Here is a 70,728-nt window from a genome sequence, read left to right as displayed (position 1 = left end):
AGTAAGACAAATCAAACATCACTTGTCCATGTTCCTACAGATTTATGCCAGATCAAATCTCATTTCTGCTGAATTGTACTAGCATTAAAGCGTGAAGTCAGCAAAACTCAAAATGCCCTAGCTAATCATACACAAATGTCCCGCCTGCTTCAAATGAAAAGTTTACTGTCAATGATCCAGAACTATGTAGATCCAGTATTAATGTTCACAGAAACACAGCTTGTGTGAAAAGAAACCTTCTAAAAGGAAATAAATATCTTATTTGTATTTTGTTGGTCTACTTCCTCTAAATTCATGAAAATGGAAATTGCCAGAAAATTCATCTGGAGGGAAACTGACACACTTCACATCTATGGTTTGGCATAGATTCAGGTAATTTGAACATATATTCTGTCCTCACGCTTGGCCTTCTATGTTCCCTGAAGTGAATAGACAAAATTTACATGGCAGGCAGACAGATGTAAAAGTAATGCCAGTGCCCAAGAAAATGGTCCATGTGAATTAACCTAAGAGGAACACAGGGATGGTGTTGACTTTTTAAGCTTTGTTGTTTATTGGCGTATTTTTGGTTTGGTCTGCTGTGGACATGCAGAGACCCAAGGAAGGGACTGAACGCTCACAGTAGGGTGTGGTTGTGGGACTCAGAGTAGGTTATTCCGTGTGGGTTTTGGGGCAAGGGAAGGGGACGTCTGCTACATTTTAATGCTAACAAGCACGGTATGTGATGTATCATGTGGTATAGGAATCCCTTCAAAATACACCATTTCAATTAATTCAAAATCATCTGCAGTCATCTGTGGTGGATTAAAGCAGCTTCCTAATTTTACTCTGTTTGTAGTAGGTGTCAGCAGCCTGGATGTCTTAAAGTCAGTGGTTTTCTCTGCATCCATGAGAGAAATGAGCCGAGTCATCCTAGGCCAAGGAATATCTTGGGAGATCAACTGCTCAGCAATCCAGAAAAGTAGTTGGGCACTGTTTTTTTGACATTTTTATGTATCTAAGGAACAGGATCTTCTGGCTGGAATTAATAGGACTAAGAGGTCAGGCTCAAGGCTTTGACACAGACAATGGAGTTTGTGAGTGGTGAACATTGCATTGTTTTGACATCTCCTTGTCCTGTGGCACAATATTGATACCAGACATCAGGCTTAGGTGGACTAAGCTTTAACTGTGCAGAAATGCGCAGTTAAAGTAATACCACTTGTATTCTGAAATGCGAGGAGCTACTCAGAACTTGTGAGCCAACCCCCCAAAAATCAGTATCCATTTTCTTCTTGTCTTGTGGCTTTTGTCCAGAGAAACAGGCCTTATATTGCCTGTTTATTTTCTGATAGCAGCAGTGCTGGGGCAAAGGATTTAGCTTCCTGCATCCAAGAGATTGGGCAAAGATCTGGAGTGTGAAATCTCTTCTTGTGATTCTTGCGAGTCCTTAGCAGTGTTTTTAACAGTATTTTTAATTCTTTTTCACCATAAGATCCCCACATGCTCAGCTCCCCAGGGACCAGTGGTTTGACTAATAAGATAAAAAACAGCTCTGAATAAGGCAGATTCGCTGTCAATCCCTCAGAATACTCATAATACCAAATGAATCCTGGGAAACTGAGTAATGCCACAATATTTTTTCGCCTTTGGCCCTTAGAGTGCATTGCAACAGTTAATTAACACTATCAGCATCCCAGTAATTAGGCATTAACTAGGGAAACTGAGGCAAGGCAGAACAACTTGTGGTAATTTCTCTTTAGATTAATGAGCCACTTTCAGAGCAATCCATTTTCTCAGAGAGAAGGCATCAGCCCAGGGGTGGATGAATGAAATACAGTGTGGTGTGGTGATGTAGTTCACAATTTTTGCATGTTGTAGTGCTGCAATACTCTCTATTTTTTGCTCAGAGGTGCCCTGTGTTTAGTAAAAAAATAAGAAAAATAAATGATGCCATCTGTCATGCCTGTGTCTAACTGGGCCAAGTGGTGTGTGCTGTGTGGTGCATCATTGTGTCCTGCCACAGGGAAAGGAAAAGCTGGGTGCAGAGTGTGTGTAGAGTTAGGCTTGCGCAGGGGTGCACTCTCTCACAGTCATGCAACGCTGACTGCAGATCACACCACGTAGTGTTAACAGGGTGAGAGGGAATTCCCTTCACTTCTGGTTGTATCAGCTGGGTGGGAGAAGTAGTGTCAGCATTCCCAGAATAGACTCTTGCTCTAGGCAGCTCCTTCACAATGAAGTTCTGGGTTTGGGTCTACTTGACATTCTAGCCCAGAAACAGATGCAGTACTTACCTAGACAACATTGTCATGGGTCAGGGTTTGGTGTTCACCTGGAAAAAAACCTGCCATCTGAGCAAGAGCCAAGAGTCTTCAGTATAAAATGTTCCTGTGTTGGAATAAAAATGGCTGTCAACTGCCTGTATATTTTTAAGGTTTCCAAAAATAGATCTAGGTCTCAGGCAAAATGAATGGAGACAAGGCTAAAATGGAAAGAACTAGTAAAGGGTCGTTTGTCTGAAACGGTTAGTGCTGAGATCATCTTCTACCTTATATACCAGTACCTGGAAACATAGACCAGTTTTCTTTTACCCCTTTATGACTTCCTGAGCCCTGTTTTTCAGTACAATGGGAAGAACTGACTTAGTGTTGAAACTAAGCACCCCCTCCCTGCTCTGCTTCTGTTCTGTAGGAGCTGGAATGCCTGGAGCACCAAGTCGGTCTTGCAGCCCTGGAGAAGCAGAGGAAAGTTAGATTATATTGCAGATGCTCTGTGAGTGAGTGAGAGAAAATTTTCAAATCTCAATGGCAGGTGAGCGAGAAGGTCCCTTTGAGTGGGAACGGGGGATAACTGGAGATTAAACTTCTGGGGAGCTGCACTCTTCTGTTCCAGGAGGAATTTGACATCAATCAGTAAAGCCTTAATGCCTGGGTGAACCTACGACATTTTGCAGAGGGGAAAAGGAGAATTTTGAAGCCAACTTTGAACTGCAGTTTGTTGCTAAGTGTGCCTGTGTCTCCCAGGAATGGCCTGAGGCTGAGTGTGCTGTTCTGGCTGTCTTCCTTTGAGATTACTATTCCCACACAGGTGCCAGTAAATCTGCGTGTGTCCTTTCTCCCTAACTTAGTTTGGCCACCTTGTTCCAGATTAAAATCTATTCTGCTAAAAATGTCTGAACAGGTTCAACAGACACATAAGCAAGTTTGGATCATTTTGACAGGTAAACATATCTACATTAATAAGTAGTGTGGTGTAATAAGAGCAGATGTGGAAAACAAAAGAGCTGCTCCTTGGTATTTCACATTCACACTAAATGTGCTTCAGAGTGAGATTATTTTAGACTTGCTCTGTTCTGGTTCAGTTAACTGAATGCTTGCCAATAGCTGGCACAATATAGGTGCACTCCTGGAAGCACATCTTTTGTTTTATCTTCATCCAAAAGGAATTCAGTTTACCAGGTATGAGACTGCACCACAATGGGAAACGAAGTGTGGTGAATAGGAAATTAACTTCAAAACCAAACTCATGATCTGAATTAAAAAGCTAATGTAGATGTGGCTTACTTATATAGTTTGGTGGCTGAGGAGTTCATAGTCTCCAGGAAAGCTAGAGCTAGTGATGATGGGGATGTGGAATACTTTTTAATCCAGCCCAGTTACAGCCTGAACACCACACTGGTCTGCTGTTGAATACGCTACAGCCCCAACTATCAGCCACATCAGAGGCAGAGCTGCCTGAGGGTCAGCACACAGCCAGTCCCCTGGCTACTGCTGCCAGAAAGATTGCTGCTTATGACAGGCAATTCTTGAAGGAATAATTCTGTTTTCTCTCCCACAGTGGCCCAGCTATGCTGTTGTTGAATGCAAAGAGGAAATAGGCTTAGGCTAGGAATACCAAAGTGATGGGATGTTTGCTTGGGCTTCCCTGTGCGTGTGAACTGCATTCTGCAGGCATGAAGTGGGGTCATGGAGCAGACTGTGCATGTGGAGAGCCTTATGTGCTGAGGCCCCAGGGCACTTAATGCTCTGGACCTAAAGACAAAAGAGGGCAGGGAAAACTGCATGGGAGTTGAAGGGCTGTTGTTTTAACTGGGTTTAGCATGGGCCTAGACTTCATTGAACTATATCTTTGTGCTAAAATCTGGTGATGCTATGGCAGCAGCTTATTTAATGGTCTGTAGAAACTATTGTTCTGGCTGCAGGAAGCTCAACCAGCACCAATTGCTTGCGGGCTCTTTCACCCAGACATTCACACAGCACAGGGACTGTGTCCTGATGCCCTTGGGTCTGCCAGCATGCTCAGGTAGGAGCAACACCAGGGTCTGTTACTCTCTCACTCTGATTTCGTTTTGAATCTCACAAGGAAGTGAGGAAGTTTTTAGGCCAATATGCTGTCCTATACACCTGGGACAACCAAGATGCACAAGTGGAGTGCTGTAATCCACTGTGAATTCAGTTCACATTCAAACTGTGAACTGAGTTGTTCAAATCCTGTTGTACAGTGGTACGGGTGTATTTCTAGATGTGTGTAGTGAATGGGTCAGATACATGACCCTGAGTTTCCAGCTGTTCTTGACACCTGTGCAACATGAGCACACAGACACTTTCCAAGGAAAGGGGCATATATTAGACCGTTACTGTGCCTGATGACACAAAGTATTAAGATGTAGGGAGTGAGACTCCGTAATCATCTTCATTTGTTCTGCAAATTTGCAGTTGGTGGGATTTGGATCAGACCATTGTGCAGTTTTTCCCTTTTTATGTATTACAGAGCCTGGACAAGAAAAACAGTTGCTGTCCTGCCATCTGCCTCTCTGGTTCTTGCTGTTAGCAGTGCTCTGAAGTACATGAGCTATAAAATCTGGAAAGACTTTAAAAAGAAACTCTCTGCATTGACAGGTCCAAGGAAATATCCAGGAAACAAGTCTCTTAAAGTAAGAATTTAGGTAATATCTGGAAGTATTTATTTATAAACAGTTAACATAAAGTACAGAATTTCCATTGTTGTCTGAAGCCTTAAGATGACAATTTTGTCAGCCCCCTCTAAGATATCCAATCTTATTATGCTACTTCTATAGCTAGTCAAAAGGAATATAAAATCATCTAGTCACCCACTGACACAGCCTGTAGGACCAAGCAGAGCTATCTACTAGTCTATGTTTCTAATCTGCACGACACTACTGCCTCCACCATCTCCTGTCATGACTGGACTTTGTTTGCAGCTGGAGATTCCTGCTGTGATAGCTCACTGCAGGTGTTGATGATCCACGTGCCTTTGGGAGTGGTTTCATTTTAAATAGTGAAACTGTATTGACCCAAAAATGCTTCTCAGAACTGGTTTCTCCCTGGCTCATGTTCAGTAACACTCAGTTTGATCTTTCTATGGCCTTTTTCACCATCTTGGACTGATTTTATATACAATTACTCCTGATTATTACATGTTGAAACCTTCAGAAAACCCCAGTGTAAGTGAATGCATTCCAAATAGACTCCTATGCAGTGGTCACCTGTACTGGAACCATCTGGAGCCTGGTACTCAGCCCTGGAGGTTGGGACACTGACTTTCCCTGGCAGGCGTGGAAGGAAATGCCTGGTGGCCTTCATTACAGTCTCCAAGTTCCCAGTCTCTGAGTCAGAAAGGCAGTGGCCCTACATGGTCATCACATCAGTACCATCATCTTGGCTCCATACCAACCATCTGAGAAGAAGGCAGAGCAGGAGAGAAGGGGAAGAGAGGAGAAAACTCCATGAGAGCCTGCTTCCTTGGAGCATCAAAACTGAAGATCACTCCTGAAGACTCCATGCCATCTCCCTTTCTGCAGCAAAGCCTATTAGTGCTGCACATAAAACTCTTGCTTGTCTGAGCCCTATTGAATAGAAAAATTATATTACAAAGTTTGGATGGTCCTGTTAAGAAAGTAAGGTGGGTGAAGAGCAGAGTGACAGGTTTTGCTAGAATTTGGAGATTTAATTGTTTTTTTGGTCATGGTGTCTTTACAGTGAGGCTTTGCTGGTCAAGACAGCTCTGGTGGGAGTCCCACAGGTTTTGTGGACTGCCTGTTGAGGAACACACTTAGTGCAGGTAGCTCAGTGTGCAGACTGAGGATTAAGCTCTGGGGCAGGAGAACCTGGACTGGCACTGACATTTTGCACAACAAAGGGCACAGGGACCTGTGGCCCAGACAGGTAAGAGAGACCTGCCACTCAGAGACACAGCAGAAGCCAAGGACTAAGCAGGAAGACCCCAGGCTATCTGAGGACAGACTGACAAGGTATAAAAGCCCAGGGAGTCCTTTGGTCAGGGTCCCTCCTTGCGGGCACCCACCTAGAGCTATTACTCTGTTGTTGCATGATGATAAAATTACTTAAAGGAACCAGAGTTCTGAGACTCTACTATGGGAAACCTGGGGTCGAGCTAGTAAGGAGAACTTGTCTTACTGAGAGTGGGGTGTGTAGGGAATCAAGTGGAGCCCATGTCAAGTCACTGGAGCTGCAAAGAGTTTGGTCCCAGGACCAAACAGTCTCTGGTGGTGGGAGTGTGACTGCCAGAGTGGCTCCTGAATGGTCAGATAGGAAAGTTTACTTAATGTGTCTTGGGGGTAGAATGCAATGGGTAATGTAGTAATTTACCTCTAGTTCCCAGTTTCCAGTATGTTTTTAGCTGACCCTGACTACTGTAAATGCTTAATGGCCTATGAGAAATACATATGAGTAAACATGTTTCCTTTTCCATACACCTCACATGCCAAAGCTATCTAAGGAGAAGGTGCCAGTGTCAGTCTCCAAAGCTCACATTGTTCCACTTCTGCCTAGATTTAAGAGCATTTCTATGCTAGTACCTTTCATCCAAATTGGCAGAACATATTCTCATTAATTGTTTTGTCATTGTAATGTTCTCTGTTGAGTTGTAAATATGTAGAGTGAGGTCCCAGAATATCTATTAGATTCCCGTTTGTTCCCCACATTGCTGCAAGCACTACAAGGTGTACAAAGCAAGCAACACATGACCATTTGCTTGCATATGGTATATGGAAAGAATAACTGAAGAAGAGCCAATTTTAGCAGATGGCTTGTTCTTACATTTTTTTCATATGGTCATTGCATACATTGCACACCTTTTGTCTGGTTTGAAACTCTCTTCTTTAGTCTTTCTCTGCACAAACACAGCATATCTCCAGACTAACAGGGAAAGATGAGTGGTGTGGGCTGTACAGCAAGTCATTGTACCTAGTCCTCCCTTCTCTCGTGTACCTTGCAGAGGCATCATTGCCAGTGGTGGATTTATATGCTGGAGGGAATGAGGGACTAGGAACCAGAGCATCTGGCAGACTCCAATCCCTGGGATTTCCAAGCAGTTCCAGCTATTTCTGCCATAGTGAATGGACAAGCCAGGAGCTGGGATGTTACAATGTAATGAGATCCATTCTGTGAGGTGGAAAGGGGATCAGATAAATGGGATCACACATTCAGTGGCCCATCAGCTTCTACCCTGTCACTGCAGCTACATGGAAATGGAATTATTTCCAGCCTTTTCAAACCCTGCCTTCCTGGATGTGGTATGCTCTCCACTTCCTTTACTTCTCTCATCCTTCCGGCTGAAGAATCACTGCAAAAAATTACTGCAATGCTCAAGGCATAAAGGTGTTAAAGAGGCAAGGGTGAATGGAAAGAGTGATTTTGTTTGTTTGGGTAAGAAAATGCTTTTTACTTCTAAATACAATTAAACAGTAAGATGATCCAAGATTGCCATTGAAGGCATCTCACTGTGAACCTAAAGGCATTAAGTCTGAGCAGAAGGAAAGCAGTGAGAGCAGCAGGAAGAAGTTTAGCTGCTATTCAAACAGGAGCTCAGAACCTGACTGGTTAATTTTAAACAGACTCAATCTAGGACTACTGTGTGGTGAAGGTGTAGTTCTCATACTATGGTAACAATTTCATTTTGTGCCTCCCTTTACTTATGTGAATAAAACTAAATTTCAGCCCTCTGAAATACACCTCTAGTAAGAATTTGGCCTCTATCCTGTCAAAGCTATGCAAAAGGGAGCTCAGGTTACTCTACATTAGTCAAAAAAACTATATGCTGACGAAAGCAAAAACTATATGCAGCCCCTTGTTTAAGTGCTCACGCTAAATAATTTTGATATGTCAGACCAAATAATTTACCTGCTTTTTCTGCTTAAAAGAAGGTACTACAGAAGGTTGGATGTAAATGAAACCAAGACCAGAAATCCTCAGTGAAATACCAGACCTCCTCCCAGGAGAATGCTTAATGTCATCAGGTCTAATCTAATTCTGAAACACTTTAATATTATTTGGGATCTGAGCAGTCTGGAAATAACAGCATTTTTGAGGCCCTGGGTAATGTTACTCATTTCTCCAGACTCCTGCAAGAAGGATCTTTAGTCAGCTGATACTTTTAACCCTTGGAATCTCATTCTGAAATCAGGAGGAGAGATAACCCCTGCCTGTGGCTCTCAAGGAATCCACTGATGTGGTTGTTCTCATACATGGCCAGGCAGGGAGTGCTCAGCAAATGACTGCTGGATGACACCACCCCTCCTCAGCAGCTGGCAAAGCAGAGGTCCAGTGGAGGTGAGGTCTTGGTGCAATACGTCTGCAGTAGGAATTCCTCATGGTACTGTGGCTGGAGCACCATGTGGTTCTTGTTTCAGATGTCTTGTCCTCCACCTCAGTGGGGAAGGGGAAAGGAAGAAGCAGAAGAAGAGAAGCATAGAGACTCATGTCTCTTACAGGGAACCCTTGTCTTTCGAAGTGGCATGAATCGTGTTTTGTTTGGCTATTGCTACGAATGTTAGGGAAGAAGGACGAGAGAAGTGGCGGGGGTGAGAAAGAAGTGTCTGTTATGCTGTAGCATTTGCTTTGCTTTGTCTTGCCCCTTCAGACTGTTTGAGACTCTTTGGCACAGGGTTTATGACTTTCTGCACACATGGCCAATGCCAGGAACACTCTGAGTGGGAATACAGTTCCTTTGGATCTGATTGTTTCACTAGCACAAGGCTTCATTTGCATCACGGCTTCTCGTCATTAGCACTATGAAGAAAACATTAGGTCCCCGGATACTAAACTGTGGCACTTTAAATTTGGCAAGGAAATAGCTACAATTCTATCATCTAAAGTCTTATCATCTTTATGAAAAAGAATAATGAAATTCTCCAGTTACCTCAGTCTTATGAAGGAACATTGGAATAGAAGTCCCAATAGAAGCAGAATTGGGCTCTCGCTATCATATATGTTGTTAGCATGGAAGAAGTCTCCACGGAGTCACTTGAATTCAGTGAGAAAGGTCTTGTTGGACCTAGTCTAAGGAAGTCTCAACATAAAAATGAGCCAGAAAAGGAAGAAAACTTTATAACACAGGCTCTTAGGCACCTGTGACTTTATGTGAAGGAAAGTTATGCTGGTTTACATCAATCCAATTATACTGATTTTTTTTCCTATGTAGGCACAGCACAGAGATTCTAGTTTAAGTGAAACCTGTATATTTAGCTGAGGCAAAGAAAGCTCATGGACCCCAATTCCTTCTCCTGCCAGGTGGGCATAGGAATACTTTTATTACTCTCTATAGTATTACTCTTGATTTACTTCAGGGTGAGGCAAGGCCTTGTGTCTTGCAAATTTTATTTTTCTTTTTTATAGGCTGAGAACTATTCTGGATTTTCTCTTTCTCATGCAGTGCTGCACGGTGAGGAAACATGACATTGAAAAGCAAATCAGCACATTCTATAAGCTTAAAATTTATTTGTATCATATTACATAAACATTCACAGCATTATTAATCCTTGGGGGAAGAAGAGAAACTTCTTTTCTGAAGACCCTGAGGATTTAATTATGAGTATTTACAAGGCACTTTGAGATCTTTTGAATGAACTGCAATTTTTAAAGACATACAAAGTGTTATCATGAATCTGATGTCAATTCCCAACATACCTCAGTTTAATATTAATCACAGTAGAAAACTGTAATCAAAGAAAACAGTTTACTCAGCAGCAGTCTATGCTCAGTTGATCCTGGCTTGCTTTCTTCCTATTTTATATCTCAATTTATATCTTAAATTAACATAATCTTCATTTATTCAGGATGCTGGGGAAAAAAAAAAAAAAAGTAGGTATGAAGCACAGCTAGCCTGCACAGGCTTTCCATCAACCAAGATGGCTTAAAGATTAAAAATGTTTACCAGATTTGACAAGAAGACACAAAATCAAGAAAAAAATAAGGTATTTTTCTACTTTCCTTTAAAATTAAGACAATTTAATGTAAACATTTCATTTTCTTCTTCTAGGCACAAGCTGATACCTTTAAAAGGAAAGACTTCTTCCTGAGAGAAAACAGGACTTAGTCTGCTGTTTGACAGTTATGTTCAGAGTCCCAAATGAGAAGAAATGGCATCTTTAAATTCCCATGAAAATACTGGACCTTGATTTCCTCCATCAGTGGTTTCAAAACACGGATGGCAAGGGCAACTTCGGCAGGTGGCTTGCTGCTGGACCTCCAAATATTCTCATCCATGAATTTGATTCCTCATTTATATTGTGTGATTAAGGTGGTGGCCTTGGAGAAGCCTTGAAGACCAGAGGTGGTTTGCTTGCCGTGCTTCAGGGAGCCACAGTCCCTTGGGCTTTTGAAGCACCTGGAGCTGGAAGTGTGTTTTTTATTCAAAGGGACAGCTGTGAAAACCTCTACAGAAAAGGTGCTGACCTGCTGCACCAAGGGCCGAGGAACCCGGGCTTAGCAGCGCCCATGCTGCATCTGCAGGAGGCACAGAAGGGTCTGTCACAGGTCAGCGCTGCAGTCTTGTCTTGAACAATGCAATCGCCAATAAAACAGCATTATTTTCTTAAATAGTGCTTTTAACAAGGAGCAGAAGGCCCAGTGACACTGATCCGCGCATAAACCTCAGCAGTCGGGGCTCTCTCGACACTTGCTGAGGGGCGCTGGAAGCCCTCGGCTCTTGCCCCGGTGGGCTCCGCCGCAGCCCCTGCGGCCGCGCCCCTCCCGGGCCGCCTGACGGGGGCCGGCCGGGGCGAGGGCGCCCGGGGCGGGGCCGGGCGGGGCCTGGTCAGGCGGGCGGGGGAGAGGCGCGGCGCGAAGTCCCGTTAGAAGCAACGCGGAGCCCGTGCGGATCCCCACCGGCGCAGGAGGAGTGACCGCCGTGTTCAGCCCGCCGGGAAGATGCCAAAAACGGTGGGTGTTGCGGGCGCGGGGCAGCGCGGAGGCCCCGCTTTGGGGGCCCGGACGGGCGCGGCCCAGGAGCTCCTCCCGCCTGGGTTCGGCTGAGTCCCGGGCGGTGGCGGCCGCCCCGGAGGAAGCAGCGAGGGACAGGAGGGAGTCCTGGGTAGCGGAGCCCCTCTCTTGCCCCTCCATCTTGTGCTCCCCTCGCCGGCCGCTCCCCGCCCGGGGCTCGGGCCGGGGTCCCGCGTGGGCCGCGGGCTCTGGGCGCGGCGGGGCCGCCCCCTCCACCCCAAAATGTCCGTCGGAGCGCGGCGGGGCCGCCGCCCGCCCGCGTGTGCTCCCCGGCCTGGAGGGCGGCGGGGCGAAGCTTCCGAGAGCCCGAAGGGAGCTGGAGAGAGCTATGGCCGCCTCGTGTGCTCCGCGAAGAGGAGAAGTTGGGGTTTTTACAACTTGTAATTAGTCAGTTTGAGTTGCCAGGGAGCCTTGTCCCAGCTTGACTCGAGGTATTGCTTGGCTGGAGGGATTTTGGTACTTCATAAAGTCCGGTCAAGTCCGTACTTGACTCTCCTCGCAGCAGGAGTTTGGTGACTAATGAGGAGCATGGGGTTTTTCCATTTAGTTTCTCCTGGTGGGAGTAAAAATTGGTCCCAGCCCTTCATTGATAGAACAGGAAGGAGTAGGCTGGAAGTATCTGGATGTTTCCTCACTGGAGTGATCTGAAATGGCCTCAGAACATCAAATGTTTAAGCTAAGAATCTGTGGTTTATATAAAGGAGAGAAAAAAAGATTCTAAACAAAACCCCACCCCTATGCAAATAGTAGTTGAAATGGAATCCACCCTGATTTTCTTTCCTTTTTTTAAATAGTTTAATTTTATTACTTTAAAATTGATATTAAATGCCTGTTTGACTGACTTCACTTTTCCCGACGTCTTAAATGCTCTCTCTCTGAGACAATAGCTGGATGATGATGATGGTTATTTAAACATCAACATCTTAAAGGATATCAAACTCAAGCTACTTCAAGGTTAAGACAGTATTTTCTGAAACGTTAGGAAGGCCTTTCTTTAAACATCAGCAGTCATTAGTGAAGATTTACTGACTAAAATACAGGCAACAAGTTCAGTAAGATTAACAGAAGCAGCCCAGGTTAGGGGACTTCTGTGTAAAATGCAGTTGAGACCTTTTAGCCAGAGAGTTTACAGTAGTGATGAGTGACTTCTTTCAGAGTGAATCGGCCAAGAAGTCCTGAACGAGTTGCTGAGAGGCTCAGGAGATGGAGTTCCCAGCGCCAGGCTGACTGTGAACTCTGGCTGGGAGGTACTCACTGCAGCCTCTGCTTCTGCAGACACACCCAAGGCCGGGTTCACTTTCTCGGTCTGCTGCTTTCTGGTTTTGACAGAGCACTTCTGCTTTCAGAGCTTTTAAAAACTGGAGCAGATAGAGAAATGCAAGTGCTTTGCTGTAATGCTGTGTATTGCACGCCACAGATTCCTCAGAAAGTGGCTCCAGTGTCTCTGCCTGTTGAACTGCAGGCCTCCTGCTATGTCTGCCTTCGTTTCCTGCCCCATCTGCCCCGGTTGCAGACTCAACTGAAATAATCTTCAAACATAATTTTTTGATCTATGATTTACAGGAACAGGATATGCTGGCATAACTGTAATTTCTTCATGTGAAATAAACATGACTACTAGTGTGCTAGCTTAAGATTTGTTAATAGCTGCTTAATTAACAAAACAGTAAATGCAAATGACTTTCTCAATCAAGGAAAAAAATGAAGGTCAAATGTGGATGAACCTGGGTAGTTAGATATAGTTATACGTAGGCTTCATCACAAAAATAAATCCATTGTGAAGAAGACAGATGGAGGAAATGTTCCAGGGAACAGTTCTGGCTGGGCAGGAAAAACATTTGTGTCTGAATTGCTTGGTAGCTCTTATCATTCATCTCACCAGGCTTACAGGAACATGCTGCTGCATGGCTTGAGCAGCAAAAGCTGTTGAGTTCTGAGTCCCTGCTTCTTTTCAAGCTAAGCTAAATGTTAACACATCTAGCTAGAGATTTCCATTTCATTAAGAGAGGTTTGCTATGGGTGGCACTATGCTGTGTAGCACTATTAATAAGAATCCAAGATTAACTCTGGTAACCCTTGAACTCGTGCACATGATTTGCTGTTGTGATTTGTAATGTCTGCACGACAAGGGGGTTTTGGTTGCTGGAGGCCTGTGTAGAAAGTCCGTCATGGATCAATCTGCTGATCCTGCTATGCTCTTAACAGGAAAGCTTCTCTCTTTTGTCTAGAGGGATCTTATAGTTAAGCAGCCAACTCTGGTCTAAATTTTTGTGTTCTGAAAAGTTTGCAAGGTGTGAACAGTTAAAGAAGGGACCAAAGAGGACGTATAATTATCCCCCCATGCTTTATATTGCAAAAGGTAGAACTAGCTGAATGCTAGAACATATCTTTCAAGCTGTTTTCAAGCTCTGAAAAGTCTCTGCCCCAGTTGGGAGCAGTCTGTTTATTTGCCATGAGTAGGCTCTGATCTTGCCCTGACTGGTGCTCTGGTCTTGCAGAGTCAATTCAGGTTAGTCAGTGCTGGAAGTAATACTGTTCCAAATCCTGATAGAAGTGAATCAACTGTCGTGTTGGTGGCTAGTCTAAGCCCCATAGTTAATCCCTTGAACTTTAGTATTACAAAAAGCATATTAGCTGTCAAAGTGGGAGGGAAAGTGACTTTTTTTTTTTTTTTTTTGGTACCAGTCACGCCTATTTAATGATACTTTATTTTTAGCTATTAGAAAAAGCAGGATTCATTGACTGTTTTGCCTGTGCACATACTTACTTTGTGGCTATATGAATGGATAGGCCACCGAACTTGAAACGTGAGCATCCATCACATGTGGGGTGTGCATTCAACTGTCCTGTCACTAGGACTTGAGCGGTTCTGCTTTAGGTAATGTAGTCTTTACTCATTGTAGAGAAATGGTTTTAATCAAAACTAATCTTGTGAATACAGGAAGCTTCAAACTGAGGTAGGATGAAGTTTGGACTGTTGCCTTTTCCCTTAATGCTTTCTAAAACTCAGTGTAGCAATAGTTATTAGGGACTCTATAATTTGAATTGATGGTCTTAGTTGGACTCTAAAAGTCTCTGAAGCTCAACCCCCTTTGTTCTTTAGAACTGCAAAGTTCTGGTTAGAAGAAAGGTAACAGAAATTGAGGTAGATATCAAAAGAACCCTCTGAATAATTTCTTGTGTGTAGCTACTTGCTACCAAATGCTGCAGTAAGATGATAACTGTGAGCAGAGTGCTACACTTGTTTGGGTGATCTTTTTTCCTTGTGGAATTTACCAGAGGTCTTGAAGGCAAAGGGTGAATAGTGATGAAAACTGTGACTTTAACGGATGGGCACTTCTCTCTCGGGTCCCTGGGTTTGGATTTTGTTGTATTACGAAGGAGCTCTAGAAGCATTCTAGATCCCTTCTGCCTTATCTCAGGATTGACCCTTCAGTGTTATGTTGCCTCCTCTCCCTCACTCAGTATAATTTGAGAAGTTCAGCAACACTGATCAAAGTTAGACAGGCTTTGGTTTGACATGTGTACTAGCTTGTTAGGCACTCAATCCACTGTATGCTTCTTCTAACACTTATCAGATATATGACTTAATGTAAAGAGGTGTATGAGTGCTCCCAAAATATACTTATACAGAAGTCTGTGTTTCCCCTGCTGGTGAATGTCAGATGCCTTTGTACTTCAGAAGCAATAATAGCTAAAAGATGGTGAGTGTACAGTGTAACCAGGTAAACTACTGAACTGGTATGCAATGAATTGTCTGTAGCTTTATACCAAACACAGACTTTTTTCAAAACAGGAAAGACCTTTACGACCTAGTTTGTAGTATCCATCAACTTGGTTCCTAAATTCTGCAAGAATAGTAAGATTTTGCCTCATGTCACATGAAACAATTAAACCTGACAGTGAGCAAAGCTACTGTTTAGTACTTTTAAGCCTTCTATGTTAAACAGGGATTTTAAAGTATACCATTGATGATAAACTAGCCTTCACTTTATTTTTACATACTGGTAAAATCTTCCTTTCCTGTCTCATGGCAAGCCCTGCACCTGACTGGCAATGTTGTGCAAAAAACATCAGTTATAGTGGCTTTACACTGTAGTGAACAAGAACTGCTCCATGTGCCTGATCTGAATTGATAGTCGTGATCCAGTTCATAAAACTTGAACATGGCAGTGTTAGGTCTAAGAGTGCTTATCATACCAGAGTCCTTGAAGATTAAACATGTTAGTTGACTATTTAATTTTTGACTTCTTTCTTGGTCTGTTGTCGGAGACGGTTGAACAAGAAGCTGGTTGGTGAGGTACACCCAATAAACAGGACCCAAAGAGAGCTTTAGGTCTGCTGCTTCTGTTGTAAGAATGGTATGGGGAACAAAGTGCCTCCTATCAGGGGTTCATCATCACTTGCTTCTAGCAAATATCCTGTCACCATAACGTTTACAGGCAGTACCTCTTTTGAAGTGGTTTCAGCCCTTTCCTTGGGAGATTCTACCTTGTCTGATTAATCACCCCTGAAGGTTAATTACAATTCGTGCTTTTTTCATGGGGATGGTTCATAAGATGTCTTAATATGGACTTTTTTTTTTTTCGACAGGAAATGGCATCACTGCCTCTAGAGGAAACTTGTTTCAGTTGTTTTATGTATAATGTCCAGTCAGAAATGAAATCCTGCTGCAAAGAGCTCACTGACTCCCTAGGTAGCTGCTTGAAAGACAGCTGATGAACTGAAACTGAGGGATTCCAATATCTTCTGTTTGTGATACTTGGTGTGTGGTGGGGGGGGAGAGGGGAGGGGGATGGACGACCCTCTGGCTGCTGGCTTGGGCATGTCCTTGCTGATCAGTGGCCAGTCCCCAGAGACGCCCCTCTGGAAGAGGTAGCTCTGGCTCTGCTCCAGGGTATGAAGGAAGCTGACTAAAAGCTTCCTCTAGCTACGTCATCTCCTGGACTCTTTCCTGGCTCCGTGCAGCTCAAACAACCTTATTTGGCTGGCTTCTTTTTTTTTTTTTTCTTTCTTCCCCCCTTTCTGTGCAGCAGGAGGGCCTCCCTGAATTTGCACAATAAAGCTGTTATCTGTGCTTAATCACTGTTATAAGGAGTACAACGGGGTCTGCTTGAAAAGAGTTCCAAGATCTCAGCTCCTCAGATCCCTGTTGTTCCCCATCCCTGTGTCCTGTTTGTCTGCTAAATGGTTGTATGAAAAATCAGCTCCAGTGAGGAGTCTTTGCTGCTGCAGACCCACTGTTGGAAAAGTAGAAATCTCTCTCTGCCCAGGAATAATCCAGGGCAATTTACTGATGTAAACTAAGAGCAACAGTAAGTGGCTAGTTAATTTCTTGCTTTTCCTTAGGGGTCTTTGGGAACAGCAGGAATTTGCATAGTACAGCCAATAATACTGCATCAAAAGAGTTTGCTTTTATCCCACATGAAACTTCCGAAGTAGGCTGAAGTCTCTAGGTTGATGGAACATTACTGTTTTTGTCACATCTCTTTGTAACATTCTTTTATGGTTGTTTCTAGGTGGAGCATTCAAGTGTTTTGGAAGTTGTGGGCATAAAACCCACCTTTCTTACTCCAGTGGCTAATACTGACTCTTGCAGTAATGTTTAAAGCAAATATCTGGCATGGAGGTAGGAAGAGATGGTCACTGGCAGGCTTGGTTGTTACAGGGTCAACTGCAACTGTTGGGAGGTTTAAAACCTGAAATTACAGAGGTTTGGACCTTATATTGACGAGACGCAATTGTCTGCAGCAGCTGTGGCTATCAGTAGGTAAGTGATCTAGTGCTACTTCCTTCCTGTGCAGCTATGAAAGGATATCTTCACTTCTATGAATGTGTGATGTACTGGGGCAGTCAAAAACTCCTCGCCGTTGTAGAGCAGCTTGTTGAACTTGTGTTAAATGAGGAGAAAACTCTGAAAATGTTTTTAAAGACATGACTCCCGCAAAATGCTTTTTCCTAGTTTTCTAACATCTCTGAAGTTGTAGAAGTTGTTCTGAGAAACCTGTACAAAAATACAAACTACGGATGAAGGAATGACAATCAGTTCTTATCCCATTGCCAGGCTAAGGAATAGGAGTGCTTGCCCATGCTTCATCTCTCTCCCTTTGACCATTCTGGTTGAATAGCTACAGAGAAGGGCACAGGGGTGCCCCTAAAGGAGTAATGAATAAAAAAACCTCCAAATCTGATCTGCTCTGTAGAGGAACATGCAATTAGTCAAGACTGAGAAGATACACTTGGGGGGAAGAGACAGACTCCTTTCTCTGCCAGCTGTGATTCTGTGTAGAGAAAAATGAAATCTCAGAAGAGTTCAGAATAACTGATGCAGTGAATCTGACTGCCATGGTGTTCAGGGTCCAGACTGAGCTGTACTCTCTTGCAGATTCCTAGTTCTGTTGGTCAACTTGTTTGTTTCTTAGAGGAAGGCTACTCAGGAGACAGGACTTCACTGTCCTGGAATGTGAATACTGTAAAAACTTTCTTGTTGTACTTGTTGTGTTTTTTGGTTTTGGTTGGGTTTTTATTTTTGGTGTGGGAATTTTAAATTGATGTCAGAGAATCTTGCATGCAGCATATTGGAGAACTGTTATTCTGCCCTTGCGTTCCTCCCTATGTTCTTGAGGTAGAATCATAAAATCACTTAGGTTGGAAAAGACCTTTGAGTCCAACTGTAAACTGTTGACTTTATGCAGCCATGAACCATTTTTGTCTGTCTGTATATCACTGATTTGTACTCCTGCTTTGTAAGTCCTTGTCAGAGTCTATTTTCTTTCTGGATTGGGAGACCTCATTATGGTGGGGAAGTGACAAAGTACAGGAAAAACCTGCTGTGGCAATCTGATCCATCACTTAGTCACAGCATTTAATGAATGTGCTTTTACTTAACATATGTTAATAAAGCATGGTCTGGGCTAAATTCTTGCTGTATATTTTAAAATGTATTAAACTTGAGTCTCTGATATTTATTAATTCTGTGCTTAGTTACAGTGTAAAAACTGAGCTGCCAGAGAAATAAGTAGCATGAAGGGTCAGGGTGCTTGACATCACATCTTTGATCCTTCAGAGATGTGCCTTTTTGTTTATAATATCTCTATGAATATAAATATGGCATAGATTTTTTTTTTCTTTCACTATTCCAGAGTGGCATGCTCAGAGGGTGAAATAATTTATTTCATCAATACACTCAATGTCTTTTCAGGTGGTTTGCTGGATGGACAAGAGGGTTCTGGTCATGTGGTTTTTCTCTCTTAAAATCCAGAACTTGATATCTTCCTAACAGTTATAATCCACAGGACTTGCAGAATGGCAGCAAATGGTTCTGAAGGCACACTGTAAGAAGGCAGTTCCACTGCTGACAAATTCAAGCAATATCAGGTTGCCCAGTAAAACAGTGGTGATATAAAACCCACACGATACTTTGTGGTCCAGTACGTCCTCTTACATAAAACAATGCTATTAGTCCTCTTAGTATGACAGCTCTCTGGCAACCTGGGAGTTCCAGTTAGAAGACATAGAGAAGGAGAGGTTTGTACATATGTATTAAAAGTAAGGGTTTACCTACAAATCATTAAGCAGACATTTTAATGAATGTTTGAGCTGTTCATATGCAAGTTAGCAAGAGGAATATGGCATAGTAATCTTTGTATGAACGTTTATAGAAATACTTTCTTCATGCATGCAAGAGATGGCTCTTGGAAAAGTTGACCAGTAGTGTATCTGTGAAGGAAAACTGATAAGAACTGGTGCTCCAGGAATTCTTGCTAACACTATAAAAATGTGATGCGGACCATTGGTCAAGAAAGGGTTAGTAAATAAAAATATTACATGAAAGAGTAATAATAAATATGCTTAATATTTCTTTCAGTTGTGTGGAGATGTTCTAAATTTAACTTAAACGAGAAAAAAACTTTCACTCTCATCCTTCTCTTCCCCCTATTTTAGAAAAGAATATTCATCGTCCAATATTAGAGACATGGATGTAGTTTCAGATATGCTTACTTTCTTGGTGAGTTTCTTCTTCCTTTTAAGAAATAGATAGGTCCATCCATCATAGCCTCTACTTAGAATAGAATTGTTCAGTTGGAAGGGGCGTACAGTGATCATCTTGTCCAGCTGCCTGACCACTTCAGAGTTGACAAAAAGCTGAATCACATTGAGGGCACTATCCAAATGCCTCTTAAGCTGTCAGGCTTGAGACATGGACACCCTCTCCAGGAAGCCTGTCCCAGGGTTTGACCACCCTCTTGGTAAAGAAATGCTACCTCATGTCCTTTCTAAATGTCCCCTGATGCAGCTTTGAAATATTCCCATGCATCCTGTCCCTGGATCCAAGGGAGAAAGATCAGCACTTCTGTCTCCATGTCCCATCCTCAGGAAGCTGCAGAGAGCAGTGAGGTTACCCCTCAGCCTTCTTTTCTTCAAACTAGAGAAACTCTGAGGACCAGAGTCCTCAGCTGCTCCTCAAAGGGCTTGCCTTCCCACCCTTATCCAGCCTGACAGCTGTCCTCTGGACATGTTCAGGCACCTTAACATCATGGTGGATCCAGCACTGCACAAAGTATTCCAGGTTAGATTGCACCAGTGCTGAATACAGTGGGACAGTGCCCTTTTTTGACTGGCTGTGCTTGCTGTTTTTGATGTTCCCTATTTGCCCTCGTCTTCAAGGGCATATTGCTGGCTCCTCTTGAGCTTTCTGCTGACCAGTGCTCCTATATCCCTTTTTGCAGGGCTGCTCTTCAGCCATTCCTCTCCCAGTTTGGACATGTACTTGCTGTTACTCAGCTCCAGGTGCAGAATTTGGCATTTGTTCTTTTTCAGTTTCGTGGCATTGATCTATCTAGACCCCTCTGCTAGGCCTCATGTCCCTTGAGAGAGTCAACAGCACTCCCAGTTCCATGTTGTCAGTACATTTGCTAATGGTGCATTCAACTCCTGCATCTAGATCCATAAAAATACTCAACAGCACTGACCCTGTTATGGAGCCCTGAGGGACACCACTGGTGACTGATTGCTAGCCATTCCCTACAACCCTTTGAGCCTGCTGCCACTGGTTCTTCGTCCAGCACACCTTGAACCTCCTCATCTTGCAATTGGACAACTTGTCCAGAAGGATGCTGTGAGGGACAGATCAAAAGCTTTATTAAAATACAAAAAAGCTACATCCACCACCTTTCCTTCATCCATTCAGTGGGTGACCTTATTGTAGAAGGATATCAAATCAGGACTTTCCTTTCATGAGCCCATGTTGACTGTGCCTGATTGCATTGTCCTTTAAAGAAAGGTCTTTCAGTAGTGCCCAGTTACTTGGTTAATCTACTTGGTATCTAACCACTAAAACAGACCTTCAAGAATCAAGAAAGCAAAATTGCCTGGAAAACTGGATGGGTTGAAAGAAACGTGCTTGTATTATAGCTGAGACAATAGAATACTCAGTGTCTAAGCAGTAACAACATGCAAAATTGTGACATGTTTGTTTTAGTGTATGTAGTTTGTATGTGTTTTGTTTTTAAAACCACCAGAGTTGTCCTTTAAGGATGGCACTAGATTATATTACTCATTATATTCATATGTTCCTCTAAGTTTTGACAGCATTCATTGATGGAGACACTGTACAGTGTGCATAAGAAGAGTGTTCCTTTTTTTATTTATTGTTTGTAACTACTAAATGTTACATTCAAATGTTGAGAAATGTCTGTGCTCTGTGAGATGAGATTGAAAGCTTAACCATCAATAACTATTATGCCAACATCTAGTAATTTCATTTGACCCTACATGTATCAGTATATTAAGGAAACTTAAAACTACTTTTGAAAAAGTGACTGAATAACTTCACTTGTTTTATTGGATAGATAATGAAAACTTGAGCTGAGATGTATTGAATCCAGTGTCTGGCTGTATTCAGTGTTCTGTGGCTACAGTTATCCTCAGGGGAAAAATGAAGATCTGAGCTTACCTCAAGCTGAGAAACCTAGATTTTTCTATTTCTGAGAATGTGCTGTGTGAGTGAGCAACTGCATTTTTCCTACAGTATCTGTATTTTTTTTACCGAGGGGGACTCAGTATGTGAACTTGTTTGCCTTGGTGAAATATAGAAAGCAGAGACCAGTAAAATGGTTATGTTCTAGCCATATCCACAGTCTCCTAGAGAACCAGAAGCTGCTGTGTGAAGTGTTAGACATGACTGCTTGTTTTGTGAGCTGTCTCAAAAACTCTGAAGGTTATTAGTAATTTGAATAATGGGGTCAGAAAAGGCTAGTGTTATTTAAAGTATCAGAAATCTCCAAGTCCATGGTTGGGACTGTGGAAAGCTTGGAGAATGTTCTTATTCAACACCACGGAATGCTTTATCACTAAACCAGGAAAATATTTGGATAAGCAATGTGTCTTAGTCCTTCAGCCTGCAGCTCTGTTGTGCTTTGTTACAGAAGCTGGACTGTAACTTACTCTTTCCTGGAACACTGATGTGACATGCTTTCCTTGTTGCTATAATGTTAGTCCTTTGCTCCAAAATGCAATCAAGGAGCCCCTGTTACCTGAAGTTGGTATTTTAAAAAGCCAAGTGTTGAGATAATATTTTTTGTTTTGCTTAAAATACTAAACTGACTCTGAAACTGATGGTATTCTGACCCCACCATGACAAACTGTGAAGCAGCAAGCTCCTGAACACTCAGAATTTTCTTACTCTTCTTTTAATGACTTGCTACTGTGAGTGTTTTGGGCTGTGTGAAGTCTATAGCCACCACTGTTTTCTGTGGTGTATACCTGGGGTGCTGAGTTCACAGCCATACATGTGGAAGCACGTTAAAACTCAAAAACCCCAAGTTAGATTTTTTTCTTTTATCTTGCTCTCTAGTTTGTTACTAACATCTCATGTTGAAGGGCAACTGCAAGCTGCAATACAATGTATTACGCTCAGCCTGAGTTCCCCTTTGCACATCCAGGAGTATAGGGTAGAGATCTTTTTTGACTGAGGATACATGTCAGCATCTTCAGCTGTAAGAATATATCTCTCTAGTCTTCTCTTGAATCTGTCAGAAGACAGCAAATAGAAGGACTAAGTAACTTCCAAATTGCAAAAAAATCACTCCCATCACCTGAAGATGAAGTGTCCCGAACAGTGCTTGCTTCAGCATCATACGGAGGAAATACAATGCTGTCTTAGTGTTTGTTCCCATAAATGTGAAATAATCAAGTAGAAATCTGACAGAAGGCTGCCTTGCTCCATTGCTGCTTCAAGTTCTGATAAATTTAATACTTAAGCTTTGCTTGCTCTGTAAGTTATTCACCTCAGTGCAAAGTCTCTTCTGCCACTAAGTATCTTAGTCAGAGGAGTTGACCTGCTACTTCTCCCATGGCTAAACTTTGCATATGTCTTTTATATTGCAAAAAAATGGAGTGTCTTTTTTTTTTCTCTATAGAACCTGTTGGACTGTGTGCTGCATTGCTCTGTCTTTTCAAGTTTTTCCTTGTCTCTACAAATTGCTATGTGCAAGTTACTTCGGACTCAGAAAAGTTTGGCATAGAGGACTTTCCTGTGAAATGCTTTTACGATATTTAATGGCAGCTTTGTTTTGGCAATGTTTGTCTGAATCCTTTCGGATAACTCCAGTCTTATAAACCAAGTGATTTGATTGGTCTACCATTCCCTTAGAGAAAGATGGGTTGTTAGATGCATTTTTGTGTGACTATCCTTTTCCACAACAAGCCTGAGCAAGAGTTGTTAGCAACTTTTCCTTCTCCCAGTGTTCTGGAAATGTGCCGTTAGTGGTGAGGTATCTGTGTGCAGGAATGTTGAAGGAGTCCCAGGCTTTGATCAAAGTTGAATTCATGCTTGCAAACCCTATCTTGCTGTACCTTAGCATGTGGAAAAAACTGAAAACATAACAAAAAGCAACCCTACACAGCAGGTCTGGGTAAGAGCTAAGCTCTCAAGTTGAATTGTGAATGCTCTTGGCAAAAGGTTGCTTTTCAGACTCCCTGCCTCTACTTAGTCTAGTGAGTTTGCTTTTGTAAGTTATATGTGCATTTATGTTGACTTAGCTGGATGCTGAGTACATCTTCTATTTCTCTTCCTACTACCCAGTTCTGTTTCTCAGTTTTGACCTGCAGCTTTAGGAAGACCACTAACAGTTTGGCTTATCTGCCTGTTTGGCTGCATAAAGATAGTCCCTAACATCTCTGTAGAGGAGGATAAAGGATCTAAACTGAAACTGCAAATCCCGTAAGGAATCGCTCTTGTCCACTTTATATCAAGTGTCAATTTCTGCCAAAATTATTCTGAATATTACGGGGTTGCTCCCCAACAACCTCTGTAGTCTTGTAGAATTATTTAAAAATTAAGCCTGGAGATAACCCTAGAAGTCATGTGGTCCAACCCCACACTCAGAGCAACGCCAATTTCTAAGTTAGGTAATTTTCTAAGTTAGATTGGATTGTTCAGGGTCATGATTTTGTCACGGTGGGACAATAGTTCTTAACAAAGATAACTTGGAAAGTACTGAAACTTAAGGGGTATTGTGAGGTGCCTGAAGGTTCTTCACTTCATCTTCTGGAGTGGTATGGAGAAAGTAAAAGAGCAAGTCGAGTATAATGATTAAAAATTATCTGAAGCAAACCCTTTTTGAAGGAGCTCTTATTATAAGCCCAGTTAGTTTTAAGTACAGCTATCTTACTTGTTGTTGTGTTTGCTGGTACAGTTGATCTATGGAGGACATCTGTTTATGTTCAGGTAGTATTCTAAAACACTTTCCCATGTGAAGCTAGAGTAGGCCAGAAGATGTTGTTAGGCTCTGGAAGTCCTGAGGCAGTATGTTACTAGTGCATTTGATAGTTGCTTCTTAGCTTATAGCACTGTTTCAGAATATGCAACCCTGTAGCAAACTGGGAATAGCTTGCAACTGTAGCAGTCTCTGGAACTCTAAGCCTTTTTTCTGTTTTTTAAAAATGTGACTCTGTGTCCCTGTAACAAACAGCAGAGACAGCTACAGCCTTTAAGTCCACCAGATGCAAACTGCATTCAGGTAGCTGTAACTTTTTGAAATAGACTTTGTGAGAACACCTTGAGACATTAAATAATAATGGGTCTGGAGGGGATAAAACAGGTATGCCTGGGAGTGAGGAATAAGAAGTGGTTCAAAGCTTGGTCCATCTTGTCCAGTTATATCCAAAAAACCATCTTGCCCTTCCCTGTTTCTGTAGCTAGTACCAGTGCCCTTGTGTAAATGTAGTCAATAGGACCAATGAAATGGTTCTGCTGGAGAAAATAATGGATGAGTTGTTCCCACCCTGGTTCGTTCTTTGTTTCTGCTTGTGGTATAATTGTGGAGTACGGACATGAGAAGTGATTGGGAGGGTGCAGGCTGTTTGTGTGGTGGGTACACACACTGCCTGGAGCCCCTGGTGGTCTAGTGGTAAGGGCGCGGCGCTGTCACCACCGAGACCCGGGGTTCGATTCCCGGGCAGATGGAGCTCGTTAGCCTTAAAGGCAAACCATCTACGTCCTGAGGACCTCGCTGCCACTGTCCAAGCTCGCTTGGCCCCGGCAGATGAACCTTAGGATTAAAGGGTGGGCTCAGTTCCGCGCACACTGTGTCTCACCTAAAAAATCCAATGCACAGGCTGGAAGGTGTAAAGACCTTCCCCAGATCTTCGCTCGCGAAGACTGGCCATTATTATTATTACACACACTGCCTGTGCTGGCACTGCTCCCCTGCAGTTCTATGCCCCTTCAGGAGCCTTTGGGGACATGGGGTGCTGTGTATCGTAGTGCTGTAGCTACTCTATCTATATTAAGAAAGCCCAAATACTTGAATTAGATGGAACTCAAAATAACAAAGGGTACTTCAGCAATCACCAGCTGGTGTTTTATAAACTATGGACAGTCCCAACAGAACTATTTAAAACCTAAAATAAGTTGGTGGTGAGGGAAGCAAGTGTGGGTGGGGAAACTGAATATTAAAAAGAAGTGGTGGAATAAAAAGAAAATAAATCCTGCATTTTAGGGAACTATGAGCTAAATAGATAGGAAAATGCAGCCAGCCTAAACGAGACCCTGTACTGAAAGGAAGTTGCAGGATTTGTCTAGCATGCTGGAAATGATAAAACTGAAAATCACAGGATGATGAAATAGCTTTACTTCACCCTTGACTGTGCCTGCAGTTAAATTTGGAGGGATGGCTCATAGTCTGGGCAGTCAGATCCCACAGTAAGACTGTGTTCAAGCTCCTAGAAGTCTGGCTATTGTTCAGACTTTCAGTGAGGGCTGTGAGCTGGCCAAGAGCTTGATATGCCACACCCAGGCCATGCTTGGGGTTTCTGGAACAGGCAGCTCTGTGTTCAGCTCTGTGTTCTTTACCAGAGCTAAACTGCTAGGAGTGTCTTGGTTGAAGGACAGAGAGAAGCATGTGAAATAAATAAGCATGCTCTGACTTTTTATCCAAACATGAGTCCTTTAGAAGGAAGAGCTTGATCACAGCAGTTATCATGCTTTCTTCCCTGTGGAAAGTGTCTTTAATGATAAGAAGAGTGTCAGAGCACAGCTATTTTATTTGCCCTCAATTTCAAGATACCTCTAAACCAGTTCTTAACTGCAACTGAATTTAAGACCTCTACATAGGGAGTGAGTATTTAGTCTGTTAGCTCGTGAATCTCAAGTATTTACTGTACATGTGATGTCTCTGCAGCTCACACTTGTCTTGTTAGCATCCTGTCTCAATAGCTCCTTGACTATTTGGAAATATGTCCTGGCTAACTGTCTTGACTGCTCCTCGAACTGGGTCTTTGCAACTGTTAAACAGTACTGGGAAATCCCTTGCCCTTTGGGGTGAGAATGGGGAGGAAAGAACTTGGCTAAGGCAAGGTTACAGGTGGGGGAAAGTTTACTTCTAAGAGTCTTCTCAGAAAATCTGAAGTGCTTTTGGTGGCGGTGGTGGGGACTGCAGGGACTGTTTTGCTGGTCAAGTTACTACAGTCACAGCCAGGATCATAACACCACTGTTGTGCGGTGTACAATGGAAGGGGAGGTGGCACAAAATATGTGTTTGTAAGCTGTGAGTAGGATTGCCTAGGAGGGGCAGATAATAGCTGTGCGAAATGTCACCATACCACTGCTGGCATTCGAACGCATCCACTGCCCTTAGGTTGAAGAGCTTTTAGTTTAGTATGGGATGTAGTTAAGCTGACATGTGAAATGCAGCTGCCAACCCTACTGTCACTGTGCAGAGACCGTAGTGAGTGTGTACTGTTTTTTCAGAGGAAAAAACAACACCTTCTAACGGGCACAAAAAATGGTGTTTACAAAACAAACAACCCCCAAAACAAAATCCAGAGCTACACAGATTGTAAAAGTTGAATGATGGCAAATGCATATGGCTAGATTTTTCTTCAAGTTTTGCCTCCTCATCCAGATGTTGTGGAAAAGGGGTCCAGATTTTTCCCCATGATATTTTAATTTCCTTCTGGGTTTTGACTAGTAAAGGATGCTCTCTGTAACTCACTCAAACAACAGGTACAAAAATAGTTACTCCAAGGGTTTCTTCAAACTAGCTCTAAAGAAACAGAAAAGGCAATGTTAATGACTTGGAACAGCTACAGGAAAGCAAAGGGAGGTATGTGAAGAATCTATTTCTGAAAAAGGAAATGGCAAAAATAGAGGAATTGATCCATTGCACAAGGTTGGGAGTAAGTTGTGTAATTTGCATACAAGTATCTGAACTTGACTAAATGTGGGGATCCACGCCTGGCTGCTTCTCCTGGCTTAGTACTCTCACCTTGCAACTCCCTCTCTCAAACTAAAACTTGTTTACCCTCTGGAGAGGGTGCAGGCTGCTAGTAGGCATGTAGTTCAAACACCGTTGGTAGGATGTGACTGGTTGAGAAGGGAGGAATGATTCTGGAAGCCATGCTGTGTAGGGGGTAGGAGAATTCCCTGCCATTTTTTTTAATAACTGTTTTGAATTAATAACTTTGTAGTAATCTTCTTATAAAGTAGAACTATTACTCCTGAAAAGGTGGCGTGCCTAGGTCAGATCACTAATTAAACTGGGTAAATGATATCTCCAGAGTTCTAAAAAGCAAAGTTCTTCAGTCCTATGAAGCAGTATTGGCACCACCCTGGTTTTGCCTGGTGCTGTGCTTGTGAGTTCTGAGTGCTTGCTGCTACTAACCAAGGGAAGTGTCTCTGGAGCTTTGAAACACTGATTATGAGAGCTGCAAAGCTGGGGCAGGGTAGGTGATTGAAGGCATCTGAAGTAAGGCATCTGCAAACGACAGACCCTTTGTGTGAGTAATAAGCTTTTTTGAAGCCTTCTGAGCTCTGTGAATGTGGTTTGAAGGAGACCTCGTTTTTTAGAGAGACTCTCCTTGAGGGTAATAAATCTGATTCTCCACCACTTAAGAGAAAAAAAAGAAACCCTATATAAGGGTATTTGAAGTAGGTTCCCTGATATGAGTAACTGATCTCTGGACTGATAGACATGTTCTGCAAGGATCATCCCCTCAGACTCCATTTGGTGATCCTCTACTCAGGTCCATCTGAATACCAGAGTATTGATCACTTACAAAGGAGGACTTGGACTTAAACACAAATGTAGCAGTGGCTTCTCACACTTGGTCTTGAGAACCAGAAAAGCAATAAAATGCTGCTGTGGTGCTCTGCTGTGTAGGCATTACCTTTTCAATGGCAGCAAGTGCCTTCAAGGAAACTGATTTTTTTTATTATTTATTTGGGAATATTCCTGATTACCACTTTCTATATGAAAGAATTTTATTTTCCTTATCGCTGCAAGATGAGCAGTACAAATTAACATAGCAGACTATTTTTGAGATTAACAACCAAACAAATACCCTAAGGCTCTGACTGTACTACAGTATGACAGGGTTTATATTAGCATAAATCACTTGATTTCCTTTTTTGAAACTGACTGCTTTAACGTTATGTTTTGTCAAACCTTTAATCACCTCAGTGAGTCTCTTCTTATTACCCTTTTCAAGAAAAGGGATTGGCTCTTTCAACCACTGGATGCAATGCAATGCCTGCTATAAACCCTGCCAGAAAACTCTTAAGAGAAAATGCAGTTGGACTGGACACAAAATTGGCTTTTTTTGAAACCCCTTTGTTAGGTAAAGCAGAAATTCTCTGCTCTTCCAAGCTTCACATGGGGCAGCGTATCTTTTTAATGACCAATATGCTATAACTGGGTTTCCCCCTGCCCCACTTTAGTAAATTGATGCTATGAAGGTGATCTTTGCTGGAAGCTATGGGCAAAGTGCTCTGTGCACTGGTCTCTGCTGCAGTGAGATGTTGACTGCTATGCGTGTCACAGGGTCCATCGGCCTGGGAGTTGCTGGCTCCACCTTTTCTCTGTCCAATTTCTGCAAAGCAGACTCCTCAAAGCTGTGAACTTTCTCGGCCTTGCTGGCTGCTCTGGCTTGTTTCCTCAGCAGCATGGTTCCTGAAACTTTGTGGGTGCTGTGGTTTGCTGTCCACATGAGCCATCTTGCCTTGTGGAGACTAAGAGCAGTTGCTGGTGGTGGGGACATTAGCTCTAATGTGACTTTGCTCAGGTATGGCTCCAGAGCAGCTTCTAAATCCAAGCTGGCTTGCTGTTATGCTCCTTCATAGGGAAGGAATAAGACTGTGTGAGCATAAATCTAGTTAGATTTAACCTGAATTCTTCCCTGACCAGGCTTGCATGTGCTCACACGAGAGTGGGGCTGTGAAGCTGATCAGCAGCAGCTGCCCCTTCCCTGCTGCAGACCAGGCTGTGCTACCACAGCAGGGCATGGCCAGCACCTTCCATGGCTTCAGAATGCACCAGAGCCAATGGAACTACCTGTCCTGGGGTGGCAGCAAGTGGTGCTTTTTCCCACCTTTTCTTCAGGTTACCATTCAGCCGACTTGCTGGTGTATGATAGTCATGCTGCAATTCAAGTAATTAACTTTTTAAAAATAATTGTTACTTCAAATGCTTATCTCTTACAGCAATCATGAGGGTGTTGTAACTAGTAAAATGTTTTCAGATAATAATCTTTGCTTGTGTCCAATTTTAGTCCTAATGTTAGATGATTAAGATATGTACATGCAAAGTAGCTCAATTTTTCAGTAACATCAGCTGTTATTGAAGACAGAGGTCTTCAGGCCCTGCACTAAAATCATGAGGGATACTTTAAAGGGTGAAGTCCTGCTACAGGCTTTACTTGGGTACCAAAAGAAAGCCACACACTATATAGGATGTAAGTCCTACTTCTGGCTCACAGGTACTGAGTGTATCAAAGGTGGGCAAGCTTTCTCCTTTGGTGATGGCTTAATTCAAATTGCCATAGTGGGGTGGGATGGGACACGTCCTGTGGATTTATTCCCTTCTCTGCTCTCCAGTCAAATGAGAAATGCTGTGTCCCCTGTGGAGCAGGATGAGGACAATGGAGAGAGCTGGGAAGCTCACAAGAGCTGCTGGGAGAGTTAACCTCTCTCTGGGGGCTCCAATGTGGTGTCACTACTGCTGTTCTTTTCCCTGATGAGCTTAGAGGTATGAAAAGGCCCTTTAAGACTGGTAGAAGGGGGCTTGGTTAATTAAGTATAATCCCTTGAGAAATTGCAAGTACTTTCACATGACCTGATTCCAGCCTCCTCCTGACACAGAGGACCCAGAGCTGTTTCGGCAGGGTGCTTGCACGCAGGAAGGAGCCAGATGTCTGTGAGTATGGTGGGTGCTGGAGGTGTGGGGCATCACCTCTGCTGCCCCTCCGAGGTAGTGGAAAACTCTATGCACTGGTATGCCTTGCTGTGTGGGCCTGTGTTGGCTGACCAGCATGGTGGGAAGGGAAGTACAGCACTGGGGAGCATTCATACTTCAGATTTTACTTGCTTGTTCTGAGGAACAGAGGGACAATTCTTGTTAAACTTACTATATTGTTTTTAATCTTGCTGAAAGCTGAAACTTGGGGAGGTTTCTAGATTATTAAGGTACCTTATGAGATCTTGAGTTCTTGCAACTGCAGCTGGATTTGTTTCTCTGGCTAGACCTCGTGGAACTGATGCGTGGTATTTGTTTAGTGTCTTCACATGCAGTAACTGCTGGGTAAACTGGTGCCCTATAGCGTAGAGGCTACAAAGGTTGGTCTGGAATTGCTTTTTAATTGAACTTGCTTCTGTTCTGTAACAGTCAAATTTGCAATAAAGTATGAGTTTACCCCATGCCACTTTCTCCAGAAATAGTTCACTTGGTGGCTTGAACCTGGGAAGCAGGAGTATCTGAAGGTTGAAACATATAGCCCAGCAGGGTATCACAGCTTCCTTGCATTCAGGAAATGAAAGGAGGAAAGAAACTTTAGCTCAGGGTCAGGGCTTTGTAGAGGTTGATACTCTGTTGTACTGACTCTACTCATTATTCTGGCATGAATTTCCTAGTACTCTATTCTTGTCTCAACTTATGACAAACAGAATTGTCCGTTCTATCGCTCACACTACTCAGCGTGCTGCTGAATTAGTATAAGCAACACATCCGTTACTGAGCATGGTGGTGTCAGTCTTTCCTGTTTATCCTGCCATATGCAGCTACACATTTTCATCTTAGGAAGTTGTTGTAGCACGTTGTTAGTAGGACTCACTCAAAAACCTGTCAGATACCTGACAATAACTGCTACTAGTAAAACTTATTTAGAATCTCAGTGGGACAGAAAGTGAGACTTCAAGGTATATGGGCAATATTAAAATATCTGAAAAAAATGCTACAAATAGGTACGTGGTACCACTGTCTATTAAATCTCTTTTGTAGACTGCTGAACACCATGGGAAGAGGAGGGTGGTGGTGGCCTGTAGCTTCTGAAAGCTTTTGCTCATCAGAGGGGGTTTTGTTTGGCTGCAGCTGTTCTGGGGCTGGAAGGGTGTCTCTTACGTGCAAGAGGTACTGTACATGCAGGAGGTATCACACTCACCACAATGCTGTCCTTGGCAGCAGGAAGCTCTTTATATGCTCTGGTAGTGGCAAGCTTTAGCTGTACTTAGACTGGTAGAACTATGATAATTCCTTACATAGAGAAGAGGAAGAGTTGCTAGTTTTCTAGCTCTTTCCTGTAGCTGTTACGAAATGAACCAGTTAAATATGGACTATTTTTTTTTTTTTGCTTGGTGAGTGTAAATTTGCCTGTTGAAATGTGATACTTGACTGTTCTGTAATGTGCAGAATTGCCCGTGGAAGCTTTTGATGTGATATTCCTAGCTGTCTGTATGGGAAAAAAATGACGTTGGAAAGACAAGACTATTTAGAGCCTACCTACTAAAATAAAACTAGTTTATGATAGTTAAGGATCTACGCAGAACTTAGAGAACTGCAAACACTTTGATGCAGCAGTGAGTGCATTATAAATGCTTTGATGAAAAAATTCAATGAATTGCTTTAAAAGGGGTCTGAGTATAAATTACTGGCCTAGGATAATATTTTTGCTGAATCTGTTGATAAAATCCAGTAAGTCTTATGAAAACACCTCCTGATTGTTGAAAGTTTAGGACCAAAGTTCACTAACAATAAATTTTGGAATAGGAGTATAGTATACTTGGGGATGAGTGCTGCCACCATAGGCCTTGTGATCTAATCACAGATGAGCAACGTCTTTTTCTCTGGCACGTCTCAACAGTGTGCACCTTACCTTTCTGGAGTGACAGAACTGAATTGGTATATGCTTAGCAGTCTGAGTCGAGTGTCTTATTGAGGAACATTTTATTCTGTTTGCAACCCAAATTATAAGCACACTGATGGTTATGCCAGCCCTCTAACCTAGGAAAACCTCGTTAGATGGTTTAGAAATACAAAATACGAAAGTTTAATGCTGATGAATCTTGAGGCTTTTCTTAAAATAAGCAGTGGTGGTAACCTAGATAGTAAACTAGATAGATGGTTGAAAAGTGCTTTGGCAGGATAACTCTCAAGGAACAAAGCAAAAAAGTCTGAATTCTGATGGGACTGGATCGTGTTGGCTTTGTTTTGCTATAGCATTTTTATTGCTGTGTATAACTCTGTGTTGGTCAGTACTTGGCTGTGAATGCCTCAGTAAAGTGGTTTTACTTAAACTGAGAGTTTAAATGAATGAGAAGGATAAAGGTAAACAGGCAGTACCTGCAACATACTTGTCTGGTAGAGATTATAGCTTTCTGTAGACCTTTTCTTGTAGCTTGTCTGTGCCCCAGGCAGAGCATATTAAGATCAGTGCCTCCCACAACCTAAAATGGTGGAAACCTCACTTTGAGATGGTGGTTGTGAACTGGAAGAGCAAAAACACCCCTGGCTTGGTAGCATCTAGGGGAAAAAAAAATTCCTTGTGTGCTGTTTTCACACCAAGGAGGCTTAACAAGGAGTTCCTCCAAAGTTCCAGGCTTGAAAGGTTAGCAAACTAACTTTTTAGCCAAGAATCAAATTACTACATAACTCGTGGTTAAAATATCCCTAGAACAGCCCAGGACGTGCTCTCCCCAGCTCATTCTGCTGACAGTTCACAGCAGTGTGCTCTTGAACGTGTTAAAACTGTTCAGCTCAGGGAAGCAGCACTACCAGGGTGTGGTCCTCCAAAGCACAAGCCTGTTTCCTGTGGTATCTCAGCTTCTGCTGTCTTAGATCAGGCTGAAGTTGCAAGTACAGACCCATTCAAAACTTTGCTGCCCCTAAACTTCAGGTTGGTTACTCACCTGGAGCACTGGGGGCTTCCACTAGGGGTGTAGAAGTGTGTCTCTTCCTATTGAATGTACTGATTGAAGGAGATATTGTGTCAGATAGCTCAAGAGCATTTAAGTTAGTAACAGTGAAGGAATTTTGCTGGTTCCACTGTGGGACCCTATTTCAATGTGCTAACAGAGATGGGAGTCTTAATAGTAAGTATTCTGTGTGAATTATGGGGATAGTTACTGAAGTAGCTTTATTTTAAATTTTAAGGTGTGATTTGCTCTAAATAGCTCAAAGAGCTGTTTGGGCACAGGTTGCAAGAAGCTGCCACAAATGTTTCAGTTCTGTTTTTTTGGTACTTCCTTTGTGCTGAGATAGTTGACCCTCAATCACCTACGCAGATGATAGCAGAGAATAGTAGCTAGCTACTGGGCTTTATCCATAAACAGTGGAGCAAAAATACTATTTTGCTTTTGTGGTAGCTGGTATGTTACTGTTTTAGGTGAACAGGAAATACTTTAAATGAACAAAAAGCAATGTGTTACTTAATGGCTCATTTAATGTAAACCCTCTTACACTTACTTGGATGTGGCTTATGGACAACTTTGCTTTTGCTGGTGGGTGCTGGGTGAATCAGGATTAGAGGTCAGCACTCTTTCTGGTGGAAGAGACTGCTTCCAAGTGTAAGTAGCAAAGCTATTTTAGGGAATGTTCAGCTCTTCTAGGAAGTGACTGGATTCTTGTTTCACCAAAGCACTGTGAATTAGCCCATTGTCAAAGTCTAGGATTTAAGGAGAATAATTTTGGGGAGGTGTATACCTAGAGAACTTAAAACAACTACATGCTATTGAAAGCTACCAATTTTAAATAAAGCTTCATTCCTATGAGCTTAAGTCATTTGTTCTTGCTGCTTCTGTGGGATGCTTTTTCCTTAGTTTGACTTCATTGTGTCAGAAGGTTTAGAGGACTTCAAAACCAACTTATTCCTGATCTGCTTGTTCATGATATCTTTGTTCCAGTAACGGCTAAACAGCATTCTTTGTGCATGCAACACCTAGAACTGCAATTTATGTTGACTTCAGCTTTGCTGCACTAAGCCTACCTTACAGAATTTTTAGCTAAACTGAAAACAAGAAAACTTTTAGTTTCATCTTGAGAGGATATAAAGTACAAACTTGTGGTGTGCCTAGTCTGAAAGAGGCTTTTTGGGAAACCTCAAAAAATATTCTGATGTGTAGTTAGTGGTCTCTTTCAGCACTTACGTAGACTTAATTAGCAGAATGCTTCTTGCTTATTGGGGGAAAACAACCTGGTTGTAGCTCTATTGCAGTTTTCCTGCTGCTTTCTTAGTAAACAAGATGTGAAATCTGTCACTGTGCTTGGTAGAAATACAGGGATCAGAATCTGCTATGATCACGTTGGTATTGTGTGGTTCCTTGAATCTTTCTCTTATTCTTGCTTTTTTGGTCTCTAGTGTCATGTGGCCAGCTTATAGACTAAATGTGACTTCGAGTTGTTCTTAAAACTGTTCACAGCATAATTCCCTCCACCGCTTACCAGTGGAAGGCCGGTGGAGCGTGCTAAGAGGATTGATCGCAATGAAGAGCAAAGAAATTAGGATTTTTTTGATCTGAGGTAAACAGTTATTGGCCTTGCATTAAGAGTTGAGAACTGTTAATGCAAGGCCTTTGTGCTGTGGTTTGGTGCACCATGGCTATCTCATGTGTACAGCTTCAAACCTTGAAACTTTTCTTTGATGCAAAAATGTTTTAGATCAAACTGTTTCAATATCTACAGTTTGTGTTCATAAATTGTGAATTATCTTTACCTTTTTCAGTTGATGAACACGCATATAAAATTGTGTTCTTTGACAGCTTGGTTTGCTTGCAGACGTCACTTTGCATGGCCTAAAGTTAAGGCATCTGCCTTTAGGCAGGAGTGTTCCTGTCTAGCCCCAAGAGTCTAAATCACGTGTTCCAGTAATTATCAGTTTTGAATGGATTTGGCAATGTTTTACACTAGCATTTCAGGTGAAATGTCTCTGCTGTTTAACTTGCTTCATGAGAAGTGAAAGGTGTATGTATGTCTTTCTATTTCTGTGGGATGAAGCTGCAAACTCTCTTGCTGCAGTCCCTTGCCACACTTTCATTTCACATGAGAAAACGTGTTGGTGAGACATTCTGTCAAAATAATGCATCATATAATGTTTCTTCTGGAAGACCATTCATGATCTTGCATCAAAGGTTAATGTTGTAATGAAATTTTGGCTGCAGTATTAAATGACGTATAATATTAAATGACACCTAAACCAATCCTGCAGTGTACCTCCCTGAAAGAATTGGAAAGCAGTAGGCAGTTCTACTGCTATGTGAAGTATTTGCACATACTACTGCTTATGTTAGTTCAACATGCAGCCTTTTTGTCTTAGTATGTGAGGGCATCCTTGCATCCTGTCTGCTTCATACTCACTGCCCTTGAGGTATGGCAGGGCTTGTGCCTTATAATTTCTCTAAATATCCATAGAGACCGAAAGAGTACTGTTAGTATTGACTGGTCTTCTGTAGCAGGGTGAGTTGTTAATGCTTCTGGGGACTTCCTTGACATTCATCCTTCAAATAGAAGGGTTGGATGTTTACTTGTGTGTACCAAGTTTTGGAATATCTCTACTTTTGTGAAAGACATCAGAAAGACTTCTTAAGCTGTAAATGGCTCTCATGTGTGTCAGCGCATGTGGATATTTGTAGGTCAGAGAGGATAAACAAACTGCAAAACAGGAAAGTTATATTCTACAGAAAAACTGGCAGCACCGTGCTGGTAGAGGAGAAGACTGTGATTGCTGGCAGTGAAGTTCCTAGAGACTTGAGAGCTGGTCGCTGACCTTAGGCAGATGTTGAGTTTCATTACTGGGTAGCATTACTTAGAGCATGTGTTGTACTGATCCATTTCTCTGTCTTCCAGATCAGTGTGCGTGTTACCACCATGGATGCTGAGCTGGAGTTTGCCATCCAGCCCAACACTACAGGGAAGCAACTCTTTGATCAGGTAAGCAATGAGGCTGCAGAAGATATAAAGTTGATACAGACATGGTAATTCAATTGAGGCAAACAATTTCTAAAGGACTTCAAAGATTGTGTGTCACTTTATAGAATAACTTCAAGAGAACTCAGCATAGTAAGAAATCACACTTTTTTTCCAAAACTACTACATTTTTTAGTCTCCAGAACATGTTAGGAGCTATTTTTGCTTCTAATGAACTGAATTGGTGCTGTGGCTCACAATAATAGTAGTTGGAAAGCAGCATATATCTGCAGTCCTAATTAGTAAGAAAAGTCTTACGGGGGACCTAGTAAGCGATTTTTGTTTGACTTACTTGCAATCATTGTGTAACTGATTCCAGAGATTAGTTGGCCTCTAAAACAGGAGAGGGTTAGCTGGGTTTCAAATGCTGCTGCAACTCTTAAGTGCAGGTAAAGTGATATTCTGTACTCCATCAGGCCTTGGGGGAACCTTAAGTGCACTGATATACTTTATAGATATATGTTTATATTTTTTTTGTATATATCTATATACTTTACCGTGATGGGCTGTCTGCATAGGGTGCTTCAGCCTTCCCCTGCATTCCTTGCCTAGGCAAACTTCCTCCTGCTTTGGCCAAAAAGAAGCAGAGAGGCATGTGCAGCCCAGAGTTGGAGCAGCAGAACAGAGACATTATCAGTTGCAATGGGTGAAACAATCTCCACTGTGTTTCTCTGCTGTAGTTCTAAAGGTCATGGATTTGCTCCTTGGAGAAAAATCCAAACAGTAAGTTCATACCTTAAAGAAACGTAAAATGAATCTTGGATTAATGACAAGATGAGGGAACTACCAGACTAGATACATTAGATGTGGGTGTGGTTCAGTAGTGCTAAGTGTTCTAGGGCCAGTGCTGCATAGTACCTATCATAAGGAAGAGAGAAAATTAAGGATTGATCCACCCATTGAAGTCAGTTATTTCATTTGGGGCCAGCAAACATAATTTAAATTTACTTCTTTTTTTTTTTTTTTTTTTTTTTTTTTTTTTTTTTTTTTTTTTTTTTTTAGATCTTTAACCACAAACTACTACTTCCCTTGTACTCACCTGGATGATTCAACATTAGATGATGTATTACTCTTTGTAGCCCAGCCCTGAAATGGAGTGAGATCCTAGGCTTTACTAAAAGAGCATCCTTTCATAATGGGAAAAGGAGAAAGGCTTTTTAAGAAAGTTCTGAATTGCAGTGTAACTCTCAGCTGTCTGTGTGTTAGTATGTAGTAGCTCCTGCATATTTTAGCTCTGCGTGGTCTCAAATTGGACATATTTTGATTGCTAGAAATAAGAGCTGAATTCTGTCCAAAATTCGTGTGTGTGACATAGAATTCTGTCCGGTAGTTCATGACTGTTTACCAGTGAAGCTGAGGTGACATACCCCCCAAGTTCATAAAAGAATGAACTGGGTTTTTTTAAGGGGATGTTCTTCATGTGGATGCTTCCCATGATTATTTTTCAGTATCTGTCTTCTGATGTATCCAAGCAAAGCATGAGGTACTAAGAAACAATACTACTGAAGTCAGTAACATTTTTAATCCGCACATATTTTCAGTCAGTTGTGTGTCATCTGTGGCTCCTGCTGCAAACTGACATTGTGGTGGCAGATTTGGGCTTCATCAGCTTCTCTCTGAGAAGCATCCAATCATATTTCCAGTATGGCAGCTCTCCATATCTTAGTAATCGATTTCACTCCTTAGTGTCATGCTCAGACAGCTGCCCGTTCTCCTCCCTGCAGTTTCACGCAGCACCTGTCTAAACAGGAGTTTTGCTTTGCTTTTTCCATAGTAAACACTTTGCCAAGGGAGAAAACAAGGCAGAACTGAGTGTTTAAGGTGCTAATATAAGCGAAGCAGTGTTTACTTCAGTTAAATTGGGTTGTAGGGGGAATTGGAAGAGGAAATACAATGGGGAAAAAAGTGTCTGAAGCTAGTTTTAAACATTTGCTATTTCTAAAAGGTCTCGTTGATACCATCTCTTTATATTGACCACGTATTATATTCACTGGAATGAGAACTAAACTGTTTTCTACTGCCTATAACAGGTTTCCTTGTTATAGGAACTGTTTATAGAAACTGTTTATAGGCAGTTTCCTAGTGGTGCTTGTTCCTGATAAGGCTGATACTGAAATGAATGTCCTAGAGCTTCACCAGTAGCAGATATCCAGGCTTTGACTAAGAGATTAGTTACAACAGTAGTAGGTGGTGGCACTGTGGTACTACCATAGTGGTGGTAGAAAGACTAGGGCTTGAACCTTGTGAGCAGTAAGGTAGGGGGTTGGCAGTAGTTGGGGATGTCCAAAGTCTTCCATCTCTAGCATGAATTAGGAGTTTTGAGGGCTACTGCTATGTGAATGGTCCAGGAGCCTAATCCCAGTTTCTGTTGCTGCCCTGCAATCTAATCATTGGCCTCTTACAATTAAGAGAACAAATTGCAAATGAGGTAGCCATTCAGCTCCTGACATAATGGAATACATTTCATCTGGTCTCTGAATGCAGATACACAACAGACTGTCATCTGTCTTATCCCCCCCTTCCCTCCCCCTCCCCCCCGATGGAAAATTCAAAGCTTTTCTTTTACAAGAGACTTCACACATAAAGGAAAATAAGTACTTGTTGTATATGGACCTGCTCAAATAGATTGATCTTTGCATAAAAAACTAACTGAATACCAAACCAAAACACGAGAGCCTCTGGTGAGCTGACAGTAAATACTAAACTTGCTCCCTTTACGATAGGGATAAAGCTTTGAATATATTGTCAGCTATCATAAATCCAGTATGTTTCATATGGCTGAGCCCTCTGTGTATTGGTTCCTGTGAAGGGACAGTCCAGTGTCGGGGACAGTCCCTGCTGATACTGTGAACAGGGACTAAGCATTGAGGGTTCTCTGACTAGTCATCTGTTCACTCTGCCTCAGTTTCTATCCTTAGGTGGTCTGGGATCCCATGATGTGGTACATAAGAAAAAAGTTACGTCTGTTTGTTTTCTAGCTCCCTTACGCTATGTCATGCTCCTGGACTTGACAATCTAGTATTTTCTCCATGATGCTGGTTCTGAAAAAGGAGCTACTTTCATCAATGGTCTTTTGAGGGAAGGGAAAGTTCCTGTACATAGCAGACTAATGGTTTTGCTGTTGCAGCACACTGAGCTTCTGGTGTGAACTTTTGACTCTTTTGCAGAAAAAATTTAGGATATCCAGTGTGTTTTTGCCCCGGGGTGCCCTTTCACTTAGAGCTGTCTGTTCTCAGTAAGAAAGAAGCTGCTAAGCATTACCAAGCTTTCTAGCTGCATGGCTACCTCGGTATAATGCATTGTCTTTGTTCAGTAACATTTAGGTGGTGTTTGTTTCCACCTTTTGCATATAAAGGTAGATGAGTATATTCATTATGCCACACATAATTCTGACCCACTCCAAATAGGATTCAGAAGACTTTTGGAAAGTTTGTAGCTAGGTATTAGCTTCATGAGGAGAAACAGTTTGAGTTTAAAGTTCCATAGTAATAGTAGGTGAATGGGCTTGAGGTAGAAATGTTCTTGTCTTCCTCTTTCCCACTTGGCTAAATTCCAAAGTGAATTTTTGTAGTGACAGAACAATTCAGATGTTTCCCTGCTTTGTAGAAAGTAGTTTCTGTCCAAGAGAGGCTGGCTGTAGCAATACCACTGAGCTGATACACAGACTGTGCAGAAACACCATGATTTATACTAGAGCTCTTCCTGTGTCCTGGGCTTGTAACTGTACAGCTTTAGCTCAAATAGCTTAGGGTTGTGTTCATGGACAAAACCTGGATTAATTGAGACAGGAGGTTTGTACTGTCTGTCTTTTGCAGCTTTGCTTATGTACCTCTTAACACCAGCTTCTGAACTCCAGTGCTTACCGACTCACTAGCAAGAACAGTAACTTTGCTCCCATTCCTCAGCTACCAGTGATGGACTAAAAGAAGAGCTCAAGGATGGGGTGTGCCTCATTACTTCCCAGGTACCTTGAAATACTGCTTTCCTAGGGATGTAGAGCGCAGGCATTGCAACACATTGATAGCTACTTGTTTTCCTCATTTGACCCTTTTCTGTATCGGACTGAAGTGCAGCTGGTCTGGAGACTAGTCTGTAAACTAAAACAGTGCTTTGTGTTGTGTATGTCCTACACATGAGAGATTAACCTTTTCTCTGGTGAAACTTCTTAGTTAGTTACTGTTGTGGATGGCTTTGAAGTTGTGTTCCTCTAATCTCTTTCTTCTCAAACATCCTTTATTTTTGAGTAAATTGCTTCTAGCTTGAATCAGTGAGATTTTGGCCATTGTGGGGCAAGGAGGAGCTTGCCTATACCTTGGACAAGGAGAGACGTGACTAATTTGCTTGCCCAAGTGTTGCGCATCTGGCTAGCACACCTTCACGGAAATGCTCTGGCTTAGTGGCTGCTGCAGCTGACAGACTGCTCAGCAGGCTCAGAGTAGTGCACACTAGTCACAGAATCCTCAACTGCTTTGACTTCTGTGGTATGAAAACACCCTGCCTACTTGTGTGTCCCCCATGTGCGGTATGAGACCGCTTCTCAAATGCTTTGTTTGGGGTCACCTCTGGTCTTGGAGCCTCCTGGTGCCTTACTCTTTCATTCCCTTCAGAGCCCCTTGTTCCTTCCAGGCTCTGGTGGAGGACTTGTCTGCTGCGCTAGGTATGTTGGGTGGTGAATGTAGTCAGTGGGTGGGAATCTCTACCCATTCGATAGACCCTACATCAGGATCTTTGTAATAATGAGTTGGGGTTACTCATTCAGTCAGTACTTCCTTCCCCAACCTTAGATGAACTCTGTTTCTCCAGGTTCAGAACAGATGTGCTTCTCAGTGATGTGCTTAGAGCTCTCTGAGACTGTAGCTGACCACGTAAACTTCAGTCCTTCCGGTGGTAGCTGTTTGACACAGCAAAGTGTATGAGATGTTGGCTTCAACATGCTACTTCAGAACAAGCCTTTAGAGTAACCAGTAGCATCCAATCTCCTTTATGGTGATCTTTGTCCAATTAAGAGCCATGAAGCCAAGTCGCCGGTTAAGGAAAATGTGCTGTGAGAAAAACTTTAATATCTGTCACTTCAAACCTTAAAAGCATGTGGTTAACTTTCCTAAGAGGCTTTTCATAATTTTGAATTTCTGGGATCAAAACTAAGTTCATAATAGAAAAGCATGCTCAGGTATGGGTTAAAATTGTAACAATAAGGATCTCTGCACACTTCAAACCTGGTCACTGATGCTGTATTTTATGTTCTGCATTGAGTCTTATACATAGTGGAGTATGTGGTGGTCATGTTTTTTTGGTGGTTGGTTGGTTGTTTGTTTGTTCATGTGCCCTGCCCTGGCTTGCCTTGCATTGCTTTTCTGGCTGCATGGCCACTGAGGTAGTTGTGCAGCTAGAAACCTTGTTAATGCTTAGGAGTTTCCTTCTTGCTTAACTCATCTGCTGCAGTGAGTTTAGTGGTTTTGTAGACTACCAGTTTGTCAGACTCTACTTTCGTGGCTGCTAAAGCTTACAGCACAGGCTGACTAAATCCCTCTCAACTTTTGGTTAACTCCAGCTGAGTTGAACTGTGTTAGGAATAAAGGTGATTGCTGGCCTATAAACTAAGCTTTGTGGGGAGGGAGACTGTAGAGGAGCCTTTAGCTTTGGAAAGGTCGTACCTGGTTGTGTTTAAACACATAGGAAAAGGCTCTGGAACCCTTGCTCCAGTAAAAAAGTGCTGAACAAAAAACTCACTAAGGGAGTTTCATGGTAGAAAGCACCAAGTCTTGAGACAGTGGCCAGTTCCTCCAGCAAACCCCAGAACTCTTGTTCCTGTAACGAAGGCTTGTGGTGAGTGGTATGAAAATGTGTCTCAAATTTCACAGTAACATGTGGAAACACGGACTTTCAGAAAAGCAGTAATCCAACTAAAAATGGACTGCTTGTTGCTAAGGAGGTCAGTGGCAAACTGTAGTAAGTTCAGAAACTCAAAGATCCTGTCATTTAGCACTGACATTTTAGCACTTTGAAAGGAAAAGTTAGAAGTACATCCATCAGCTAAATGGAAAGGGAACAGTTAAATATTTGTGTCTGTAGATGAGGCGTACCTTGCATGTTATGTTCAGGTACCTGGAAGACCGTGTTCTAAGTTGGTTTTGACAATGGAAAATGAAACTGTATGTGTGGCACCAGTTCAGGGCTCCTCCATCAATAAGGTTTGCTGGCAATTTTCTCTCAGAAGTACTTGGCATGTCTGTCATAGAAAGGGAGAGAGACATACCTCATCTTTAGCTAGGACAGTGTTCAAAACACCTGTGCTGTGGTATAGCCTGAGGTGATTTGGCCTTTGGTGCAGGAACTTGGGCCGAGTGGAATGTCTTCTCCCCTGCTTCCATGCTTTGGTCTTACCTGTGTGTGGATAGTACTTCCATGCAGGATCCACACTTGTTTGCTAGCGTGGTGGTGTATTTCCTGGGCTGAGAATGATGGCAGTCATCATCATACTAAAATCTACATTTAAGAGGCTGTGTATGGCTCCATCTTCTGCTGTAGAGCAGCACCCAAGGGCAAGAACATAGTTTGAAGGGAGGTGGGTGAGTGCTGAGGGGAAGGACAGGAGTTGTCGTGCAGACCTGGAAAACATGGAATAAGGACAAGTGAGAGAAAAGGTTACCTGAAGTACCTTGTGTTTCTTCTGGGAACATAAGTAAAAAAACCCGACTAGTGTGTGCTTGGACTGTCTGAAGAAGGTGAAGTGAGTCACCAGAAATGCACCTTTTTCCCTATGGCACTATTGCTTAGTAAGTAGAATTTTAAGCTAAAGGTACTACTTGATGAAGGCTTTTGTTGTAGCTGGTCAAGGTACTGTAGGACAGCTGGATTTTTGAGACTGCATGCAGTCTTTTGCTAGTTGTAGACCAAGCCTTATCCTGCAGGCTAAATAAGACCCTGGGACTGCCTTAATGCTCCCCTTGGTATGAAGGAAAGATTTGCTCTCCAGATGAGAGTGCAGACTTTAGGTATTTAAGTATTGTGGTGTGTGTTAAACAATACTCTCTATATTCCCATCCTGTGTGCCAGCTCTTCTTCAGCCTCAGCCACTGCCAGTAGCTGAATGCTGTACGCCCCCAGGCACAATTATGCTGCTAACTGCCAGCCAGACTCCTTACAGCTACAGAAAGCTGTTTCTTCATGTTTTTGCTCTTGCTAAATGGAACTAAATAACCTGCTAAATCTGAGGAGGGAGAAGGACTATCCTCCCTGCCCTGGTTCAGTGGCAGCTTGGGAGTGCGATGTTGTGTGCTGTGCTGTCTCCCCTCTCCTCTGCCCAGTTCATTGTTTTCTCTGCTATTGCTGTGCAGGCTTCTGCTGTGGAATATAAAAGTCCTTTTGTGTGGGGCCACAGTGTGGTGCCTTTCAGCTCCTTGCTTACAGTCCAGCCTGTTAAATTCCCAGGGATAAGCTGCTGGCAAGTGGAAGGGAGGAAAGCAGATGTATGCAGTGGAGTGAGGAGCTTCCATCTCATTCATATTAATGCTGCCAAGAACAGAGCTATCCTTGGGCTCTAGGATAGCCTTTCTTCCTCTCCTTGTACCACTTGCTTTCAATGCACACAGCAAATTCTGATTCTTCTCCAAAAGCCTCCTTAGCTGTGTGTATCCTGCTGTGTGATATGCTCAAGTGAAGGTTTATATGCTCCACGTTCCCTTGGGTCTGCAGGAACTCTAGCCCAGTTCTCCAGTTCATGTTCAGGCAATGACAGGCTGAAAAATTTTAGGGACCCCAATGGGATGATGTACATAGACTACATGACCTCATGTAGGTTTTGTCTCTGTGTGTGCTACTAATGGCACACCTCTGCTGAAAACTGCAAATGGTTTTCAGACCTGAAAGGAACAAAGGCCCTAATACTGCTTTTGGAAGGCCAGAAGAAATGCCTGATCCAAGCTCTAAACAATCTCGCCAGTGATGTCTTTGTGGGGAACCTGTGTCCTTGGTGTTGTATTTTACCAAAGCTAGAGATCACGTCAGAAGAGAACAGAGTGCATCCTTAGGATTCAAGAAGGAAGTAACTTAAAAGGAAGTAGGCATTTAAGGAGAATCACAAAACATGGGTTGGGGCAATACAAAATTCTATCAACTGACCTGGTAGCTGGTTTTCACGGGGCAAGGCTTATTCCCAGCCTATAGTTGTTACCCCCTTTGAAATTGGGAAGCTCTGAGCAAGCCTGAGTTGGATGGTGTGTAAAAACAGCTGACTGTCATACTTTAGGAACCATGCTGACCTAAAGACAGTTGTCTTCTCCCTTCCCCTTCCCCTTCCTTATCCAGTAATGGAGGTGATGAATAAGTGTCTTGTTTGCTGGTTTGTGAACAACCCCTGGGTCTTCTGGAGGGATGTGGGGGAACTTCATTGTGTAGACTTGATGCATGTTGTGGCACATCCCAGGCTTGCCAGTGCACAGAGAGTGGCCTTGTGCCAGCAGAGAAACTTCCCTCTCCTTTTTACCCACAGTGGCACTGTACTGCAGTTGTCTTGCCCCACCATGAGGCTCTTGTCTCTTGTTACAGTAAGTCTGTAAAGCTTTCTTAACTCTTATTTACATAGCACAGCTGGTTTGCTAAGGAAGTAACTGCAGAGAGAACTTACACAGCAGTGTAGTTAATGCCTGTCATGGCTCTTGGTCCTGGCACAAGGGGTAGCATATCAGTTTATCCACTGCAGTTCCTCTTAATGGTGCCTCTCAGTAAAGAGCTGCATGAGGGGCCTGTCCACAACTGCTGGTAGAGTAGAATACAAATCTTAAAGCAGCACAGCCTAGTGGGACACAACCTAGCAGGGTGATTCGTGACTTGCCCAGGAATAGTACGTTTGCATGATAAGTGAGGGGTGTACCTGAAAATGGAGCTGTGCTCCTGCTTCCTGGCAATTATTCAACCAGTCAGAGCTGTTGCATTGTTTTCTGGCTGTATATGTTGGCTTGCAAATAGCTGAAGAAAATAATGTCCAAGCTCTTTTTTATAAATAGCAACAAGCCTTAGAGAGTTGAGGGAGAGGGCAGAATATGGTACACTTGAAACCCTTCAGATGCCCGGTCACCTCTGTGTACACTGCAGCAGGGGAGGCAGAAGGCCAGGGCACTGGCTCTAACACATCTTCAGCCACTGGTGAGATCAGTCTTACTGGGGCTCTTGGTAATTGTCTTTTTTCCAGGTTGTCAAGACAATTGGTCTGCGAGAGGTCTGGTTTTTTGGACTTCAGTATCAAGACACCAAGGGCTTCTCAACGTGGCTGAAATTGAACAAAAAGGTATATTTGTTTCAAGATTTCACTCTTGCTTATTCATGTTTCTGGGAGTGCAGAGTCAAATTCAGTCTCTGTACTTCTGTCAGGGTTCTGTTCTTGCCTATCTGTGCACCTGAAGTACTATGAGATTAGCAAGTTGGTGTTGTGGTGTCCGCGTACCCCCTCCCCAAAATATAAAGAGTCGTGGTACCTGACCTGGTCTTCCTACATATATAGTTCTGTTTGTTTTCTGGCCAGATCTGTTATCCTTCCTTGTGACATGTTGATATGGTGCTCATTGTGAGCATCTTAGTTGGAGAGGAACCTGGAAAGTAACTTATCTAGCACTGATCGTTAACTACTGACCTGTCATAATTCCTGTGGGGAGAAGTGATAAGGTTTTTAGCAGTAAGTAATTGAAAATCCTTACTTTTCTGCCCACTAGCTACTTCATTGGAAAGGAGAAATTTTTTTTCTAGTCTATGCTTGTATTCTTGTTTGTAAACCTGCTCCCCTTCACTTGGTATACAGGCTATAAAATCTGCTAACTCTGTTCCAGGTGACAGCGCAGGATGTACGCAAAGAAAGCCCCTTGCTTTTCAAATTCCGTGCCAAGTTCTACCCAGAAGATGTGGCAGAGGAGCTGATTCAGGACATCACACAGCGCCTTTTCTTCCTCCAAGTGAAGGAGGCAATTCTGAATGATGACATTTATTGTCCTCCAGAAACAGCCGTTCTTCTGGCTTCTTATGCCGTCCAGTCCAAATATGGAGACTTCAACAAAGAGGTGCACAAGTCTGGCTACCTTGCTAGTGACAAGCTGCTCCCACAGAGGTAAGTGAACCTGAAAAGTCTTAGACCTTTTCTGCCTTAAAATGTTTGGGTTTTGTTTTTTGTTGGTTTTTTTTTGTTTGTTTTGTTTTGTGGGTTTTTTTAAGTGTAGGAGGTGTTTTGATTGATTTGATAAAATAAAGCCTGGTGCCTCTTTGAGGATTCAGATTAGTATACATTTAATTAGGAGCTTTAATCTTAAATATCCTATTGCTACTCTGAAACTCTAACCAGAAGTAGTGAGAGAAGCTCCAAAACAAAAAAATATGCTACAAGGAGAAGTACAACTGAATGAAACTTGCCATTTGTCAGAAGTCTTAATATTGACCATTGTGTCTCTATCTAGCTCTATAATAAAACTGTATTTGCTAGAATATCTTTGGGGCGGAACTGTGATGCCAATGGAGTATTTAGTGAAGCATTATTCCAGAGTGATGTTACTGTGTGTGTATGTAAATGCACTGTTTGGTCTTCAACATCCTGTCTGTATACTCTTTCTAGGGTTTTGGAGCAGCACAAGCTTAACAAGGACCAGTGGGAGGAGAGGATCCAGGTGTGGCATGAGGAACATCGAGGAATGATTAGGTAACTGATGCAGTATGAAACTGCTGTATTGAAAGTCGTGTGAAATATGTTAGTGTGTAATGTATGAATGCATACAAAAATCTGTGGCTTGCTTTAGGCTGAGTTAGCATTCTTCAGGTTATTTTGCTCAGAATAACTAGGTTCATGTGCTTCTGTCCTTGCTGGTCCACATCAACTGGCTGTTCTTAGTAAAGAAGACTGAGTTTGCAGCATTTTTAATTATTTACTAGGGTGATGCTTAGAACCTTTGCCAGCTTGTTGCTGCTCTGTCCATATAGGAAGATAGCACCTTCTTGCTCTAATGACTTATAGACTCAGAAAAGAATATCTGCTTTCTTTTTACATGCTGCAGAGAAGATGCTGTCTTGGAGTACCTGAAAATTGCACAGGATCTGGAAATGTATGGTGTGAACTACTTCAACATTAAGAACAAGAAGGGCTCTGAACTCTGGCTAGGTGTAGATGCTCTTGGACTAAACATTTATGAGCAGAATGATAGGTAATAAACTCCCTCTCTTCATCATTGCATTCAGCTCCTTTCTAATATAAAGGCATTCAAAATTAATCTCTTCTGGAATTCAAGTCTTAAAGTAAACTGCACAATTTCTGTATCATTCTTGGCTGTGCTTTTGACATTGACAGAATAATTAATAAAATATACTTCTTTGGACCAACAAATACAAGAAATTGTCAAATCTTATCAAGCTAGTTTTACTTGTATCCCCAGTCTTCCTGCCATAGATGCACTTTCCAGTTCTGTTTTCCATTTAAAAAACCAAAACAGGGTTGAAAAATTGCTTCTTATATTTGTAGTTCATCTGCATGACTAATTTTGTTTGCTGATTTCAGTTAACATAAGAGCACTGAAACAGGAGGGTAAATTTGGTAGAATTTTGAGCTTTATATTTTAAGTCAAAAATTTTGAATGACTTCAGGCTCACTTATTTCTTTTTACTTCCCATTTCTTCAGGCTAACACCGAAAATTGGATTCCCTTGGAGTGAGATCCGAAATATCTCATTCAATGACAAGAAATTTGTTATCAAACCTATTGACAAGAAAGCACCAGTAAGAAGCAACATTCAAATTAAACTTTTAGCATTTTAGCTGAATGATCTGTTTTGGTTTTCATCAATAGCGTCAATGCTGATGTAAGCAGGGAAATCTGGTCATAAGGTTTAATACCTTTTCTGGCATAATACAAGATGTTGTACTTGATGTGGATGGCCAGGCATTGCATAACTAAGTTGGAAGAAAGGTAGGAGAAGCCACAGTCGCAGTGTGCCTGGTGAACCAGCCCTGCTGGTGTTTGTAATGGAATGGTGATGCTGTTGCTGTGTGCTTGGCACTAGGAGTGTGTCACAGTGAAACCCAGCACACTGGAATGACATGCTGGGTGCTTCTGACCTGTGTGGGTTTGTCAGTTTGAAATCCATTCCTGAAAGAAAAGTGTCTAACTGCCACCACCAAGTCTACAATTAGACAATTATTCTTAACAATTAGACATTGCTAGCAATTCTAGAAAGCTTGAGGTTTTGGAGCATATTGCATCCAGAGGGGATTCTTAGGCTGAGAGAACAGGTCTAATGCTGCCTTTTTCTTGTCCCAAGGACTTTGTATTCTATGCCCCTCGGTTACGGATTAACAAACGAATCTTGGCCCTCTGCATGGGGAACCATGAGCTCTACATGCGCAGACGTAAACCAGACACCATTGAGGTGCAGCAGATGAAAGCACAGGCTCGGGAAGAGAAACATCAGAAACAGATGGAGAGGTTGGTAGGGTTCTGAGTAACCTAGACTTGATCGATCACTGCACAAGTAGCATCATGTGCTAGATTAGATAAATGGCTGGCATGCCTTAATCTGCTTGAACCAAAAATAGAACAGATTGATTTCTGCTTCAGTAGATCTAATGGGGTTGAAGGTAATGGCACCCATCACAAATAGGACTCACCATTACTTTCTTGGATTTAAAGATTCGTCTGTCCATTTGATGGGACTAATACATATTTTGATATATGGAGATTTCCTTTATAACATTGCTATTATGAACTTTTTGTTGAGATGAATGCCAGCAGAGCTTTATATTTTTACCCACTCATCATATGAATACTGCAATGCACATCTCTTGTGTGCTCACGGCTTTATTAGGAAGTGCTCCAATCGGGGTAATAGTTTTAAATTACATTGTGACTTCCTTCCATTAGAGCCCTGCTGGAGAATGAGAAGAAGAAGAGGGAGTTGGCAGAAAAGGAGAAGGAGAAGATTGAACGTGAGAAGGAGGAGCTAATGGAGAGGCTCAAGCAAATTGAGGAGCAAACCAAGAAAGCTCAGCAAGGTAACATGAAATCTTCCGGTATTTCCTTAGATGCATAGTCTGAGTAAGAAGGGTTCAAATAGTAAAGCTATGAGCATTTCTGAGCCATGTGTCTCTCCAGTATTGTGTGCTGACTGGTGTTAGGGCCCTGGTTTAAGCCTCCTGAAGTGGAAGGTAAACCCTCTGTATGCAGTTGCTGAGAAAGGATTTGCATTAAAGAAATAGATGGCAGCCAGGATGCCTCTCTGGTAGAGGGAGTACCTTGCTGTTGTTCCTGTCCTGGCTGGAAGCTTTATCCCAGGATATCTGTAGAGGAAGGAGTCAAGCCAGACAATACTGTGGTGATTACTGTCTAATTGCTTGGCTGGAGTTACTGTGGTGTTGCCTAAGTGAAATGCTGGATGCTTCTCCGCCCTTAAGAATGTAATTTTGGGATGAGTGCTTCCACACAAATCAACTGGGGTTGGGACAGGCCTGGTTCTTAGTCTTCCAGCTCCAGTTACAATGTGAAGGAGAGGAAAGGGGATTGCTCCCATCTCTCCTTTACCTGTTCCTCTGAAGGGAAACCCTTCGGAGGGTGGGCATGGGGGCATTTTCCTCTTCTCCTGCCATTCTTTACTTTATCTGTCTTGCAACGTGCTCCCCTATTCTTTCAGAACTGGAAGAACAGACCCGCAGAGCTATGGAGCTGGAACAGGAGAGAAAACGAGCTCTGGAGGAAGCAGAGAAACTGGCTAAAGAACGCAGAGAAGCTGAAGAGGCAAAGGAGGCCCTATTGAAAGCATCCCATGATCAACAAAAGACCCAGGAACAGCTGGTAAGTCAGTGAGCTGAAAATCCAGTAGGGAAAACAGTAAAAGGGGGGACATCCAAGCTCTTGACGCAAACCAGGCTATGAATATAATGAGGAAGCGCTGTATTTATTATAGGCTCTTTAATTTTTAACCTCAAGCAGATGGTCATATGTGTAAATACGAGTGTACTTGTGCAGTAGATTTGTAGTGCCTTTTGCCCTTTTTATGTGATGGTATGAGCGTAGAGCTCACTGATTGCTTTCCCTGGTTTGGATTCAAAGAATTGAGTTCTGTAACTCTTCTTGGAGGGGAAGGGAAAAAACCCAACCCAACAACCATGAAAACCCCAACCCACAATGAAATGCAAAACTTTCTTGGCTTCCTTTCCTCTTGCATCATGGAGGTATTGAAGTTAACAGGAAGGCTTTCTTCTCATTGGAAAAATGTTAGATATAGTGGTTTGATTCCAGGCTTGGACAAAATGCTTCATTTAGCAAGTACTTTGGGTATTGTTCTCACTAAAAGCCTTTCTTCTGCAGGCTGCTGAGATGGCAGAACTCACAGCTAGGATCACACAGCTGGAGCTGGCCAGGCAGAAGAAAGAGAGTGAGGCCCAGGAGTGGCAGCAGAAGGTAAAGCAGAATCTGAGCAAATGGAAGTGCTTTTTGTGGAATTACTCTTCATTCTGGGTTGTGATCTAAACAACTGCACTAGATTCCACACTAGATTGAACTTTTGCAAGCTTGAGGCTGTTGTAAATACCCACCTTTTGTTTTTCTTGGTGGAATGGGTGACTTATTATAACTCCTTGTAGCAATATTATGACTAATTAGGCCTGTAGCTCATTTTTCATTTGTTGTAACCATTCTTTGAATCTCTTAAGTGTTATCCAGCGAAACTTTTGCAAATGGTGGTGGATGAGTAGCTTTGGAACATATCCCTTCTGAGGTGCAAGGTTTCTGGTAACAACACCGAGTGGTGCTTCTGTGAGAAGTCTCAGGCCCTCAGTATATACTGACTGACTCACTGTGGCATGCCCTACTGCAGGCACAGATGGTGCAGGAGGATCTAGAGAAGACCAAAGAGGAGTTGAAGACTGCCATGAGCACCCCTCATGTCACTGAACCCATGCACTCTGAGAATGAGCATGACGATGAGCAGGATGAGAATGCAGCAGAGGCCAGTGCTGAGTTGCGGTCAGAGGCCACCATTAAGGACCGCAGTGAGGAGGAGCGCACCACTGAAGCAGAGAAGAATGAGCGAGTCCAGAAACACTTGAAGGTAAAAAGTTGGCAGCAGAGAGTATAAATGTCTGGGTGCTGCTTCTTTTTTCTCAGCACTAATTGCAGCTGGGAGGTATTACTGTTATTTAAAAAACGAAGGGAGAAGTGGGGAAGAGAGGATCATGATCTCGCCAGGATAGCTGCTTAACTATTGAGTAGAGAGGCAGATCTGGTCTCCTGGCACTTCACTGCTATTTCACTGGAACTAATGAAGTATTTCTGAAGCACTGCCAACAAGCAGCATCTGTCAGACATAGTGTGCATTGTGTGAGTATTGCCAGCCATCTGACAGCTGTTTATAGCCTTGGCTGCAATGAATCAAAGAACTTGGTCTGGTTCCTATCAAGAAGCTGTCTCTAACTCTTGTGTCTGGGTTGCATTGCAAAACCCTGGGAGTAGGCTCCTAGAGCTCAGCATGGAGAGAGCAGTACTGCACCATCTTCTTGTAAGGAACTCCAGTGTTCTGTTGTTAAATTCCAAGCATTTTGTTTGCTACCTGACTTGCATCACGCTTTGCTTGTTCTGCTTCGTGCTTTGGTGGTTACACAGACACTTTATCTTCTACAGCAAATTTCCTTTCTGGTAGAAAGCTAGTAATTTCTCAGATTCTGCAAGATGTTTCTGTTGTCTTTAGGGATCTCTCTACTTGACAATTCTTTTAAAGTACATACATTGGAGACAGTCTTTCTTACTGTGCTAAGAAAAAGATAAGTAGGGTGACAGATTGCCTAATGTTTTCTACCTTCATATGTTAGGGAGAAGTATTAACAGCTTTCACAAAATAACAGAACTGTTCAGGTTGGAGGCCCCACTTCCTTGCTCAAGCAAAGTCAGCTAGAGCAGGTTGCCCAGAATTGAATACATGTGGCTTGTCTGTTTCCCATCTCTATTGGTACTGAATCTTTAGGGGGATCAGAAGAAAGCTGCTTGTCCAGCTTTGAGTCTCTGGCTTGTGCTAACCTGTTGCTGTCTGTTTCCCCTTCTCCAAAGGCTCTCTCCTCAGAGCTGGCAAATGCTCGGGATGAAACCAAGAAGACAGCAAATGACATGATCCACGCTGAGAACATGCGTCTGGGCCGAGACAAGTACAAGACCCTCCGTCAGATTCGTCAGGGTAACACCAAGCAGCGCATTGATGAGTTTGAGTCCATGTAAACTCTCCCCTGCGCCTGCTGCCCTGCACTCTCTTCTCCCCTCTTTCCCATCCTCTCCCATCATTCAGTCATAATTGTGCTATGCTGGAACCACTACAGAAGAGTGACCATGGTCTTATTTATCAAGTTTTGGGCAAATGCCGGAGTTAAGCAACAGAAGAAAGAATAGTATTTGCATCCTCCTGGGGTGGCTTGAGAAAGCAAACATGTATTGGAACTAATCTGAAATTTTTTGGCTTGGAGTAGACTCACTGTGTTGAATTTGGTGTTGCTCACTGAGGTGGCTGTGTTGCTCTCCTCTCCCTTGGTGGGGGAGGCCAGCAGATACTTGTGCTGCATTACATACAGTCAAGAGCTGACAGTCTGACACTGCCTTCCTACTAATCTGCACAAGCTTCAGGATTAATCTTAGTAGCCAGGATCTGAATTTCTGACTTAATGCAGGGTCTGAATCATGTAGTTGAGAAGGGAAGACTGGAGGTTAGAAAGAATGGTTGGGGGTAAAATATGGATTTTCTTTCTAAAAGACCAAAGCTTTTGTCCTACAAATATAAGCAGACCAAACAGATTCTGTGGTGTTCCTGCTGGTATTACCTTTTGTTACTTAATGATGGAATTTTGAATTTCCTTATTATGAGGAGGCCTTTGGAATATTTCCACTGATGCAGTGTGGTTTAGAGCCTCAAATTTGCTGCTTTTTGTCTCTGGTAAATGGCTTTGTTCAGCATCATTTGTCTGACTTGAATGTAACTAGTGAGGCAGAGATAGCTGAAGTACATAGCCTTCCTTTTTGGTTTTGCCAGTGAAAACCTGAAGTGGGAGGTAGAAATGTAAAAGACTAAAAATTCCTGTAGCAGTGTTTTCTCTTGCTGAACCAATACTTTTCTAGTTACGTGAACATGATTTCAGGGTTTTCCATAAGAGGCCTTTTTAACACATCATTGGTGCCTTATGACTGTGTATAGATCTACTGTAGCTCAGATGTCTTCAGTTTAAACTAGATGCAGTCATAAAAAGTGATCAGCAGCTGGGGACCAAAAACTACTCTCATATCTGGGTCATGTACAGGACTGCATCCATCTTCCTGGCTTCAAGCAGCATTTGAGGGGAGAGGATCCTGCGACACTTGCCCAATTGCTGCCTTAATCCTCACTATCATTCTGCCAGATCCGTGGCTCAAGTGCTTTTCCTTCCCGAGAAGGATGCTTTGCCCTTTTGTAGCTTTGAGAACAGGAGGCTCTGTCTCTTAGAAATAGGACACAAGTGGTTATGAGACTGGTCCTGAGAGCCACTTGTGCCAGTTACTGTCATAATTATCATGTCTGTCATCCAAGCTGTCCATGCTGTAGCTACCCAGAATCTTCCCTACTATTTATGGGGAGGAAATAGCCATGTATGCTCAGGGCCGAATTGGATTTTTGCCTTGATCCTTGCTAAAAGCAACTGTTAACCTTCAGGAGAGGCCTTGTAAAAATGGATTCCACCTAAAGTGAAGTCCTCCTTTGTTATGCCTTCCTTGGATGAGCCTGTCCCTATAGGAAGTCACCAGGTTAGCCTGTGATTTATTTTCTTGCCCAGCACAATCCCAAATCTTGTGACTTGCTCAGTTTTGTGGATTCTCCCTTTTTATGGTATCACTGCTAATGGTGACAGAAGGGAAACATCTGAAAGCTGGAATATTTTCAGCTACCTGCTGTATAGGAAGAGGTAAAGGGGGACTGTGCCAAAAAAGAAATGTTCATGATAGTGTTAACAAACTGCAGTATTTACCCAGGAATTCCTTGGGTTGCTGGAAACAACCTCACCAGTGCTGTATTTTATTTTTTGGAAGCAATGCAAGTCTGTGTGGAGATCCATACAAACACCAACCAACCTCTGTTGGAAGCAACATGATGAGCTATGCTCCTAAACATCCAGATGTGTCATGTGGGAGCTCCCTGCTCTCCCCTGGACATAACATGCTTTTGGGTGGGCACGTGACATGACAAGCTTTTTGTTGGCCGAGAACACATCCCTCAGTACTTTGGAAGTCCCAAATGAATGATTGCAGTTAAGTTGTCAGACCTGATTTGTGTATTTCTGTACTGAAGGTGATTGACACTCACTCTGTGTGAGTCTTATTACTGGGGAACAGACAATTTTTACACTTCTGTTTTGGTGCTTAAAAGCTGGTTCTCAGCACTTCTGCTCTGTCCATGGTGACTATTAATGCCTTTGGGGGAGAAGAGCCTTTATTACATTTTAACAATTTCCTAACAAGCTGATGTATGGTGCCTGGAATAAGTGTTCAAATAATAAACCAGTAAACCTTTTCTGCTTTGATGGGTCACACAACACTGCTGAGCTCATGTATTATGATGTTGGCATGACTTCTGTTTATAGGGTTTTTTAAATGTTCTATTCCACATGGTCCAATATAGGAATAGAACGGCTTGTGCCAGTGAGTCCACCTAACTCTTTGTAGTTGTTTCAGCCCTACCACCTTCTTAACCAGTATTATATTCCAGTGGTATCTAATGATATTTGATTTCAATACTTCTAGCTATGCACAATTAGAAAATATTAGTCAAGGGATGGAGGATATGTTTATAGTCCTCCTTCCTATGGAAATGTATACTGTATTGTAAAGAAATGATATTTTGCAAGAAAACTAAGAAGCTTTCAGTATTATGGTGAGATTTGTAGGCACATTTTTTTATTTGTTAGAATACAGTAAATAGTTCTTCTTCCTCTCCATGTTCCAGTTTAATTGGATATCTACTCCTCCTGGGGGTGGGGGGGAGGGAAGTATTTTATCTAATGTTTGCTTGGCTTATTTTTTCTTGTTTTATTTTTTGTTGTTGCTGTAAATTATGTTGAAGGGTTTTGACCAATTTTTTTCTGGATTATAATAAAACATCAATTCCTTAAGGTTGTGGAGTAATTCATGAGTTTATGTGCTTATCTGCAGAGAGAACCTTGATATTAAGGCGCTTTTTTTCCTGTTTGGAGGAGTTGTTAAAATCTATACCTTGTTCTTCCTGAAGTGCCAATAAAGTTCAGAGAAATTCAGCAGATTGTGTCTGGCTGGTTACTTAAGGCTTTCTTTGAGCCTAGTGCTGTGCCTCCTACCTGAGCAGGTCTGCCCTACGGTGCTCAGAGATCAGTCTGGTAGCTCTCTCGCAAATAAGGAGCTTATACTTGCACCCTGAAAAGCAACTGATTGAGTAACAGCCCTTTCCCCCTCCCCACCCTTCCGAGCAGTCTGACTGGAGCCAATACCGGAGTTCACATTTCTTTGTGGAGACACTGAGTATAAATGTTCAACTTCCAAATGGATGTGTTGCATGGAGGGGGAGGAGCTGCTGTTAGTGAGTACCTGCTGTGCCAAATATGCGTCCACCATTAGGTCAGTGTGGAGAGAGGGTGGATGGGCCTTGGTGCTGCTGCTTGCTCCGACACCCTGTGAGATCTGTCCTACCATCACCCTGGACTGGGAGTTTCAGTACGGTTTGCTTTGCAACTGCCTTGCTGTGGCTGTCTCTGTGTTTCCCAGTGTCTCAGGGATGGGCTCTGGCAATGGCAGAGCAAGAGTGCTGCCACTGCTCTGCTAATGACCTGGGTGGTCTTTATTTGCAGCTCCTTTCTTTGTGATCATGAAGAATGACCACGCAGAACCTCTGCCTCATGGTTGCTGCACTGCAGGATAAGGTGGAGATTTCACTGGAACATGCTAGTGCTCAGAGATCTCATGCTGGGGGAGAAACCTGAACTTGTCTATAAACAAAATGAAGTGTAGAGCAATGGAGACTTCCGTGATCCCCACAAGGCATGGCTTGGATCCAGTTTTGATAGGTGAGGGGCTTTTTTTTTCCTTCTAGGATTCAGAAAACCTGAACACTGGAGGAATTGCATGTCCTCTTCAATGCTGCTGCAGCCTTCAAGTGGGGGTTGCAATAGTCTGGAAAGGGTGATCTCACCAATGGCGTTAATGCTGTTTCTCTTGTCCTTGCTTTTCAATGGACACTACCTTTGAGACTTAAGAGGCTTTGTAATTCTCCCTTTAGGTATATCTGTGTTCAGTTTGTCTTTGAAGAAATGGAAGTGCAAAGCATTAAAGGCTGAAGACTGCTTCTGTACAAGACCACGGTGTTAAAAAAAGCCCAAACTATCCTATTCTTCTAGTCTGCTGTAAGGCATTTTGTAGTTTAGAGTCAGAAATTTGTATTTAACCTCTAGTTTGTGTGGACAGCTTCTGCTGGATTTGCTGGTCTCTCTGATATATTTCAGAACCAGTTTAGGCTATACCTACATATGTTGGGGCCCAGCTGCTTTTGTCTGTAGGACGGGGGTAGTCTAGAGCATAAAAGGCTCTCAGAAGAGCAGGGAACCAGAAACATTGTCTTTTTGTAGGCTGTGCAGTGTTGTTTTATTAAACAGAACAATTTACTAACAACTCTAAAGAAAAGCCAAAGTGTAAAATTTTTATTGAGATCAATCTGTTTGGTGGACTAATCCATTTGGCCTAAGATGCACTGACTCTGAGTAGGGCACAGTGACTGTAGAAATTAGACTGATAGCTTCTTCCTTCTCTTGTTCTTTCTAAGGCAGGGAATTGCAAGGGTATGATCTCCAAATTCTGATTTATTTTGATGCAGATAAGTCCTTCAGGGACTTCTGCAGGTAGATGAGAAGCTTATTGGTTGGTTGTTCAGGCTAACATGTTTCGAGGGAAGCATGAGCATTTTCCCAGCATCCAAGGCTTGATAATGCAATGTACAGGGTAAAGTATGATAATTGTAGGCAGTTGTATGGCAGCTGCTTGAACATCTACAAAGGCTGACTGCCTCCAGTGAGAGTGTAGAACACCTGAGGTATGGCTTTTTTGCCCTGTACAATCAATGTGACTGTTCTGGTCCATGCCAGCTTTGCATCTATACATAATTCAGTCTTGGCCATACAGTCTAAATATCTTATACCAAGGGTGTAATCAATCAGAACATGTGATAACTGGCAGAGAGCAGTATAATTATTCTGCCACTGATGTCAACCTATAACTACTGCATAGCCATAGTCAAGTTGATGCCACATGTGATGTTAAACTATTTTTCTGCAAGTGAGACATTATCTGTAAGAAAAATGCCCTATCCCTAGAAATGTTCTAGTTCAGGTTGGATGAGGCCCTGAGCAACCTGAACTAGTGAGTGGCATCTCTGCCCATGACCAGGGGATTGGAACTAGGTGATCTTTAGAGTCACTTCCAACCAAAGGCATTCCATGAAAAAGTATCTGGGCCTCAATACATGAAATGTTAGGCTGAGGCTGGCTTTTGTCTTTCAGGTTTGCAGCTCTAAGTGCCGTTTGTAGACAAGGGAGCAGGTCCCCGTGTCTGAACAATGACTAAATGAACATCTAGTGCCAGATTACAGTCTCTGAACATTACTAGTAATATTAAGATGAAGTTTTTCAGGATAGATGGCATGATGAGGTGGGTATAGCAAAAAGTGGAGGGAAGAATGAGGAGGAGACATTAGAGTAATGCTGAAAATGCAAAAAGTAATACTTCTGCTCCTGGAAGGGACTGTACGTCCATCTTCTGGTCAGAATGCACTTGCTCTGAGTAGGTGTTGATACACAGCTTTCTGATGAGCAGAGCCAGTTGAAAAATTACAAGCACCCATGATTGCTATTCCCTGTGGTTGTGCATTATCCTTTAGAGAAATGCAAGCTGAGGTTGATCTTGAGTCACCAAGATTGACTGAAGGAGGTGTGAAATACACTGCTCTTGAGCTGGGAGGTCATGTTGAAGGCTGTCTGTACCCCACATAACCACAGTATTGCGCTCTCATCCATCTTTGAAGCATCCTTGACTGGATGCTTGAAGGAGAACCATCTGCAAATGAAGGTCTTAGCTGGGGCACTTTAACTTCTTAGTGGCCTTCACTCAGCTAGGCAGCAGCTGCGTTGCTGGAGGTGGCTGCTGTCTAGAAGCCCTGTTGTGAATTCACTGTGCTTCCTTGTTGCTGTGTTAGCTCATCTCTAATTGCGATTCTGCCCTCCTGCTTCCAGTGGTAAAAATCTGACCCTTGCTCCTTTTGTTTGGCATTGTCAGGAAGGTTGCTGAACATCTAGAGAAGGGGGTAAGAACAGGAAAACAGTAGATTTGTTTGAGAGATCTTGTTTGAGAGATGTAGAAACTGAGGCACATTTACAGTTTTCCTTCCTCCAACCTCTGAGGCAGTATCTGCGATCCGAGCCCACTGAGCACTTTGTCCTGGGCCTACACTCAGTGCATTGTTTTTGAGGCAGCAGCAGCACTGTGTCCCTGGGCTTGTGGGCTTGAAGAAGTCAGATCAACACAAATTGTCCTGTTTGCTTTTTTTAGGAGCTTGCTCTGGAACAGGAGAGCTGGGGCTTTTGTATTGACAGTGGGGAAGGGGAATTTTAGTTTTGTTCAGTGCTTTAGTTCTGTGTGAGCAAGCAGCCTGTTATCTGCTTCCCTACAGGAGTATTTGTGAGGCAGTGGGCTTGTTAGGAGGGGAGGCTGTTCTTGCTTTTCCAGTTAATGAAGGCTGCCTTCTGGAAGCCTTCATTGTTCCTGGGTCTGTGTGCCTGCTGCTCTGACTACAATTTCTGAGACTTCACCCATGGGAACAGCATGGGCTTGCGTCTATCTACGACTGAATAGCATGGGCAGTGACTGAGCCAAGGCAGCTCTGCTTTCTGGCAAGGAACTCTAACAGTGGTCAGAGGAGGTATGTCAGAAGTCCAAGTGTGCTTCCGGCTGTGGAGGGCTGCAAAGGTGTTACATAACTTCTGGCTGGATCAGGGCACTGCTGATTTCAGTGTTTACTACTTGTACAGAAAGGAGTGAGGTGGAGTTAATGGCAACTCAGATGTCTTTTGGACATTTGCATGAGAATCCCTAGACTGGAGGGAGGGTTGCCAATTTATTTGGAGTGTGGTGCAGAAAATACTGGACAGTATTTCAAGCCAGAAAACCACTTCCCTCTCAGCATCTGCCAACACATGTCTGGATGTGTAGGCACAGCACTGACAGAGCATGGCCTGGTGGCTAGAAACTGGGTAGGGGAGGAAATGAGCCCATGTGCACTGCTGGGAACTTAGCTTCTGCCAAATCTTACATGAAACAGAGCTAAAGACTCTTCAGCTGTGTCTGGCCCACTCATGAAGTATGTGCTGACCTATTAAGCATCATTTTGAGGTTTTTTTTAAAGCACTGGGTTTTTTGCTTAGTTGATTTTGTTGGTTGTTTGGTTTGGGTTGTTTTTTGTTGGTGGGTTTGTTTTTTGTGGGAGGGGTGGTTATTAGCAAAGCTTTCTATTTTTGTGTCCTGGGTTAAATGAATACTGGTTTACTCTGGAAAGGCTGCATTTACTTCTAGGCTTGCTGCCGGATAGAATGGAGGGAAAAGAAGATCTTGCTTCTATCCTTTCTCAGCATTTCAAAGACCTTAGAACAGGCTATCCAAAATCCATAAGGGCCTGATTTTCTCCCACCCCAGTGGGATTGTTCTTGCTTTCATGAGGTGACAGTAGTCCCCTTTGCTGCACCTCACCTCCCTTCTCAAACCTGACTTCCCTCTCTTCCATCAGGCAACATTGACCTGTCACTTGCTGTGCTCTGAGTTCCTGGCAAGGAGCGAGGTCAGTGCCAGGCAAACACACAAATGTCCTTGCTGTGGAAACTCCTGCGTATATATCCAGTGTATCTCTCAATTCAAGGTTTGCTGGAGAGATAAGACGCTTTGTGGTTTGCTTGTATGTGCTGTGGCCCCTTTCCTTGCATCCCTCTTGGCAAGCCTTGCTTTCCTTCAATGGAAAATGTCAAACAGAGCTGGGCTGCCTGCTGCATCTCTGTAGTGCCTGAAAAACAAAGGCAGAAGTGGTCAGAGTCTCTCAGTGGTTCTAAATTCAGGGGTGAGATGCAGCCCAAGAATTTGGGTTTGAAGGCTGAAGTTCTCAGGGCAGCTTGTAGGAGATAGCCAACCACTCGGAAAGCTGACCTGAAAGTGAGGGGTCACAGAGCAGGGCCACTGGCCAGAGCTGCGTTCAGCTAAAACAAACCACGGCCCTCCCTGCCAGCTCTCCTCTGTGATACAAGCGTGGGGAGGGAAGCCTTTGAAGGACATTCTGTGAGTGATTTGAAATGAGGAATTCTTACCTTAACTGTTTTTGAGGGGTGAAATTACGGAGAAGTCCCAGTGATTCTGGGCATGGCTGGGCCATCTAATGTGCACCCATGCTTGCTATCCCTGCTTTGGCATTTTGCCACTGCCCTGCTGCTCTCAGGAAGATGCTGTGGTGACCTCTCAGTAGATGGCAGCTCTCACTGACTGGGATTGGGGATAGAACTTACTTTGAATTAAAGTCCTAGTGATACTCAGTGGTTCATCCCACCCTCCCTGCTCTCAGAGCTGCTGACCTGAACAAAACCTGAGCGGCAAATCCTGCAGCAGGAAAAAAAGAAAAGCATTTGTATTATGAGCTGGGACTAGCATGAGGGTGCTGTTAGGCTGTGAGGGCCTGTGGCCAAGCTTATGACATATTGAGCTGGGAAGTGTCACCCATGTCCAGCAAAAGGAGTGAGGCTTTGGTCAGTGATGCCCTGCAAATACAACTCCACATTTTCTCAGTTCACGTCCCTCCATGGGTGTATCACAGTGTGGGAGCACAACTGCCTGGCTTGCCCTCAGTAAACAGTGGGAGGTGGAAAGAAATAATTCTGTGTGCTGCTCTACCAGGTGCAAAGTGACAGGTGATTTTAGAAATATGATTTCCTCTGAAGAATGTTTTTTTTCTTCTTTATTCCTTTCTGAATTGTCCATGGGTCTCTCCACTGGGCCTGAGGGGTGTGTTTGAATGCTTGAACACTTACCTTTGAAACTGTTGGATTGAAGAATGGATTTCCATCCCAGCTTATAGAAAATTCTAGAAAATAGTTGCATTCCTTAATGTCTTTAATGCTTTTTTTTTTCTTTTTTTCTTTTTTTTTTCCCAGAAAGCTTAAGCATCCCCTTCTCACCTGAAAGCTTTGGGCGGAAAACTTTCATTTTGGGGTGAAACCCCAAAACTTTCCACTTATCTTCAGAACTATGAATCCACTGTGTGTGTGTGTGTGTTGTTTAGGGGGACATTTGCTATCCAGTTCTCATGCTGTAGTTTCTTTCCCCTGTACCGATTGATTAGAGAGTCCAGTATTTAAGGTTTTTTCTTCTACTGGCTACTAATATGTTACTGCATTAAAAAAACTTGATTAAAGCAGACATCCTACCAAATGGTGAGCTATTAATTTGGTATTAGGTACAATTCATGCTCTTGAAATAAGAGCTGTTCCCAAAATCCAATGAAACTGTCTCTGCTGCTGCAGTTTAGGTCCTCTTGGACAAATAATTGATTTACCCTGGAGAGGAGGGTAGACTATACCAGTGACAATGTTTCTGGGAATAAATTAGTTTTCTTCTACAGAAGGCTTACTAGTATGAAGTATCAGAGTGAAATGAATGCTACTTCTTTGTGCCTTTATGGTACTTTTCAGCAGAGAGTTTGGCAAATGAGCTAAGTGTGCTTGCTTCTCACCACCATCATGCAAAGTAAGTGAATATTCACATTTCAGAGGTAGGAGCCTGCAGTATTGGGAAAGGCAACGATGTGGCTGGATGCCATCATGTCATTAGCAGAATTCATTAGTCTTACTTTCACCCCTTGCTGTAGGAACTGGCTTGCCCCTCTCCTCAAGGCAGCAACCATTAGGGCTCCTGATGCCCTCTTCCAGCCCTCAGCTTGTAACCCCTTTTATGATTAGATATAACAATGAATATTGCTCCTGAACTAGGATTTAGTTCTGGTTCCTAGAAGGGAAGTCTAATGCAGAACAAGGTGAGCATTGCTCAGGAACTGGTATGTAGAGGTGGTGTTCATATTACTGTTCTTCACCCATGCCCTGATGGGCTGGACTGCAGCAAGATCCTTTGGTCCATCCTTCTTTCCTGCTTCCCCTCCTTCTTCCCTCCCTCCACCCCCAGGGAGGCTGTCCTACTTTTTTCTGTTTTTCTTTCTTTCCTTTTTTTCCCCCTCTCAGATGTACTTATAAGCTTTTAATCTGGCTGTCCTTGCAACAAACGACAGTCCAGGAGACACAGGGAGGGACTCAAAGCAGCATGATAGCTCAAGGCTTCCTGGGGCTCATGCGGCCCTTGCGAAGTGGACTGAATGTGAGCAAAATTCACTTTATTTATCTCAGTGGGGTGACTGAGCAGCATCACAACCCAGCAAAGTGGTGGTCAAAAAGAGGCTTCAGCTCCACGCACAGGCTCCAGGATGCCCCCGGGGAGTCGAGGTGAGTCAAATGCTGACTGTGCCTTACTGCATCTGAAGGGACAGACATGCCCCCCTGCCTTGCCCTGCAAAAGGGAAAGGAGAGAGGCTAGCATAGCCATGGCCTGTGGGAGGTGGTGTACGAGGCCACCACCTGAGGTGAGCAGATGCTGATGGGTGGTGCCACAACCAACCTGCCCCTGGAGCTTTGGGGACCTGTCTGAGCGGTGTTGCCCCTTGCCCCCGGAGTTGTGGGGACCACAGCTAGTGGATCCAGCTCATGAAAGTGACAATGTGGCATAAGAGGCCTTTGGCCCCTGCGGCCCAGACACCAGCCTCTGAGAAGGGGGACAGTGGGCAAGGTGTGTTGGGCAGCTAGGCCATCAGCCTGCTGTGTTCCCGCTATGGGGAAGCTGGGATGACCACAGAGTTTCTCTGGGAATTGTGAGTTCTCTTGTGTTTCTAGTCCCCTCTGCTGTAGGGGCAGAGCAGGAGGGGGATGATGTCTGCAACTCCTTGGGCTGTGAATGAGCTGTTGTGCCTCGCTGATGCCTGTGCTGGACAGGGAGATGGAGAATCTGGCACAGGTGCTTGGCTGCTAGGGACAACTCTGGGTGCAAGGGTCTCTGCCAGCCCATGCCTCCAGTGTCCTGCCTGGCTCCTGGGACCAGGGGCTTGTGCTGGACTTTACTAGACTGCTTGCTTGGGATGGGATGCACAGTCTGTCATGAATACTGAGCTTGATTTGAACTCTGTGGCAAAAATGCTTCAGAAGCACGTGTTCAGAATTGTCTTTAAATGTACTTGGTCCCCGCCAGGGTGGAGGGCTCCTGACTGGTCACCTGAAAGGGCAGAGTTGGTTCAGTTAAGAGGCCTGGCTGACACAGCCCCTTTGGAGGCAGCCCTGAGGGGCCGAGGAGTCCAAGAAGGCTGGACATTCCTCAAGATGGAAATCTTCAAGGTGCAGGAGCCAACTGCCCCCCTGTGCTGAAGGGCTGAGGAGGGGCTGTGGGCACATAGCACTCTTCTGTATTTCCACAGTAGGAACTATGGCAGGCTCCCTGCCAGCCTTTCCTCTCTCTATTCTTTAGGGATAGTTCAGAAGGAGATTGCAAAATAAAGGAATTTCTTTTTTATTGCAAAATAAAGGAATGAAAGGAATGTCTTTCTATTTGGTTTGTGCTTTATGAAGTTATCTCTGGCAGTACTTGTAGGCATCTTGCTGCTTTGTATGGCCTTGGAAAGTATCTTCTAGGGGAAATATTGATCGGGAGAAGAATCACTTCGTTGAAACCCCTTCACTAGCTTTCTTTGTCACAGAAAGTTTGAGATTTTATTTTTTAAAAGGGAATAATCAGTTGTTATGCGTTGAACTTGCATTGCTGAGTTTGTCACATCCTGGTAAGATCTTTCCAAAGCCCTGACCATGTGTCTTGTGATGCCATTCTAAAATAGTTCAGCCTAAATGAAGCAAAACTTAGTCTAATCAGTTTTGATTTTTTTTTTTTTTAATCCTCATACAAAATTACTTAACAAAATGTAAAAGGAATTTTTTCCTAGTTTCAGAAACACCAATAAACAAATTCAAAAGTAAATAAAAAATAAAAGCTGCAGACTTTGTTTCCAGTCTTGGGCACCCAAAAGCAGAGGTCCTCCAGAGGAGACTTGAGCCTTGGACTGATTTGAGGGATATGAAGACAAGGAGACCAGTGAGTCTGTGGAAGGTGACTGAACCGAGCAGTTAAAATGGGGAGTCATTGGGCTGGGTTTATGCCCCCAACAGAGGCAGCTACACTGAGAATGCAGACAAACAGCTTAAATGTTCCTTTCAGCTAGCAGAGAGAGAGAAGCTGCTTGCAGTTGCTCTCTGTGTCGTGGTCAGGAGTGCTTGGCATTATTCCTGCCCTGGAGAAGAGTGAACTGCTGCGCCCAGGCTCATCCAGAGTCACACAGGGGGTCTGGCAATAGCAACTGTACTTCCTTGTACCTAAGTGGGCTGTCCCTTGTACCCTGTGTGCTGTCCCTGGCTGCAGCTTGGCTGTCTTGGGGCTCGTGTAACTGGCAGGAACAGTCAAAGCAAGGTTGTATCTCAGAGGAACTGCAGGGAACTATGGGAGGCTGGTGCAGAGATTCTCATGGGACTGATGTTGGCTGAAGCTCTAGGTGCCTCAGAGATAACAGGAATTCAGTTTTCTGTCAAAAAAAGTGTGGGCAGCTTTGGGATTCTTGGCTTCAGCACTCTCTGCAGGCACTCAGCTTTATTATCCTATTGAAGGATCCATTCAGTTGCAGCACTAAGGGAAGTTTTATCACTTTACCATTTCTATTGTGTAACAAATGACTTCACCCATAAATTTAAACCAAACATTGGCCAGAGACCTGCTTGTTTGTCATAGAAATGGAATAAATCAATCTGATCCACCAAAATATGAAGAGGGTTGTTTTAGTTTGTTTGACATTTGAGAACTACTCTTTAAATTGCTTATTTACAAAGAGATGTCTGCAGGTGTCTTTATGAAGGAGACTGAAATGTCTTAACAATGTTTTTTGGCTGTTTGGTTTTGGAAACAGGGAGGTCCTACATAGCTGTGTGTGATTGCAACATGATCTTTTTGCAGGTGGGGAAACTCTTCCCTCTGCAGCTCGGCCCTGTGCCAACTTCACAGCTGTTTGCACAACCAGAGGATCCCCTGATTATGTTAGTTAGTCTACACTAACAGCTCAGGCATCTTTTGCAGCCGAAGCTCGTGGAAAAACAGGAAGCTGGCCTACTGGGATGAAAGTACCGCGGTTCCTGTGTCCTGCTCCTGCTAGCTGAATCAAAGCACAACTGCAAACAGAAGAGCAGAGAAAGCAAAAAATACTGTTTCATCTCTTCTTCACTTCCAACTTTTGATGGAATATGGGAATTGACTTTGAATTTTTTGCTCCTAAAGTCTTGTTGATGAAGTCCACACCTTAATGTATCCTTACTGACTTAGAGATGAACTGCACTGATTTGCCAGCAGCTAAATAGAATTAGAGCTGGATGGTCATTCATTGTGACTTACATGAAGCAGAATGAAGAAGACCTGCAAAGTTGAAAGAGGAGAGAGAGAACATTTCTTCCCCTTTTCCCATTACATTTTTACAGGAATTCTTTCCTGTCTCGTATCCAGCTGGATACATCCCCTGTACTCCACCTGTGCCTCCTGTGAGTTAAGAGCGAGCAAAGGAAATTGTTTAAAATTGATCCTTATATATTTGTACCTAACGTTAGAAGCAAATCAGCAGAAATCTCCACATTCTTTATTTTCCTTGCCACAGAGCAGAGAGGGGTTGAGCAGGCAGGGTCTTTCCAGTTGCTGGTGTTGCTATCACAGGTACAGTTCCCATTTAACCAATTCCTCCTCCCAGTCTGTGACTTCCCAAGAGGACACCTGATACTGAGGAGCATAGGCACTCTAGCGATTCCTCAGCTGACAATTTTGCTGTAACATGTGACCTGGGGCTATGACAGTTTGTACTTGGTGTGAAAAATCAGTAGATAACATTAGAAATTCTCACAGCTCTGAGCCATGTTTGCTGTTTGTCTCACTGGCCCCAGGGCTTCCAGAAGTGTTACCAAGCTTTACCCCAGCACTTGTATTAGAAGAAGCTGGGTGCTACTTCACTCAGTCTTGTGTAAGTGAGAAAAATCAGGGGACTGTGAGCTTGGCCAGTCCTCACTGCAAAATTTGCTCCGGTTTCAAGGCTTTGTTTGACACAAATGACAGCAGCAAAGCCACAGGGCAGCACTGATACTGATAACTTTGGAGTTACCAGAGCTAGGGGAGGCAGAGGTGGATCTCTACAGCAATCTGGATGAATGGTGTGTGTTGTCAGCCTGATGGAAGAGTAGAGAGTGGACACAGCTTCTGCCACTGGAGAATGCCCTGGGCTTTGGGGTGATGGGTACTTGGGGAGTGCCACACAGAGTTACTGGGCAAAAGGCCCCACTACCTCCAAGGTGCTGCCCTCTTTCAGCACAGGAGATGGGACCTTTGCATAACTCCTTCTTCTAAGTGATCGTTAGAGTATGCACACTAAGAAAAAACAGTTTGCTCATGTGCTTCCCCTGGCAAATACAACACAGTCTCAGAATGTACTGCCTTGGTGAGGAATCCGTGACAGCAATTGTACTTTTTTATGCTCAGATAGACATTTATTCTGAGTGATGTTTGATAAAGTGGGAAATATTTTGGGGCAACTCAGACTTGCCTGCCACTGAGAACTGTTAATTTGAATGTTTTCTGAGGTCCATGGTATAATCCTTTGAGAAAGTGTTGTATGCATGTTTCCCTTGTCTCTAGTGCCATGTCTCTAGTGCTCAGCCAAAAGACCTCAACTGTGGGCGTGCAGGGAAGGGTGGAGTCCTGATTTTTGCAAACTTGTTTTACAGCTCCACAGGTCAGGTGACAGTGCATTTTATAAATCGGGACGGAGAGCGACTTACAACCACAGCCAAAGAAGGGGAGAGTTTGCTAGAAGTGGCAGTCAATCAAAACTTGGCCATTGATGGATTTGGTAGGTATTGCAGAAGGATATATGTGTGTGCTCTAAGGACCAGTGGGTACTTGGGAACAGTGCAACTGTACATATGCCACTGTCCTGCTGAGGCCATAAAGCAAGCTTCCCTTCCCCAAAAGCTGCTTGCTGGGTGGCTTACCCTGCTGAGATGGCAGTGTGACTTCACAGTCACCACTAGCATTCTAGCAGCCTCTGTCAGTGTGTTTGACTGGTTAGAGCTGATATACAAATTTGAAAACTGATTGTGATCCTCCCAGAGAAGAGGCAGGCTGAAATCTGCATCCGTCTGTTGTGTTTTCTGGCATCTCTTTTGACATGTTCCAGATCTGCTAAAGGACCTTTTCTCACATTGTTCCTGAAGATAGTCTCTCTCATGCTTGTTTTTCCTGATTTGCTGTCATTCTCTCATTTCTCCACCAGGTGCATGTGAAGGAACATTAGCCTGCTCTACCTGTCACCTCATCTTTGACAAGGACACCTTCCAAAAGCTTGATGCTGTCTCAGATGAAGAGCTGGACATGCTAGACTTGGCGTATGGACTCACTGAGACGTAAGCCTCCCTGCTGATCGCAGTAGATCCTCAAGCCTCTGAGGCAGATTCAGCACGTGGCACCTCTTTCCAAGGGGGCAGGGCTTGTTCTATATTACAGTTCGTGAGCTGCTTTCTCTTGGGGCACAGGAGATCTTTAACAGGAGCTTTAGTGAAAACCCACCCTGGACCAGATGTCCCAGTGTGGGTGGGGAATTTCTCCCTTTTCTGTGGGAACAGATGAGCCTCACTTCATGTTTTCTTCTCAGATCACGCCTTGGCTGCCAGGTATACGTCAAGAAGTCAATGGATGGTCTGACAGTGCGGGTCCCCATGGATGTGTCAGACGTCAGGAGACAGATGGAGATTGGAAAGCAAAGCAAACAGTAACTGGAAATGACTCCTGCACAGCTCACATCCTCATTTAGGTGTGGCAGGGTACTTTGCTTTTGGTTGACAAAATTGCTTTTTGTGGCTGGTTTGCAGTAGGCCACAGAGGTCTGATTCAGTATAAAATGCCTGTTTGGCAAATACCTTATTTAAACAAGTTTTAATGCTTAATAGGGTCTTTGGTACATGTTTTAAGTGCTGAAATGCTCTGCTGTATGCAACTGGACTAAAGTGCATGGCTTTATATTCCCCTGAGTGGGTGTCAGTAAACATCTGTACTGTATGTAACTCACCCTGTCCTTGGAAATTTAAGAATTCTGCTATTATGAGTAACTGCTCAGAGTTTTCCAAGGCTTGTCTCTTTAAAAGTGGAGCAGATTTTTCCCAATAGGGGAAGCTTAAGAGGAGCTAGCTGTTCACAGGTCAGTGTACTGATGGGCTTGATGATGAAGGTGGCTTGAGTTTGGTCAGCAAGAGCATAGTGATAACACTCGCATGCTGACTTCCTGAAAGCGGGAACCAATTCTATGAACTTGAGATGTTACAGGACCTTGAATCGTTCTATTCCAGGATCAGCCACTGTCTCCAAATATTAAATTTTCCCATTGCTGTACTACTGCACATGTCAAATAAAATTCTAATAAAGAGGCTTTTAGACTTTTGAGATGTGCTTTTCTGGTACCACGAGCCTGGCTGGAATAGAATGAGCTGAATGGAAATTTGGTGGGGTGGATTAAGCACAGCATTACCAGCTGGTTAAAGGCAGTGATTGTCCTGTTCCGCTCCTCACTGGTGTGGCCTCACCTTGAGTCCTGTGTGCAGTTTTGGGCACCACAATATAAAAAAAGACATGACTCTATTAGAGAGTTTCCAGAGCAGGGCCACGAGGATGCTGAAGGGTCTGGAGGGGCCATACAAGGACCAGCTGAGGGCACTTGGTTTGTTCAGCTGGAGGAGATTGAAATCACACCTCACTGTGGTCTTCACCATCCTCCTGAGGAGAAGCAGAGGGGCACCTACCAATCTTTGCTCTCTGTGACCAGTGACAGGACTCGAAGGAATGGCTGGAGTTGTGTCAGGGTAGGTTTAGGTTGGATATTAGAAAAGGGGGGTTCGGGCACTGAATAGGCTCCCCAGGGCTGCGGTCACAGCCCCAGGGCTGCCAGAGCTCAAGGAGTGTTTGGACAACGCTCTCAGACACATGGTAGGATTTTGGGGTGGCCTGTGCGGGACTCGCTGATCCTGATGGGTCCTCGCAGCTCACGATATTCCATGATTCCACGATTCCGTGATTCTCTGGAATGTCGGTGTAACGCGGGCTCCGGGCGGGTGGGGCTGCGGTGACGGCAACTGGGGCGCCCGGGGGCGCTGGCGGGGCGGCTGCTCTGGGTCCGCCCTCCGTCTCCTCCCTCCTCCCTCCCTCTCGCTCGGTCCCGGTACCGGAGCCGCGGTCAGTGTCTGAGGGTCTCTGCAGCTCTGTGCTTTCTGACTGCCGACACCGGCCCTGCCCCCTCGGCGTGGCCCGGGGTACCTGCTGACGAGTGATATTCTGTAAATCCCCACAATAGGCTTTGACTTCCTCTCTGGTCCTTCATGCAAAAATCGGTACAAAATTTTATCCCTGTCCGAATTTTATTCTTAGCAGAAGGCTGCCTGCGGGGGAGATTTCCTGGCATGGGCCAGGGCAAGGCCAATCCTTCCCCAGGGTAGCCCTGTGCTTTGTCATACAGTAGAAAACTCCTCTAGCCTGTGCCTGTTTCTCCCAAACCTCTTCTCCTCCAACTCATCCCAGGTTTACTGTAATAAAGCAAAGAGAATAAAAATGGATTAAACGAAAGCACTAAACCCACCACTTTCAGTACCACTTCAAGTCTGTCCCCACTCCTGGTGTCCCCTTGCAAAGCTGAGGTGATGGGGAGCTTTGCAGTCCCACTCCTCAACCCCCACCTCATAGTGAGCTTGAAGTTGGAGCCCAGGCTGCCACTGGCAGGTGCCAGCTCTCTGCACCCACACAGCAGGATGGCAAGGGAGGGAGCAGCTGCTGGCTTAGTAGGGTCGAGTGGCTTGTGTTTGTTTTCAGTGTGGGTGACCTTTGAAGAAAGAGTTTCTAGGACAAGCTGTTAAGCTTTCAAGTGCAGGGAGTCAAAGTATTCCATGCTCCTTTTTGGCAGGGCTGTCTGTCCCTCAAGGGTGCCATGGGATAGCAGAGAGGCCTCTGCACAAAGGAGCTACCTGCAAAGGACTGGGGGAGAATACGTCTTTGGACACTTGCTTTCCTGCCTGTTGGAATGTCAGAAATAAGACTGAGAAGGTTAAAATAAGTCACAGTTGCCCCAGGCACTTCTGTCATGTTTCTGTCAGCCTGCAGGATAAGAAAATAAATCATACATGCTGAGCAGAAATAAGAAGAGGCTGAACTACATGAGTCATTTCTCTTCCAGGCAAATGAGTTGGACTTGTATGGCTTTGGTCTATATTGGGAGCAGGCCTTGAAGGCTCCTCACTTCCTGGATGGCAACCATGTGACATGACTTCCCGAGTGACTGTCTCCAGTCAGGCAGTGAGTAGGATTTTCAGTATGTGTGAGGCCAACTTGGTCTAAATCTCTCTGTTTGATCTGAGAAAGGGCAGAGAAAGAAGGGAAACCTATTTGTGTCTCAGTGCTCTACATTAAGGGAAACTGTGGCTTTTCTGGGGCAGAAAGCCAACCAATCGATTATTTGGTATTTTTTGTTATGAGCAAG

General features: G+C 43.5%; 2 protein-coding genes across 3 annotated transcripts; both read left to right on the top strand.

The window, feature by feature from the left end:
• The first annotated feature begins 11,039 nt into the window (after window positions 1-11,039).
• Window positions 11,040-55,252, top strand: MSN (moesin). 2 transcript variants are annotated; one of them, XM_050310421.1, is made up of 13 exons: window positions 11,040-11,183; window positions 35,855-35,938; window positions 45,165-45,260; window positions 45,796-46,070; window positions 46,569-46,652; window positions 47,005-47,151; window positions 47,623-47,719; window positions 48,262-48,425; window positions 48,861-48,991; window positions 49,627-49,787; window positions 50,304-50,396; window positions 50,812-51,045; window positions 52,038-55,252. In XM_050310421.1, exons 1-13 carry the CDS (start codon window positions 11,172-11,174, stop codon window positions 52,200-52,202), a joined length of 1,743 nt encoding a protein of 580 aa, XP_050166378.1. In that variant the 5' UTR covers window positions 11,040-11,171; the 3' UTR covers window positions 52,203-55,252. The 2 variants fall into 2 exon arrangements, with proteins under 2 accessions (XP_050166378.1, XP_050166380.1); XM_050310423.1 differs by lacking the exon at window positions 11,040-11,183 and adding an exon at window positions 34,440-34,531.
• Window positions 55,253-62,360: 7,108 nt separating this feature from the next.
• On the top strand, window positions 62,361-68,556 carry LOC126637342 (adrenodoxin-like). The gene is made up of 4 exons (XM_050310523.1): window positions 62,361-62,539; window positions 66,938-67,062; window positions 67,486-67,615; window positions 67,864-68,556. Exons 1-4 carry the CDS (start codon window positions 62,361-62,363, stop codon window positions 67,982-67,984), a joined length of 555 nt encoding a protein of 184 aa, XP_050166480.1. The 3' UTR covers window positions 67,985-68,556.
• Window positions 68,557-70,728: the final 2,172 nt, after the last annotated feature.

The sequence above is a fragment of the Myiozetetes cayanensis genome, unplaced genomic scaffold (genome assembly GCF_022539395.1).
Source record: "Myiozetetes cayanensis isolate MyiCay16 unplaced genomic scaffold, myiCay2020 scf15, whole genome shotgun sequence".
Classification (NCBI taxonomy): Eukaryota; Metazoa; Chordata; class Aves; order Passeriformes; family Tyrannidae; genus Myiozetetes; species Myiozetetes cayanensis.
The sequence above is the reverse complement of the archived record's forward strand: the minus strand, read 5'-3'. Positions and strand labels throughout refer to the sequence as shown.

Bases quoted from the DNA above. Each gene is read 5' to 3' on its own strand.
- LOC126637342 (XM_050310523.1), top strand. From the start codon at position 62,361: ATGATAGCTCAAGGCTTCCTGGGGCTCATGCGGCCCTTGCGAAGTGGA. The intron at 62,540-66,937 runs GTGAGTCAAATG...CTTGTTTTACAG, and splicing joins GATGCCCCCGGGGAGTCGAG to CTCCACAGGTCAGGTGACAG. The intron at 67,616-67,863 runs GTAAGCCTCCCT...TTTTCTTCTCAG, and splicing joins GCGTATGGACTCACTGAGAC to ATCACGCCTTGGCTGCCAGG.
- MSN (XM_050310421.1), top strand. The intron at 46,653-47,004 runs GTAACTGATGCA...TACATGCTGCAG, and splicing joins GAACATCGAGGAATGATTAG to AGAAGATGCTGTCTTGGAGT. The intron at 49,788-50,303 runs GTAAGTCAGTGA...TTTCTTCTGCAG, and splicing joins AAAAGACCCAGGAACAGCTG to GCTGCTGAGATGGCAGAACT.